Here is a 67,582-nt window from a genome sequence, read left to right as displayed (position 1 = left end):
ATAGTTGGACAAAAGCGTCAAAAAGCTGTCGGTTGTTCATACATAGCGAAGTCCACAGTGAAGAGCTGTCGTAAGAAAACATGTTTGGCTTCGCAAAGCAAAGAAGGCTGATGATGACGCGAAGTCGGGATTCCCAAAAAAATTAAAAAATAAAAACTAAAACAGAAGAACGCTTAACAATGCAGCGCCAAACCGCAGCGAAGTGTGTAAGTGGCTCCAGCTACCAAAGTTGGCAAGCCAATTGACTTACATTGTTTGCAAATCGACATATATTTTATACCATCAAAATTGTATATCAAAATTTTTGTTGTAATTTTTCCAACTTTTTCGGCACTGCAAACGCGTCTTGGCACTCTTAGTGCAAAACAAAAACCGCAAAGAAAGACTGCAAAGGCAGTCCAAAGTAGCTAAGCAAAGACACACATCGCGGAAGCTTGCACCGCGAAATCCAAGCAAAGTCAAAGCAAAAACAAAGTGGGAGCAGCTGACTTATACGAATAATTAAAAAATAAGAAATAAAACAGCAATAGCAAAAAAACAACAACAACAAGTGCCACGCTCATCAACGAACTCATTTGGTTGGTCAAGCCACGCCGTAGATCGAAGAAGCGCCAAAGCACGCAGGCCGGCCAGCTAGCTGTCTAGCGGTCTGCCGTCCAACAAGTGAAAGTGTTTTTGGCGCTTACGGTTCGCCTTCGGGCTATTTACACACGTATTATTGCCGCATATTTGTTAGTAGGTTGCTTAGTTCGTTTGTTTTGCTTGCCTTTACGGCCTCAGCTCATGGCATTATTATCACTGATACGCTTTGTGCTCGTTTCTTGCGCCCAGACCTACCTTAAAGTAATGCCGCCGCGGGCTGTTATTGATATTCAAATGCGTGATTTGCAAATCGTTAGAGGTGAAGCGTGAGCAAAGCCAATATGTGTAGTTCAATAAAACTGCTTGCATGTTTATGCACAGGGTAGTTCGCAAGCAAGCAAGTTTTTTTTTTGATACTAAGCAAAAGATGTTTCTAAAGAGTATTAGAGATAAATTTATTTGAAATATTTATTATAAAGAAGCAAATAAGATATTTACTATATAGATGCCTATTGAATAAAATAATACTTAAAGTGTGACGTTGCTTTTGACAGCCGAAATTTTAGCAATTTTTTTCTCACATAATAAATGAGTTAATTTATTAGATAGATAAATATTATGAGGTAATGCACCGCGACCTAGGGTCTTTGTGCCCTGTGAGTTAATTTATTACAACTTTTATGTATATGAAAGAGCAATATTTGAGTAATATCTTGTTAATCCTTAATGAAAATATTATATTTTTGTGAATTTTTTATAAAATTTTAATGGAAATTTAGTCAATGGCAACTGCTTCTCGGAAGCATCGTCCAAAAACGTCTCCTCGTGTTGGTTAATAACAGACGAAGAAATTAACTAAAATCTAAAAATCAAATTTCATCGGTGAATAGAACAGACCAGGTCATGATTAATCGAAGAATTGGAAGAAAAATGAATTTTTGGCAAATTTGCGAACAAAACAGTATGATTTTAAGTCTAATTATGACAAATTGTCTTAGAAAAATTAGTTGTAATCGAAAAAAAAAACAAATGCTTCCATGAATTCCGAGATCATCATATTTAGAAGAGCTGTGAAAATTTCAATGCTATCGCTTCACTATGTAGTTTCTGAGAAATCGCAACCACCGACTTTAAAAACGATCTTTCGAAAAAACACAATCAAATGTTGAAGTAGCAGACTGGTCTAGCCTAGGCAATTGCAATAAAAGTGCAGTAGATAGAATCTTTTGGAGAGCAATAGGCCGCTATTTACTCAATATCCAGAAAATAAATATTATCTTTGCCCTTTTATGTTCAACGAAATATGCCTGTGATGCGTGCAACCGAAATCCGCTTTGTACAAGGTTCTACCTCCGATACTTTTATTGCGCTTGCCTTGAAACTTTGTGAAAAAGTTCTAGACATACCATAGCGCAGTAAAAATAAAAATAAAAAATTTTGAAATTCCAAAACTCTCGTAACTCCTTAAGTAACTGTAAGATAGGCAAGTACAATACACTAAGTAATTCTCTCTCAATAAAATCAAATGTTGAAGCAGAATCCTGCTGAAAAATCTAGTGCTATTCGGAAGATAGTATCATTTAACGGCTTCACAGCGAAACATCAGTAATAGAGTGCAATTGTATCAAAGAGGCTCCACAAAACCTATATCCAGGTATATAATATATATAAAAGCTCGCGTAAAAATTGTTTTTTTTTCTGCTTATTATTAATAATTACTTTCTAAAGTTAAATAATCACATAGAAAAGCAACAAAGCATAAAACAATTATAATTTTTGGAAACACAAGTGGACGTGCGCAGAGCGTCACACAATATTTGCAGCTAGCTTATCGAATAAGCGATCGATCAACTATTTAATTATAAATAATTATTACCGAATATTTTTTTTTATATACTAGAAAGGGTTTAGGAAAGGTGTACGAAGTTCGCATCAACTTGTGCCATTGCGTATGAGTAATGCCAAATTATTTTGCATTAACTTTAATAAAGCAAAAGTGAAAATGCTTTCTTATTTAAGTTTTTTTTCTGGTTATTTAATTTTATTATTATTTTTAATTTTATTATTATTTTTGCATAATTTTCCTAAACTAAGCACACTTTATGCGAACAAATTGACACCCTTATACGGTACGAATATGCTGCCAAAACGCAAACTCGCCAGTTCAACTGACAGCTGTGAGTTTTTTCGCTTTTCTAGTTTTTGCATGCGCTACTGCAAACATTGAAATTATATAAGCTGGATTCATATACATACATACATATTTACAACATATACATGTATACAATAAACATTTGCTTGTAGATATGCAAATTATAGTAAGTGTTATGACCACCTTAACTCAATAAGGCAGAGCACTTAGTACGTTTGTGAATGTATGTATAGTGATATGTTATAACACCAACAGCAATTGCGTACTTATAGGTGCCAGGTTGCAATCGTTTGGCCTTTTTCGTGAGCAGACATTAAACTATGCAGTTAAGGAGGGTAAGTACATTGAGTAATACGAGCCAAAATCAAGCAACAATAACAAATCGTTATAAAATTGTTTGCAAAATCAAAACACAGGTGATAGGTGTCGACTTTTGGGGCTGCCAATACCAAAAGAAATTAAATTTTCTTTTTTATTATTTTTTTAAGTTTTTTTTAATGAGTTAGAAATATAAATATAAATATAAATGTAAATAAATATAAATATAAATATAAATATATTCCCACCGGCATTATTTTTGGAGATATACATATGAACTGATGATTTCACCGGCCACAAATCACGCCAAACCGTTGTTTTTTCCTGATGAAATGACAACTTTTGAATCACTTTAGGTTGATCTTTGTTCCAAATCTGAATTTTGATTGTTTACATACTCATTGAACCAGAATTGGGCTTCATTGCTGAACAAAATTTAACTCGAAAACGTCAGATCTTCTTGGAACTTTTCAAGATCCCATAGAACAAATCAATGTCGCATGGGAAGGTCAAGCGGGCTTAGTTCTTCTATAAGCTGTAATTTATACACTTTTAACCCGACGTAAAATGCGCCAAGTCCTTCCCTACGTCATTCCAAGTTGGTCTTCGTGCACACTCTCAGCTACGACTGCTATATTTTCTTCACTACGTGCGAGACGTGGTCAAATAATGAATGCTGGGTGTTGCGAATAGGACGTAGAAGGCCGATTATGTTGACTATAACTTGAGCGAAGCGCGCTTTTGAATATTCTGTTTTTAAATGATTCTTTAATTTTAATGATTTTTCGCCTATTTGGCCGTTTTCGATCATTTTGAAAAATTTTCTTTAACATTTAATTATTATTTTTTTATTACATAAACAAGAAAAAATACGTAAACAATTAATTATATACTACAAAATATTTTAATAATGGGTAGTTGGAAATCCTAACTGACAGTAAAAGCACTTCACCAGATTCATAAGTTTTTCGGTCGTCCCTAAAACTTGGGAATTACTCCCGTTGAAATACAATTTATATATAAAAACCGAAACATATAATAAAGAGTTGGCAACTCTGCTAAACCGTAACAATTGAATAATCAGACCTCACAATTGCCTACACCTTGGTATGCATAAACCGGCATTGTTGTTCACGCTGCACTCGGTTATTATGTTATTTACAGAGTGTCAAACTCACTATGCACTCTCGCACTCTCATCTATCTCTGCTTTGCTTTATCTGTTAACAGTATTTTTCACTGATGTAGTTTCTATTGAACAGACACACTTCTATGTACTCTACCGTCATGATCACCTTTGGTAGCGCGCAGTTAAGCGTCATAATCAGATTTTTGTTTTGAGATTTATGTAAGTATGTATAGAGTATAAACAATTGTACTTACTATTCGTGTGTAGTGTTTTAAATTGCACATATTCACTTAAATATTTTTGGTAACATTTAGCAATAACAATTTATGACTCGTCGTTTTTGGAATGTTAATTTAATTAACCAAAACAACAAGTGCACGAAAGGTGAGGACCACCCACTGAATAGCGCTAAAACTACAATTGCTATGTCTAAATAATCGATAAAATAATGGTTTTGTTTTGATACCAGTATGGAATACTAAATCTATAAATAATTTACGAGTAAAGGAATTCGCTTTCCATATTTTATTTCTCAAAGCTGCACTACACAATGACGTCTACGAGTTCAGTCGAATTATTCCGGGGTTTAATTGATTGTATTTTGCGGTATCAAGCAAGTCAACTTATATTATTATCGATTTTCAGTCCTGTAAACCAAAATTTCATCATGTAAGTATCGAGCTGACATTTTCCTCTCATGACTCAAAATATGTACATACATGTAGTTTGAAAACTACTGGAGATTATTGAGCGCTTAACTGAGGAATTCAGATAAGTGTTTAACGATTATGACAAGCGAAAAAGTTGAAATAACAGCCAAAAATGTATGTATTGATACCACTAAAATTAAAAATTTTTACAATTTGAAGGAAAGAACACAATGGCGATTGAAACGCGTACCATAATTATGTTTTTTCGTTATCTGGCATCCATATTCGTTTGTGCTTGTATTCATATCCATGTGCTCTATATTTTATGGGTTTATATACCAAACTACTATTAACATTATATGTTATGATTTCTATTATGAGATAATTAAATTCTTTAAACTCGTACATATCACTCATTTTTATAAACGTGTGGCAACTACAAATGTGCTAAAAGTCAACAAAATTGATCGCTGTAAACTAAAAATATTTAAAAGCATCACACTCTGCACATTAACATTGAGTGAAACATTTGTACAGATTCCCTGACCACCTAACAGCACACGTAATAACCGAGCACTATTATAACATAAACAGAGAGTTTGTTACACTAAATGTGATAACAGGTGTATAACAGTAAAATATTTTTTGAAACTAATATACACAACAGCATAACTTAACACAAAATTTAACAGCATTAGTTCCTAGCTACAGAAAATTTCAAACCGATCATGTTAAATATTTAACAGAGGTTGTAAAACCGGGTTTATTTTACAATTTGTCAAGCAAGACTGAACCGATTTTTATTTGAGGAATTTTTTTTTTTTCTGATGAAGAATGGAATTATTCACATAATAAAATAGTCCTTTGGTAAGCAAAGATATTCTCTTTTAATTTTTTTTGCGTTTACAGTGATTATGTTGTTGATTTGTATTAATTTGAAGTTGTCACAAGCTCATAAAAATTTGTCAGAAAATATTTTCGAAAAATATATTTATATGTATTTATATATAGTAGTCAAGTTCAATTCGCCACTAAAGTTAGTCAAAATTGAAAAATATAAAAGTTTTTTGTATTTATCATTAGATCTTATATATAGTAGCAATTATAAAGATAAGTACATTAGACGCCATGTTCCTAACATACTCTTGCTTACAATGTGCTGCGATATATTTTATACCTATTTTTCTAAAAATATTCCGATATAGAAAATAAATATAATAATAAATTTATATGCGACCAAAAACTGTTTTTCCATTGTTTACAACAAAATTCTCTTAAAACTCTAGTCACTTATCCTTAATGCATTCATACTTGTATATTTCAACTACTTGAAACATTAACTAATACAACCTGAGAAGTATACTGAAGCATAACTGAGAAATTCGTTTGTACTCTTAAAAATTATGTATTAAAGACTACTAATATTTTATAAAATAGTGAACCTAACAAATGAAAGAGAGCGGAAAATCAGTTCGCACTTACAGTACCTTTGGTCTAGCCTTAAAATCGATGTTCGGTAAGATCACAGGCAACCTCTCCAAACTCACTTAAACAGTAGATCTCCATACAGAGATGAGGAAAATATATGTATAACTTTTATTAAGGTGTATAGTTCCAGCTGTAACATATTCTTTAAATTAATGCTTGATTTGATATCTTGAAGCTTCAAAATTCACTTGGTTGTATGCTTTAAATAACCTCATACAAATAACATATAGTATAAGCCTACTTTTGATTCATTACCTCTCTGCTCGCGATGTCTTGAGAGCTCTGGCTAATGCAACTCAAGACAACCATAGAGTTATTCAATTAAATTCAGTGTGTAAATATCTGATGAGCTGAACTGATTTTGACGTATCCGTTTTTTGCCCGTCGGTCTATATATAGTTTGTGATTCCGCTCTGAAATTTGCACATGTTTTTTCTCCGGTCGGACAACAATAGCATATAGCTGCCAAACGAACTGAACGATCAAAAGCTTGTACTCGTTTGATAAACATTTTTATTTGACAAGATATCTTCACAAAATTTGGCAGGGTTTATTGTCCAAGACAAAGCAAAAATATCTGAATAAATTTTCCAGATCATTTTCCTAGCGCACATACTACATATATTTAGCTGCCATACAAATTGAACGATCAAAATCGATTTCTTGTTTGTTTTGTTTTATTTGCCAAGATATATTTAGGAAGCTTAGCACAAATTATTTCCTTAGAAAATTCTAAAATATCAAATTCCTTGCTTGTGCGCAGTAGACCTGCTTCGGTGCTACCGAAGTTAAGGTTTTTCTTGTTTCTTCATTCCATTACGCCAGCTTATTGATTTATGCCAGTTTATTTGAGTTATGCCAGTTATTCGTTCGATTGCCATCATATTGCTCATTTCAGCTAACTGAGCTTGCGTTATGCTTCTCTCTAAGCAATTTTCTTTTAATCACTCATTTCGTCGTGCATGCCTGTGCGAATGTATGGCATATTCATATTTTCATAATTTCTTTAAGTTATTTACTACGCTCTTTATCCATTTCTTCGTTGCAATTTATTCGCATTAACTCGCTTATAAAAAGCGGCTTAACTCTAAACGGACTGCGGACCATAACAACCGAGGCTAATATAACAATTATGAATATGAGCCTAGCGGTAAATAACAACGCGTGCTTTATATACTTGCTTATGTAAATGTATGGAAAACTTGTATGAAATAAGTTAATAAATTGCTTAGCTAATACACTCGTATGGAACTATGCATATACAAGTAGTAGTACTCGTGTAAATGTTTGAGTGAAGTTAGCATTGGTTTTTAATGATTCAATTACATTTAGTTTCTTCCTATTTACTCTTAATATTGTTATGTAAATTCTTACGAAGCTCAAAAGCATTTATTTACATACAAAAAGTCTGGAGTCGACCATAACTGGGTAATCCGTCATAATTATTTTATCGGCTCAAGTCTAAAAATGGCCAATAATCTAGGTCTAAATTCATTTACAGATTTATTTGTTTAGCAAATGTGATTCTTTTAAAGCATTTTTTAAATTCTCAGAACTTTACGAACTTGCTTGACTTACTTTTCGAAGTACAGTAGATAGAGAGCATGTAGGTTTTTAAGATCTGAGTTAAATGTTTTGGGCCCATAAAGTAAATTTCTATACATTTTATGAATACTGAAAAAAGAATGTTTACGTTCCTCTCTAATTGAAAAATTTTCTTTACCAAAAATTTTATCTATTTTATATGAACACTTCTCTATGTTAAAATAATAACAACCCACTCTCAAGGTGTGCAAAATTATGCAGAAGTAAAGTAGCACACTTTTAGTACAAGAGTTCCGCATTCCTCTTCGACACCTTGCAAATTTCACCAAACAACAAAAAATAGTTGTAAAAAACAACACGATGGGCATACGAAATTAAAAGGCGCAACACCATAAAAGAAGAAACATATGCACACCGTCTTCCTGTGTCAAAAGCAGTCAAAATGCATGTCAGTCAATGAGCTGCAGCCAAAACAACAAATGTGTAAAGGCGAAAAAACAATAACTGAGAATCATGTTAGTAATGAATGCATACAGCGGTGCTGGGAAATAATTTGAAATTAACCAGCACCAAAAAAGCGCAAAAAATTGCTACTCACGCAATGCAAAATATATGCAAATTTACATGTACAGTGGTGGACATTACTAAAATAACGGACATTTAATAAAAAAAAAAACATATGCTTACTGTTACGTACTCTTGCTCGGGAAATAAAATAACGTCTTCACTCCTCTCCTTCCTATATTTGACTGTTCTATTGTCAAAAGTTTGGAAAGCTAAATTTAAGGTATTCTGTTGAATTATCTGAAACAATGTATTTCATCTAGTTGATTATGCCCATAGAATACATTTATACCAGTTGTTTGTTCTATTCGCCAACCTCCCAGATCTGGCAAATCGAAGAACGCTATTATTTACTAGTTCACTACTCTCAATCAAAAAATCTCAATCAAACACGGGCTCAGAACTACTGGTGAACTATGGCTCCTTTAAGTAATCATACGTTAAACATTTTCTCAATTGTATAAAACATCATAACCTGCGAGAAGTTTTTAATATTAGTACAGGGTTAGGTCCGTTACATATACTCTAATCCATACATATTCACCGATAAACGAGTTAAAAGGTCTTAGCAGTGGACGATTGAACATCAAAGTATTTCAGGATGAAAGTAAAAATACTGAAATTTGAAACAATTTGAAAACCATTAGAAACTAAAAAGACAAAAGTGTCTCTTGACATTAACCGATGTTTTTCGTAATATTTGCTACTGTTGTTTAAAAAAAAAAACGAGATATATTGCTACAAAAAAACAGCCGGAAATTATAATTAAACTCCCCAGGTAAATGATATTTCAAAAAATTGTATTTTGCTAATGATTTTGTTAAAAAAATATTTTGGATATGAAACAGGCTCTTGCTCGACACGTGCCGATAAAGCCGAATTTTTTTCAAAAAGAGCACGATTGTGACCTAATTTAATGCCAAAAACGTATTGAATGCCAGCTATCAAACACTGTATTCACCAGATTTACATGCGATTTCTTCTTGTTCCCCAAACTGAAATTGCCGCTCCGTTGAAACCGTTTTCATTCGATCGATGAGATAAAACAAAGTTCGCTGAAGAAGCTGAGAGCCCTCCCAAAAAGTGCTTATGAAAAGGTTTCGAGGACTGAAAAATCGTAGGCATAATACATGTGGTGGGGATTACTTTGAAGGCGACAAAATAAATATTAATGAATAATTACATATTTTGCGTTTTACAAGTATTTACAATTTTCGGATACTTTTTTGACATAATATATGTAATCTATAATGCTAAAGTGACACTACATAAGCAATGCAGAATCCCAGTACACGTTAGTGTTTCTACTAAAGCTCTAGTTTTACAATTCTTTTCTTTTCTTTAAATTACACAAACAAAAAACTATATAGTACATTAAGTTAAAATCAGCAAAATCCAACTTTTTAATAGTGCTCAAAAAATTACAGGAATTTTAAATATAAAATTTTGTGCTTTTGAAGAGTGCAATTTTCAAAAAGTTTTCAGCTGAATGCATTACTTACTTTCTCTGTAGCAGCCGCTGAGGAGAGACGCGTTTTTTTAAATAAATGGAACAAAGAATGTGTTCATGAGTACTTGGCTAAAAACAATACCTTGACGATACGCCAGCCTCCAAATTCACCAAACAGGCTCCGCGTGATTTTTTCCTATCTCCAAAAATAAAGATAAGTTTAAAAGGTAGTCGTTACAAACATACAAGGGCAGTCATACAAGGCGCGTTCCAAAGTAAACAGGACTCTTTGAATCTAGTGCCCACTGGTGGCGTCATCTATATGCCGACTAGTGCGTTAGAATTTTTTTATCTATCGATGGTCCAGTGAAAAAAGTTTCATGACATTTCATTTTTGGAAGTAAAGTTATTGCGTTTTAAGTGTCAGTTTGTTTGTGTTATCGGTGCGAAAATGAGCTTCGAACAAAGAGCCAACAATAAATTTTGTTTTAAAATTGATAAAACTTTTACCGAAACGTTTCAATTGATGAAACAAATTTATGGCGATGATTGCCTATCCCATAGCAGAGTGCACGAGTGGTTTCAACGTTTTCGAAGTGGTCGTGAGGACATAAATGATGATCAACATGTGGGCCAATCAAAATCCGTGATCACCGGAAATTGCGTAAATTTGTCAAAAATCTGCCGAAATCAACATTGAAATTCATGGAAATAGAATTAAACATCTCCAGAACATCGATTTATCGTATTTTGACCGAACAATTGGACTTACGAAAGGTGTGTGACGGTTTATTCCGCACAAATTCCGCTAAAATTGCTCAGAATCCAACTTTCGAAGGACATCGCGATTATTTGACCAAAAATCACATTTTAACCATTAACCACTCCCTGTATTCACCTGATATAGCACCGTGCGACTTCATCCTTTTCGGAAAAATGCATTTGCGCATGAAAGGAAAGCGTTATGCAGACGTAGAGGCCATTCAAAAGGCTTGCACCAGCATACTGGCGGCCATACCGGCCAACGAGCTAAAACACTCGTTTTACATGCTTTTGGACCGTGCAAAAAGCTGTATTGAAGCAGAAGCAGACTATTTTGAATAAAATAAATTGATTTTGCCAAAAAAAAACCATTTGTTCTGTTTTTTTTAAGTCCTTTTTACTTTGGAACGCACCATGTACAATCATATCCAAGAAATCGAGTTTGAAAAGTGTTTCGACGATTGGAAGAAGCGCTGGAATCAAATGGGTACTATTTGAAACCGAAAACATTAATGTAGACAAATGAGAAAATATTTAAAAAAAAATCGCATTATGTTATGAACACACTTCGTATTTTATATTTTTTAAAGATTTTGAACTTTTAATCAGAGTGTCCAAATTATTACCCCAAATTATTTAGAGGAAAACACCTAGTGTAATTTATATCTTAAAACCTTCAAATATGTAATAAAATATATTATTCTGATTCCCCGATAAAAAAAATATTAGCTCGAAGTATAAATAATTTATATAACAACATCATCTCTTAATATTACAAATTTACTTATGCAAATAAAATCAACGTAATTTTCAGTAGAATTAATTCTGCAACCGCCACTGTATAGACAATTATAGCTTTAAAAACAAACATTTTAACTTAGCCATATTGGGTTAATGGTAATCAGCAGTTCGAGTAAGTATACAAGCTGGGTTTGAAAGGGAAGAGCGCAAGTTTACTGCATATAAATCTACATTTGATGGCGGCACGCAAGTGTACACATAAATATGTTTATGAATGTGGTTGTGTATTCGCTGGAATGTAGCGCAGTAAGGTAGTGTGGCAATTGAGGCACGCAATTGCTAATGGTTGTACATACTTGCCATACATATGTATGTATACTACATGCGAATATGTATTTAAGTATCTACGTCAGCAAAGGAAGCAAAAGTTGAAAAGTTAAACTCATTACAATTAATTAACTAGAAATGTTATCAATAAAAAGATAAACACAAACATTAGTGGATAAATTAATTTATAAATAAAGCTAATAAAACTCACTTAAAAAATTACAAAATTTATGTATATGAACAAAATATACTATATTATAAAGTATGTACTCTTAAGCAATTTTAATCCAAAAAGCAAAGAGATTGCTTAGTTAAATATTTTACTAAAAAGATAGTGCTATCATACTTTATAAAAAGAGCCTTCTACTGTTTTAGATTTAAAAGTTGAGGGGCTACAAAAACAGCTGGAAATTAGTTGTGAAGAAGAAAAGAGAAAAATGTTATCAAATTAGCAATAATTTTATTTTATGTTTTTAACAGCTCCCACTATAGTTTGGCTGAGTTCACATTGTTAGGCTTATTTCAGAAGAATTCGGGGTTAAACGTTATCAGCAGAAAGTGGAAAAGAAAAGAAAGAAAAGTTAAATGCAAGAAGAAAATTGGATTAAAATAAATTACGTTACAATGATATTTAATACGACGTTAAAACATTCAAAAAACTTTACCTAAAGCGTTATGAATGTTAGAATTTTGAGTTGATGTCATTAAAAATTCATTAATTTAAGTAAAAATAAATAATGTACTCTGAGAGTAAGGAAATTCATAATAAAACTAAGAAATAAATCATTGTCTATGGTAACGAATTGTCTAAGCGAAAAGGGGAATTTACCACTTCCACTAGACCTTTTCAGATAAGCTATAAAATAATATGAATATGAAAATCTATTACAAGTATATAGTTAGTTTACCAGCCGACCTCTTTGAGAACAAGTTGTTGTACTGGACTAAGCAAGCAGGTATATTTCATATACAGGTAATATCATGTGTAGTAAGAAGACATCTAAACATGGCTTCATTAATCTGTATCTCGCATTGTATAAGTGCTATCGTGTTTGGAAAATAAGATTTCTTACTCACAAAATATTGTTACTGCTTGACATAGTATTGTTTGCACAGACGCCAAATATTGCACAAGCAATGAGTGAACTCACCATATTTTACAGTTTTTCTTTGATAAAGACTAAAAACCAAACAGCGCGAGTGAAAACGTGAATAGTGTTTTGATCCAGAAGACTTAAGGAGTCAATCATTCGCATGCTTTCGCCGATTCTGTTCCGAAAATTTTGATGCCAAAGATGCATCACGCTCTGAAAAGTAATTTTTCGAAAATATCGATTAATTAATGAAATTCGCCGAGTCCTACACTCACAAAACACCGTTAGGTACCATTTAAATAAGGCTGGATATAAAAAACGGTCCACCACACGAGTTAACGCCATAAACTTCTTGGACGAATTCCCATTTGGGAATCGCTTCTGAATCGCAAATCCTTCCATTACTGAAGCTCTGAAGCGGATATTTACTGGTGGTAAAAACTCTGAATTCGGAACTGCTCTGTCAAGAGTTTTATCGCCGGAAGCGAGCAATCAGCCAGAAGCGACCTACTTTGGCTAATAGGAGAAAAATTGTGTTCCACGAATGCAAAAGTAATGAATTGTTTTACTAGACCTTATGTATGCCTTAAAGTATGCTTACTTTCATCTTATTAATTGACCAAAAATGGGGTTCAATGAAGGTTAGTATTTTTATCTAATTGTTATTGATTCCAAATATACGAAAATATATGGAATGATCTAAATGCACACATATTGTCATGTGTTGCTGAAAAGTATAAGTTTTCGCTATGAACATGGTATCTTGACATCAATTTAAAAGGCGTTATCATTGGTAATGAAATTTGCAAATTTCGTCGCATCTCAGAGAGATATTCACATACTCTATTTTATTGAGCTCAACCAGAGATCATAAATCAATTGTTTTCCATAAAACTTACGGCTAGTTTAAGCTAGTAAATTTACACATCTGTACAAAGCCCATGTAAAAGTATGCTCAGGAACTCAAATTAAAATTATTTACATATATATGTGCATATATCATATAGATAGATAGAGGAGGCATGTCATATAGCACGCCCTGAGCAAAAACTTCGATTCGTTAGAGATGAAGAACTAGTTTACTCATCTATTAAACCTCTTATTTTAACTACTGGGTATACTTCAAAATTGATTCATACATATGCAAACTTTTAAGCAACTGTTTGGTAACAAATTATGTGGAGAAAAGGTAACCAAAACAAAATATGCGCAAAGTTATGCAAATAAGTTTCCTAAAACAATGGAAACCATAAAAAAAAAGAATACAAAACTTGGCAAAAAGTTGAAAAGGTCCATATATAAACAAAAAATTAAAATATTTTAGTAACATACTATATATGTATATTGGAAGTAATTGCGCACAAATGGGTAAAGGCGTGAAGCAATAAGTGCAATGTAAATTTGAAAATCATAAGCGTTAAACCGAACAATAAGCGGAAATTAGCAAGCGATAATTGAATTGTTGCAATTTTTTTAAGAAATTCGTAAGAGGAGCTCACAAAGTCATGTGAAAAAGAAAGCAAAACAAAAGAAAGCAAGAATTGAATATGGAAACAAGATAATGGCGTGATAAAATAGCAATTGTTTGGTGAAATATTAATATTAGTAAGAGAAGAAATTGCATATGTGACAAATGCATGATTATTATAATCATAATTATAATATAATATAATGACAAATATAATTATGATAATTGTAATAAAATATTAATAATAAATAATGAAAATAATAATTTCGACGACAACAATTTGTAGTTTTGCGGTTTGTTAATTATATTATTCACTCATTTGCCCTGAAAATAACGCAAATAGCTGCATATGAACAACAATAAAAACAATTTCACGAAATTAACCCTTGCTGTGCGCGTGCGGTTGCGGGTGACCGCAACATATTCCCATGGTCAATAATGGCTGGCACACGTTGCATATAGTAATAAGCCTGCATATTTACATATAAATGTGCTTTATATAGCTTATGATTGTTTTTGTTGCAATTTTCGTTGCCGCTTCGCTGCGCGTCACTACATTTGTTAGCTGTGATTAACCCAATTTGGGTGCAATTGTGCGCATTACTTGCTTTCTATAGTAAATTGATATAGCATACATGCATTTATATATTTATATCTGTACTAAAAGCATATGTGATTATAAATATTTTTGTGTCATTACTGTATTCAATGTGTATTAAGTTTTTTCTTTCTTTAATTAATTTGTTTGCACTATTTATATTGGGTTTAAAATTTTTGGAGATTAAAACAAAAAAAAATTTTTTTTTTTTATAAATTTTTTGGTTGACCGCCTACTTACTATATGTATATCGGGTAAGGAGTTACATGGGTTTACGTTTTTAAACGGCATTTTCTCGAAACTGAGCTTTTCATGTCCGTTGGCAAGATTTCTCGAGAACTACTCAACCGATCTACATTTTACACAGATCATTGAGATACAATTCTTAAAGACTTGGACCAAAGAATGATTTTTTTCGATTACAACTATTTGAAAAAAAAATGTCGCGAAATTTTTATATTTTTTGGTCAAAATGTCTGCCAAAACTCCAATTTTCAGTTTTTTTTCTTCGTACAAGTTCTAAGTTAAGGTTTTAACTGAAACACGTATTTTTCACTTCAGATGAGCTGATGATACTCTGCACGTTTTGACATACGACCACTATTTGCATTGCTAACAGTAACTTGAAATCCTCGGTAAAAAATGGAATTAAACTGCTAACAATTTGGAGCAATTATTTCTGCATCGACGAACTTAATTCAGTTTTGGCGATGAAGCCCCATCAAGGTCCAATGTTTATCAATGGAATGGTGAATTTAATTGAGGTCGTAGATCACACCAAGACAGATTTTGTGAAGGTCGTCCAAAATCAGTTTTTGTCCCGAAGGCAAACTGATTTCGTAAGATCGTCAACTGACCTATCGTGAGATAAAGAACTATAAAATACTGGCACCAGCATACATTCCATATTGTATAAACATTTGACCGAAAAATTAATTTTTCACATTTTGTCGATCGGTCAAAAAAGGCTCATATCGATTGGTAGTGAGGGTTGTTAAAAAAAGAATGACATAGCGAAGTTTCAAAACACGTCTATGAAATCGTGAGAGATGACGAAACGTGGACTTAAGCGTATGCGCCTAAAAGTAAAGATCAGTCGACTGCATGCGTGTTTCAACATGAGCCGAATCCAACAAAAGTGATGAAGCACTTCCAAGCAAATGGTGGCCTGTCGTTTTTCTTTTTGAACCACTGGATATATCGCAACCATAACACTAGAACAACGCAGAACAGTAAAGTGATTTTCGATGATTAAAATTTGTTTCTGTTTTCTAATCCTGAAATAGAAAAGGCAACATACGTGTTTTTATTTATTTCTATTTTCTAATCCCGAAATAGAAAAGCCAACATACGTATGTAGATATAGTTCCTATACATTTACATTGGAGAGAAATAGTAAGAAAACGACAAAGATCGACAAGCTTAGTTAAAATCGTTTCGAAAAGGAACTATGTCCCTCAGTCATTTATAATTTGGTTTATCAAAATGATTAATAAGGCAAATACTGCTAGTATTATTGGGCACTCGAAAAAGTCTTTTCATATTTTATAAATAGATGTCGTTCTAGTCGTATATCTCCAGTGCTAACAATTATATGTATTGTATCATATGTACGATACAGTGTTGGAATGGTGAGATTTTAAGCTTCATTTAACTAAAAAATTAAATTTGGGGAGGTTGAAAAAACAACTGTTCAAAAGAGAAGAAAATTCTATCTTTCTAAATTTTTTTATGAAAAAGGGAATAATGCTAAACAAGCCACCAATGAAATTTGTGAAGTTTACGAAGACGATGCTGTGTCAATGATTCGTTCGCTTCCGTTCGGTAAATTTCAATGTTAAAAATGCACCTCGCTCTGGTCGACCTATCGTTAAAAAAGTTATGGAAAAGATTGACCAGGATCGTCGCATAAGCAGCCATGACATCGCTAAAAGAAGCTCGATGTTTGGGTACCACATGAATTGTCTGTAAAAAATTTAATAGTCCGAATTAACATCTGCGATTCTTTGCTGAAACGAAATGAAATCGAATCACTTCTGAAGCGAATTTTAGCAGGAGAAGAAAAGTGGATCAAATATGACAATAATGTGCGAAAAAGATCGTGGTCCAAGCGCGGTGAAGCGCAACAAATGGTCGCAAAGCCAGGATTGACGCCTCGAAAGGTTATGCTGAGTGTTTGGTGGCATTGGAAAGGAATCAATCACCATGAACTACTCCAGTTTATTCGAACGATTGATTCTGCATTTTACTGTTAACAACTGATGATATTGAAGCAAGAAATCGTAAAAAATTGTCAGAACTGATCAACAGAAAGGGCTTCGTCTTCCATCAGGACAACGCTAACCACAAACATCTTTGGTGACTCGGCAAAAACTGGGAGAGCTTGGCTGGGAAGCTTTGATGCATCCACCATATAGCCCTGACCATGCACCATCGGACTACTATTTTATTGGTCAATGCAGAACTCCCTTTATGGAGTAAGGTTGGCTTCAGAAACTGTGAAAATTAGTTGTCGCAGTTTTTCGCCGAGACACCAGAAAAGTTTTACACTGATTAAATAATGTCTCTAGCGGAAAAATGGCTAAAAGTGGTCGACCAAAATGGTATTATACATACTTGGCTCATTAAAGTTCATTATGAATATAAAAAAGAACAAGTTGAAGTTTGATTAGAAATACGAAAATACCCAATATTTGATGGTTCATTCAAAATCAATGATTTTTGGAACTTTCCACAAATCTACAACTTATAGGAAACTAACAAAGCCAGCAAAAATTTCCACTTGCAAAATTTTTTTATTTGTGTTTTCACTCGAAATTTATTACTCTTTTGTATGTAGCTTAATTTTATTTTTATTTGATTTCTTGAAATTTTACTACCAGATTTAAAAAAAACTACAAGTAAGCATGAGAAGTAATTGTGGTAGATGAACAAGTATGACGATCACGTAACACACAAAGTCATAAAATTAAGTAAAAAAAAATTTTAATGATGGCAGTTAGCAGACATGCATCGAAATAAATATTTGTGGAAAATTTTTGATTTAAAATAATATGCCCATACATATATACATGAGTACTTAGAAAACTAGTTGCTGTACAAAATACTAAAATAAAATTTCGTTATTCACAAAAAGGTCTGCACACTTTGTCTTATTTATATTTAATTACTTTTAATTATAGTATTTCAATTTGAAATATATAAATATTCCTTTTTTATCTCGTTTCAACCATCTTCTGATTTGAAAAACATTTTTTTATTTGTTAATCCAATTTTTAAATTATTATTATTTTTTTTTTAATTTTTCATTCTTATACTGAGATTTTAAATTTTATTTTAATCCCGAATTTGGAATTAAACATTTAAATATTTCTCAAATATTCTAAAATAAAAAACCCACAACCCTGAATACAACACTTAAATTTTATGGGAAAACTCAAAATGCTTCGCATAGTTTTAAAATCGTTTCTACTGAAATTCCCGAAAGTCAACTTTTTTGGGTCATGAAGATTTTGTGTGTTTTTGGTAGGATTACCAGAGAATCATTTACTATCAACTGCTCTCCTGCGGCCAAGCTCTTAATTCATACCTATTTCATCAACAATTGGACCGTCTGAGGGAAGCAATCGGAAAAGGTAAACAGCTTTGAACAATAGAAGAGGAATTGAGTTCCGTGAGGTCAAGGTCAGGCCATAGACATTGACAACAACTCGCCAGAATATCCGTTCGACCCTGTTACCAAGGTATACTATCTGTTCTTGCCTATTGCGTATGATTTTGCAAGGGAAATTCAAAGAAAGAAGCTTTTCAAAAACAGCTATCCAGTTTTTTTTACTAATAGGGTCACAAGTTTTAAAAGAAAGATGTTATGAAATCAATATCAAAATGACAACTAGTAATCAAATAGGGTGGTGAATATTTGAGCTAAATCGGAACATTCTAAAGATGCCAAACAAAACCTTCATTTTAATAGATCTAAGACCAGATCAGTAAGATCTTACTTCTGAGCTAACCAATCACACCTTTATTACCGATTTAAATTCAGCACTAAAGATCATCTTCTGCGCTAATGGGATGTTTTGTGGATCTATTACTGGTTTGTGACTTAACCATAACAAAACTACTGCGAGCTGAATTCTGTATAGACCATTCCAAATTTGAATTTGCACAACCCTAATAATAGTCTCTATTCTCTATTTAAGTACGCAAATAATCATTCATTCATACGAATTTCAACCAGTTTGCTCAGTGCCAACACTAAATCGCTTAATCAAAGTCAAACAAAATCATACATAAATATTCCAGTCAAACGTCAGTTGAAACGCATAAAAATCACATGTCATCCCGATGACGAGCTTGACGAACTAATGATCAAAGCATTGGAATGACTTTGCAGTTGATAAAAAAATACAACTTCAGCTACAAAAGTTTATTTGCAATAACTGATTGGCTAATATCGATAATAGTATGAAATTTTATAATTTAAGTTAACTCGAATTAATGAGAAAACATTTAGGAACACTCATCTCGGTAAGTAAGGTTATGTATTTTTGAGATTAAACTAAACATTTTTTAGTTTCGCCTTGGATAATCAAACTTTTGACTTAAGATTTGTTAGTGGTAACTAATAATCCGGTATCGTTTCTGTTCCGAAGTCGTAGATAGTTTCATTTCATCTTTGAATCAGTATTAACACCAACAACAATGTCAGCCTCGAAATCCTGTCAACAGTTGCTACTCCGGACTGAGTAGGCAGTTGAGAAGTAAAGTCTTCTCTCTGCGACGAAAAAAGACCAAAATTCATAAGTCCCTCATGAAAATACTCCAGTTCTGAAAGCATTCGACGCAGTAGCCGCCAGGGAACACAGAGGAAGAGGAAGACCTCCACTCCGTTAGAAAGATTAGGTGGAGAAAGACCTCGCTTCGAATTGGCGCCAAACTGCTAAAAGAAGAAACGATTGGCGCGCTGTTGTTAACTCGGCTATAACCGCGTAAGCGTTGTCTAGGCCTTTAAAAAGTAAGATGAACGTTTTGTTTTAAAGCCGATATAAGTGGTTCCATTCGATAAAAAAAAATCCGATTTAAATAAATATTTTATCGAAACTTATTTTTCACTTAATAAAAATCGTAAGGTAGAAAAATTTGAATCCACAGGCACAGTACAAAATGTTTCCGTGCCAGTGAGACAAAGAAGTGCCCGTAGTGTCGAGAATATTGCTGCCGCCTGCCGCAAATCCTCATCAAGCAAAAAATGCGTTATTAGTCAGGTAGTAATCCATGCGCACTCCATGTGTCACCGTTGCATTCCGACTGTACTTGGCCCTTGATGATCAAGACCGGCACGTTACTGTGAATGAGAATCGCTACCGCTCAATTATAACCGAATATTTTTGCCGCGAATTGGATGATATGTACTCCCAAGAGGAGGGTGCCGCAAGTCACACAGCGAATGTCACAATCGATTTACTGAAAACCAAGTTTGGTGAAATGTTATCTCACGAAATGGTAAAGTCAATTAGTCGCCTAGGTCGTGCGATTTGACGCTGTTAGACTCTTTCCAATGGTGCTACGTCAAGTCTATGGTCAATGCCAACAAGCCAGCGACGATTAAAGAACTTCGTACGAATATCGAACATGAAATTTCAGCGGTATCGACCGATTAATGTTTGGAAACCGTCGAAAATTAGGTTCATAGTCTGGACTTCTGTAAGCGTGACCATAGTAGCCATGCAAAAAAAATCATACAACCATTTTTGTTTTATTAAAAAAAAATAATCCATTATTATTAAACGATTAATAAAATCAAATATAAATATATTTAATCCCTTCAATTTTTCCCAATCAATTAAATGTATTTATTAAAACAACAATTTCAAGATACTAAAATTATATTTTATTTATTTATGAATTTTTTTGTCATTAATTTTTTTGTTCATCTTGTGCCTTTATATACAATCGTATCCAAACGTATTTTAATAGGAAAACACATTAATTATGTTATTAAATATCTTTAATGAAATTGTTAAATAATACAAAAATGCTTATAGTATTATAAAAGTACTTAATTAAAAATGCAACTTTTAATTGACAAAAAGCACACAATTCGTTTTTATCTTTTTTACTTCAAGCGTCCGGATAAGCCGCTTACAAAACAAAATTTTTACCCTAAGTAATAGCGAAAAGTATTTACAAAGTTAACTATATTAAAACCTCAACTAAAACTAAAATTATTGGTAGGCTATTCGAAAATATTTTAGAATTTAGTTTATATCAAAATTTGGAGAGTTTTGAAAATTTTTTCAGAGCTTTTCGATTCTAAATTGCAAATTATGCATTTAGAATAATAATTCTGGTATAATTACATAGTAAGGTGTTTCTGAAAACAAGCGCTACCAAACATCTACTGATTAAGACTATACTATACATACAATATATGTATATAAGTCATACTCCTATAATCAAATACTACTTATGAATATCGAAAATAAGGCAATACAATAAACTAATACTACTCAGTTGTTTAAACGAACTTTTTCTTCTAAACTTATATGCAAGTATAGTCTAAAATTATTCTCCCTCTTTAGCTCGCTCTTTACATTTGACTTTAACACTCATTCATTATTTAAGTAAGCCTTTGTGAATTTCGATTTTCCAGTGTTCCCAGTGTTCATCGAATACTCAGTTGGATGTACTCTTAATTGAGTGGCTTAAACCTTATCTTACAGCTTCACCTTATGTGATAATTTCATTAACTTCTTTGAACTAATCGGACAATTAGGCCACAGGTTTGCACAACCCATTGGACCGCTGTTATCATCGCCTGTATACCGAAGTAATTCGCCCATGTGAGCGGCGAAATGCCATTTACTCGGCGCTGCATTCATTGCCAGCGACATGGTGGAGGATCTGAAAGAGAAAAGAAGATGGAATATAGTAAACATTCTGTTCAAATACATACAACAATTCTGAAAAGATTGCGTCATTTTTAACTAGATCTCAAGCAATTTAACATCTAGTCGGTACCAGTAGATTACAAGTGCTTTAATGAAAGTATTTTCTTTACTTGTTACTGCAGAAGTTACTTTACAAATTCAATGCATATATAATATAAAACCAAAAAAAAATTTCAGTTTGAAGATGCTAGAGACATTTTCCAGGTGCGGCTTAATAAATATGAAATCTTCAGAACCCAATAATAAATGATCCGAAAATATCATCGAACCAGCTGATGAATAAACTTTCTGATATTCTAATGAACTGTGCTGCATTTACTGATATTCGAATCTTAGCCAGGATTGTTTTATATTAGGTATCAATACCTCGTCGAAGTGATGAAAGAACTACCTCATATTGTTAGCTAATAAGAACCAATCCTAATATTCGCGAGATTGAGCGGTTTTCAATCAAATTTCGATAATACTGATAGCTTTTTCTTCCACTTTGCCCACTCTCTCCTAGCATAATTTTTCCGTAGGTAGGTCTATCAGCTGTTTCAAAGCATAGATTTATTTCAATAACGCGGAGAGCCCAGCAAAGCTGTGTAATTCTTCAGAAGCTATTCAAGCAGTTAATGAAACCATTTAAAAATATCTCTTTTTCTCATAAGGTTAGGTCGATCATCTGTTTCGAAGCATAGATTTATCCCAGAGGCCCAAACAAGGCTGTGTAATTCTTCAGAGGCTATTCAAGCAGATTTAAAATAAAAACATTCAAAAATATCTCTATTTCTCATAAACTAATAAAAACCAACAATCATAATAAAGGAACCATATGGAAATCGGTTGAACAGTTCAGCGCAGATTTTTACAATCATTAACTCAGCCCTTCTGTTGATGGGAATAAAAAATAAAACTAAAACTCACACCTGTTCAGAAGTCAAATTCTTCGAGAGTATATCAAAAATCTTTTTAAATGAAAATATTAATTGTAGTAATGCGGCTTAAGATAGGGAGATGCTCTATTTCTAATCATTTCTAATTTGCATAGAATCAGTCTCTCCCAAAAGGCTCATAATTATAAACCTAAGTATCAAATGAGCAAAAAATATAACTGATAAAATTAGCCTTCGGTTATTGTAGTGAAGTCCAAAGTCTTCGAAACCTTTAGTCTATTTGACTTTCAAATTCTTTTGCAAATTCCTATATAAGTATGTAGATATATATTTTTATTATATCCGCATAATTTTTCGTTCGTAAAAAGTTTTTTTTATTAATAAAAAAATGTCGGCCGTAAAATTGTTAACTTTATCGCTTGGGTGAAAGCAATGCAAGGCGCACGCTTTTGCCGCTTAAACTTCACCTTTAACTCTTGGTGGAGACGTGACTTCCTACTCCAAGTACTTATGTACTTAAGTACAAAAGTAGTGCGACCAGACAGTCCACAAGCTGCGGTCGCGGGCAATTACGGTTACAATTACAAACAAACACCCAAAAGGCATGAAATGGCGACAAACACTTAGACGGGGGGCTGTCAGCACGCCACTACTTGTATATACTAGTACAAGCTATTATTTTTCCAGTTTTTGTTAGCAAACGCGGCGGCATTTGAGAAGGTAGCCGGAGACTGTCTTTTAGTTTTAGTTCTTTTTATTTTTAATGCGCCACTTTAAGTTGCTACAATTTATGCCCATTTGTTGTATTTGTATATACAAATAAGTATATAATCTGTTTGTATACATAGATATAAATTTTTTCTGCTCCTGAGCTAATTGCGCACAAGTCAAGTGCGAGGTTACTGCTACCAGTCAGCCAACCGGTTAGTTGCTACGTATTTAAACGGTGTGCAAATATAAAACATGGAACTACAATATTTTTTTACAACAATGTATTTATGTAAGTATGTATGTATATATGTGCGTCAATGGCACAGCTGTTTAGCGTTGTCACTGAGCTTTATTGGTGTATACCGATTTCCAGTGTAAACAGTTGTTTTACTTAAGTTAGAAATTTAAATACAATGCTGTTATTTAAATATTAGGGAGGTTCTTAAATTTTAGAAAGAAGTTTTTTTACATAATTTACTAACTATAACTACCAATACTATTCTGTACTGTAATACATAGGCATATCACTGGAAACTTTGGATCTGGCGGGAGTGTATTGAGAGGTTATGTTAGGCTAGTCTAGAGCTCTTAAAAAAGGATTAACCTTGAAAGGGTATATCAAAATTCCCTTTTTTCAGATTTCATATATATGTACATTAGGGTGTTTCAAAAAAATTTTTTTTTTTCAATTAGTACTCGCAAAAATAGGTTCCTAGACACCTCTAAGAAAGCCTCTCCAAAAATCTATTCATAATAATTTTTTTTCATTGAGTTATAAAATTCATAAGAAATAAAAAATTTTCCCAAAAATAGTCAAATTTCAACCGTTAATATCTTTTAAACGGTTGGGTTTACGAAAAAATCATTAGAGGCCATATTTTAGAGCATTCAATTTCGTACAAAACCTAATTAACAAGATATTTTTTCAAGTAGTCGGAAGCGAGATATAAATTTTTCTATCTGATAATAAGAAAAAATAGAAAACCGTTAGGCGGAGAACCTTCCCGTTACAATTAAAAACTCATATTTGGAGAGGCTTTCTTAGAGGTGTCTGGGAACCTATTTTTGCGAGTACCAATTGAAAAAAAAATTTTTTTTTAATCACCCTAATGTACATACACTTGAGAATATATTCCGAAATTTTTAAGTTGATCCCAGAAATATTTTCGAGGTTATGAACGTATTTATAGGAATTTTTTACTTATTGTAATCGGTTTTCAAAACTTTGCACGCCTTTTTCTCGAAACGCTGTTTGTAAAGTTGGTGACCAAAATTTCTTCAAAACGGCTATATCGATCGATTTGAAAGCTGCACGACTTTCTTAGATATATTTGTAAATGATGTCTACTCCAATAAAGAAGAAAAAGAATAAATAAGAAATAAGCTTTCGATAATAACTCCGACTTTTAAAGCCACTTTAAAGTATTTCACAAAAAACCACTTTTTTGGAAAGTCGCCATATTATCAAAAAATATGAAATCGAATTTTGAATAACCCTAGATTATTACATGTTTAATTCTATGGTAATAATCAATTCTTTTGATTTTTACTTGAAGATATTTTTGGGAATTAAGTTATTCCTCACCGCCAAACAATTTTTTCGGCGGGCCTAATGGAGATCGGCTTCAGAAAAAACAAAATGAACTAATGATTATTACCTGAGGCTTCATTAAACAACTATTTGATGCTAAACACATTTTTATACTGACATTTTGGCGCAAAATGAGAGCTACTGGACTAAACTTCGGAATCACTTTATTCTGGAAAGCATTTAAAGGCGGGACTGATTCCACGAACTCCAGCTACTTATTTAAATCAAAATAAAATTTTGTATTGAAATCTTAATCACATTTGCTAGTCAAGTTGCTGTTCGTTTTCAGGGCTTGATAGATTTTTTAAAAAATTGTGAACTTGTAAGAAGCATGGTTCAGCCATCGGATACCATCCCTGCCCAACTGGGATAGATACGCCAGAAAAACTGATAGATTCGTCTAATAAGAAGCTGCTTAAACCCAATACTTTAACACAACAGTGGAGTTTTTTCATTACTCTATCAATTGAAAAAAGTTTTTGGAACCTTACATATATTTTAAGATAAAACATCGATTTTGTACTAATCTTACCCTTTAATATTATTAAACAGAAGTAAAGTTATGGATTCTTCGCCTATTATCTTTAAGAAATATTTAGTTTAGTAAAGGTATGGGTTATGCTCTATAGTCTTTCAAAAATATTTAATTCTTTGTATCAATGAAAACCTGCAATCGTAACTTTTAATACCGAAGGATTCATATATGAATTTAAGATCCGATTTAAAGCCCTTTAATGTGTTTCAGTGAAGTAATTTTTTAAGTTAACGCAGATTTTTTTTACTTGTTTTGATGGTTCATGTGTATGATATATCTTCAAATGTGGATCATACCCACATATCGAGTAAAAAATCAGCTTTGAAAGAAATTCGAAATTTAACCAATGTAGAATTTCTGTTTGAAAGATAAGCGGCTGCCAAAAATACTTATCACTTGATATCTTTTAGGATCACCCTAATGCACAAGTATTTAAGTGTAATACACACTACAAGATTGTAGCCATTGTTTGCTCATATAATATTCACATATTGGCATTTACGTTTGAAACATGTGTTTGCTGTAACCATTTAGAACAATTTGCAAAGATATCTAATTAAATAAGCAAATCGCGCTCTCTACCACTTCCTTTTACGGTATTTTTATTGCATTGAAGCTCGCACTCACGTGTGAAGTAATTTACTTGCATATTTAAGCTTCAAGTAAACGATTTTCTTTAAGTATGAACGATGTATAATTAAAATAAATATCGACAGTTAGCCGATGTTGGCTGATTTAGTCACTCACTCTCTCCACAATGTGGGCATCATTCGAAAAGCTAAATAACATTGTATATGTGCAACAAATAGCGGAATGACAATTTTAAACATAAATATGATATACCATATATGTATGTATGTATATACAATTATGTATTATATTTAAGTTTAAAATTGTCATTCCGCTATTTGTTGCACATACAATGTTATTTAGCTTTTCGCACGTAACAAAATCATATAATTTATACATACAAAATGTAAACGCTTGGGGTTAAGGAAAAGATGGTGAATTACGAACAATGCTTACTTTAAATTTGTGAATATATATACATAATGTACATACATACATGTAAGTATAAATATAGAATTGCTATTCATTTAGGTGAAGGTAATGACTACCATTAGTCGTGTGGAAGGTGAGCATGCTTAGAATTTTTACGACTGCTACGTAGAAATCGTTTTGATAACGCTATTTAGCATTAATGTTAAAAAGTAAGACCGAAAAATAGAATAAAATAATATATGTTTTACTTTTGAAATTTTTTTCAATATATATACAAAGTAATGTATTAATATTAAGAGGTGCATAAATTTTCTGTTTTAAGTATAAACTATAAAAAATCATTCCGATTCTCCTCGAAATCGATTCATTTAATCGATTTTTCAGGTAATGATCTTCAGTAGTCGAAGTCGATTAAGATTCGATTCTTGACATTCGAAAAATCAATTATTTTACGAGAAAACTCGATTTTCCAGTAGAATCGGAATCGAGTTTACCATCCCTACTGGCAGCCATCGCGTGCCCATAGAATAATCTCCGCACAATAACCACCATAAAAAAATGATTTTTTTCCATGTAATTTATATGGAAAACAGAAAATTTAGCATTTGAATTTTTTAAAAAGTTGAAAAAAAAGACCGAAAAATAGAATAAAATAATATATTTTTTTAATTAGCATAAAGCAAGTAATTTCATTTATTTAAATTAATAGTAAGTATAATAGGTAGTTCCAAACAACTTTTTTAGTCATAGAGAACGGAGTTCACCGTTGCCTTGGGCAATAATACCTGACAGATTTCATGAAGACATCTCGTCAAATAAAAAAGTTTTACAAAATAGAGCAGGATTTTAATCGCTATGTTTGTATGGCAGCTATATGCTATAGTGGTCCAATATCGTTGATTTCAACAAATGAGTAGCTTCTTGGGAAGGAAAGGACGCGTGAAAAATTTCGGATCGATATCTCATGAGCTGAGGGACTAGACCGCGTATATACAGATAGACAGGCAGAAAAACGGCCAAAGCTAAATCGGCACAGCTCAGTATGCTGATCATTTATACATATGTATATAGGATCTCTGACTTTTCTTTCTAGATATTAGGTTTGTCTTTTGAATTTCGCGGCTATATATAAAGCGCTATAAAGCTCGTATCTGGCAATACTATTCATCTTTGAAAGGTCTTGACATAACCTACAAAACGACGATATGCATGATTAGTTTGGATATTGCGTTCAACAGTTATACATAGACGTGTAAACATGGAGTTCATTAACGCCGAAATTCGCGCTTTTTAAAGTTTTCCTTCGTTAAAGGCAAATCCGCTAGAGAAACGTTCCGTGAGATTAATGCTGTTTTGGGGGATGGTACTCTATCACATCGAACAGCGGAGGAATGAAGGAATCGACGATTCAGAGCGGGTGAAAACGATTAAATCATGGAAAACGTCGAGTTAGACCGGCATGTGGCATCTCGTGACAACGCCCAGAAAATGGGAGTTTGTCACCAAATCATTTTAAACCATCTGCAGAAAGCTGGATAGACAAAGAAGCTTGATGTTTGGGTGCCGCATGCTTTGACGCAAAAAAATCTTCTGCTGAAACGGAACGAACTCGACCCATTTTTGAAGCGGATGGTGATTGACGACGAAAAAAGGATCACATCAAGAGAAAACGGTCGTGGTCGAAGGCCGGTGAATCGTCCCAAACACTGGTCAAGCCGGGATTGACAGCCAGGAAGATTTTGCCGTGTGTTTGATGGGATTCGAAGGGAATCATACACTATGAGCTGCTCCCATATGGCCAGACGCTTAATTCTACCATCTACTGCGAACAACTGGCCCGCTTGAAGCAGGCCAAGTATAGATATGAAAATTCTTTAGCCTCACCACATGATTAGCTAGTGGACAGTGTTCAGTTATAACAGCGGTGAGATGATGATGATGAAGAAACTCTTAGAACACTTTGTGTCATAAAGATGCCACTATCCCATAAATGCTGGTTGTTAACCAACGCTTACTGAGCTCACAGAAAACCCACCGATCCAGTGCTAGAATGCAAGTGGTAAGCGGATTATCGATCCAGTCTGGTTGGGGTAAGAGTACCCATTCTTGCGAGCTCATGAGCTTTGCAATTATGCTATAACCAGGCATCCAAGCCAGACTGATAACGAAGTAACATTACCATTAGTAATATCAGACACACATTGTCATCGAGCTCGAAGTCAATATTGTCGAATTACATGCGACCTCTCTTCAAGAAGTTGCACTTTGAAATAGTAAATCAATATAGTCACTCTACTCTCCAATTACTTGCAGACCTCAATGAAAGAAGCTGCTTTTTGAAGCAATACATCTACTGCTACCTTAATAACAGCCACATCCGCTTTAAAAATATACGTACTACTGTGGGCTGATAGGTGGTTAAAGTTAGTGGAGAGCTCCCAACAGATCACTCCCCCTCCAAACTTTCCCCATCCGCATATTCGAACTATATAAACCGACGCTGCTGAACTATTAGCCAGTATGCCACCCATTGACATCACAGGAGATGAGCTCTAGCAGCGAAGCCAGTCCAAATTAAAAGGACGCTGGACCCACAGACTTATTCCAGACATCCGCTCATGGATAGATAAACGACATAAGGACCTTGATTTCCATCTGACCCAAATACTCAGTGAACATGGGTGCTTTAGATGCTACCTTCACAGACTCCACAATGTCATTAGAACGAACTGTCCGACGTGTACATGTATTATTTTATTGCCCTCGCTTTTCTAATACAAGGAAAAAACTAAAAACCACACTCGGTGGTAGTTTTACGATCGATAATTTAACGACACACATGTGTTAGTCGACTGAGAAATAGAAAACTGTTAGCGAAGCGTCACCTTTCATAATGACAAAACTGAGACTTTTAACAGATTAGACGTCCGTCAGTCCGCACAATAGACGAGACTTAAATGTCCTGTCCCTCCCACGAAGTAATACTCAACCAGTGGTTCCGTAGGACAGTCCGGTTTTCGATGCTTCCCCCTACAATAAAAATAATCCCTGTGAGTATGTACGCAGAGAAGAAACCACTCTATAAATTTTTATATTAAAGAAGACATTTCACTGCGATAACACATACCAAAAAAGCACCTGATTTCTGGAAGAGATACTTTCGATTTCAAAGCTGAATGAATACGTCTTTCAGTAGTTGCTGTTACTTCAGAGAAAAAAATAAATACAAGTGGTAAAACAACTATGTGATGACAAGCGCGTGTTGAACTGAAGAAAATTTACGAATTGGCTTAAAGAAAACACAAGAATTTTAATTTACTGCGCAAATGACGAACTAAGCGCTAATTAAATCATCTGAAGCAACCATTAAAAATAAGCCTGTTTCTTATTATTTTCTTTCGTATGTACATATATTTACTAAACATGTGTAGTTTTGTTTATCGGTTTAAGTCTAGCGAGCTATTACTCTTGATGCCAACTTAAGATTCTGAACTACACAATTTTAACCAAAAACAAAACAAAACTTGTATATTTATGTAGTAATAAATTGAAAGTTTGTTTGATTTGCGCGCAAAAAACCGTAAGCACAGTTGTGCACATGTTGGCACTCACGTCAGGGGAACAAACAAAAAATTACCAATTCACTTCCTTATTTAGAAACTGGCTGCCATCAAGCAGAACTAAGGGAGACTTGATAGCTTTGCCAATTTTTTTGGCATCTCGCTAGAATTGTTTGCCAAATTAGCGTAAGAACATTAAGAATTCTAATATTATTTACAAGCTGTTGATTCAAGATATGTAGATACTACATGAGTGGCGCACAAGTCAAACGAGATTTTCTTTTATGCAAAATAATTAACGCAGCCTACGAGGGGTGTTATAGGCTTTTTGCTAATTTATTAAGATTCTAGATTTCTTTTATTAATGAACTTTGTAATTGCTTCCTCATTCCTGGATTTGAGTTCTTGCTAATTTTGCGCATTTTCTAACACTAGACTGGCAAGTATTGCGTACACGTGTAAATTATCGAATTAAGAATTTTCGCGAAGACAAAAATGTATGCTTACCTCATAAACAAAACTATAAATACAAGTATATATATATATTTATTAAGTGGAGTACTTACCTTATTAAGTACAAGAGATCCTTCTCCTTTTCGGTGAGCATATATTCTGGCTTTGCGGACATTTCGCAGAGCATTTTTGGCAGGCAAGACTCCTTGATGGCATCTGTTAATTGAGATTTGAGCGTGGTTTGCTTGCGTTGAAGCGCGACAGCTGAGAAATCATTGATTTCTGTGTCTGAGAATTGGAAAAATAGAAAATGAATTAAATTAAAAGTGCATAAAAATTAAAACTGAAGTTTTAAAGACACATAATTTCAGTAGAAATAAAATTAAACAAATAAATTTTGCGCAAAACTTTTAATGTGAATATTTATAATTGACTCTGACAGCACTACTAAGTGCTTGTCCAATAAAACGTTATAATGTTAGAGAACTCGTGACTAGTGTCTTAAGGAAAGCTATGGCTGTTGGTAATGGAGTTACATGCTGTTCTCTAGGCCATATTTGTCCCAGCTATCGCTACAAGATGTTTGCCTGAACTTTGTCGCCATCTACCAACTGCAATTTATCGTCAATATCTCTTTCCATGTCAAAACATTAACTTTCCTTCGATGAACTTAAACGTTAATCCGCCACTTTTCAAAAATAACTAAGCAGACGAACTGCGTTGCAAAAATTGATAAACATGGCTCCCTATTGCAACTTTAATGTGATTTTATTGATGGAAACACCCACTCCGACTATCATGGCAATAACATGGACATATACCAAAGTAGATTGTCAAAAAAGTCTTGCGGTATTTTCGCTAGTTGGCGCTGAAAACGCGTAGTTCTAGTTTTATTCGTCGCATCGGGTCATGCTATACCTTTTTGGAAAGCTCATTTCACGCGCTAACACATGTTTGATTGATTGTCGTTTCTTTTAAGTCCTTCGTGAGTTATAGCGTCGCAAACATGGAGCAAAATAAAGAGAAAATACGGAATATTTTACAGTACTACTACGATAAAGGCAAAAATGCATCTCAAGCCGCCAATAAAATTTGTGCAGTTTATGGACCCGATACAGTTTCCATTTCCACCGCACAACGATGGTTTCAACGTTTTCGTTCTGGTGTAGAGGTGGTCGAAGATGCGCCACGCTCCGGAAGGCCTGTCGTCGAAAATTGCGATAAAATCGCTGAATTGGTCGAAAGAGACCGGCATAGTAGCAGCCGTAGCATCGGTCAAGAGCTGGGCATGAGTCATCAAAAATTCATTTCATTTTCAATAAAAAAAAATTCAATAAAAGTACCGCAAGACTTTTTTGACAACCCATTATAATCATAAACCATATTTTTTATCAAATTTTCAAGCACAGTTACCATTTATCTGCTATAGATTTAGAAGTAACAGACTTTTTACTGCCTGATCACAACTGTCTTACATTTTTGAGGTCAAGATTTACTGTATTCCATTCTAATTTTTGGTTAACAAAGTTACAATTTTTGTTTTTAATTTTCATATCCTGAACAGAGTACACTAAGTTTGTCACGATGTTTTTAACAAACAGGAGGAAACGTGAGGCATCAGGCTAATGACTAGCAAATGATTGTGTACAACTCATAATTTAGTATTCTACGTGGTTTTAGTGGTATGGTTGCGCCCAATTTTTTCAAACAAAACAGGCAACCCTTTGCTTGAAAGTACTTCGTGCGCGAACAACTTTTGTTGGATTCGACTGATCTTGAAATACATATCTTCCTCTTCTTAAAAGGCGTTGAAATACATATACAGTCTCATTAATGCCTCTATCTCACGATAGGTTCTATGACGATCTTGCCATGCCAGTTTGTGCACTGCATTTATAGTTTCTGGTACAAGAACTGATTTTGACGACCTTCACGAAGTTCATCTTAATGTAATTTACGACCTAGATTGAACTCACCATAGCATCTATAAACACTGGTCCTTGGTTGAGGTGATTTTTTTAAGCTACTTTTAACAACACAAATAGCTCTCATGTGTCAAAACATATATACGCGAGCTTTCTCCTCGGTTTTTAGATATCAATGTGAAATTTTGTACAAGAAGCTGCTCATTTATCGGAACCGTTCATACTTACTGAGCAATCCAACTCAAATCCTGATCGATCACAATTAAAAGAAATATCTTTGTATACCTTTTTTCTTTTAAGGCATTTATGAAGGCATTATAGGTATTTTCTTGTTGTGAGTATAAACTGGAATAACTTAAATAAATAAGTAGTCACATGCATCAATCAATTGCCTTTGCTTCTCGTCCGTATTCTTTATAACCAACAATCATGGGCAACATTTGAAAGAGATAATCTACAAAAAATATGTTCTCAAGAATGTTCTTTTAAATGACAATAAAAATTCCCCAATAAATTTGAAGTTTCTGTGTTTTTCTTTTAAAAGTAGGCAACTTCGAAATGGAACACCCTTTTTTTATGTGGTGTAGGGAAAACGAGTTTCGGTATATTCTGTCATCTACAAGATGAAGTCGACTTATTTAAAGCAATGCTTAAAAATTTCTCAACGCTTAATACAAGTATTATAATATTTATTTTTACAGCTTAGTTACAAGCCTTATTACTAAAAGGATGCTGGATTCAGCTGTTAATTATGGTATATTATATATGTAAGGTATATAAATGGATATAACGGCAAATAACATATGGGAACTATTAAAATCACAACTTTAGTCACTTTGCTGTGTGAAAAAAAAAATTGCTGATTCATGAGCTCGAAATCACACGAAACGTAAATGAATAAATTAACTCAATATAAAAATCTAATTAATTTAACACTCTTTTGAATTGTACTAATTTAGAATATTTTTGATATAGTTTCGCCTTTTGCGAGTTTTAAATTTAAATTTCTTAAACACATCACTCTGAAATCTAAACTTTCCATACTCTGCTTTTGTTTATATGCGACAAAAACAATTTTTGCATAAAAAATATAAAATTTTTTTCGTGTTCTTATTTTTGCTTTTGTACACAAACGAAACAGACCAAAGTCCAGTTGAACAGCCAACTACATATATACATACGTATTAAGGTGGGTTCGCTTGATACTCCGACAAATTGGTTGATAGACACCTTTAAGAAAGCCTCTCATTTCATTGGTTTTGTAAGGAATTGAACACTCAATAAATTAGTCTCTTACGATTTTTTCGTAAGAGACCAATTAAAAGATATTTAAATTAAGTTATCTGTTTCAAGTAGTTGTAGTTGGAAGCGGGATACAAATTTTTTTATCTGATAGTAATAAAAAATATAAATTCGTTCGGGGGGCGAACCTCCTTGTTACAGGTAAGACTTTATACTTGAAGTGACTTTTTTAGAGGTGTCTACCAACCAATTTTTTGGGGTACCAAGCTTAAAAGATATTCGTTTTTTACCCACCCTATTACATATTTAGTTCCTTCTATTTATAAAAAATTAAGATCTTCCGTCTAGCAACTGTATTATTATGAATTGCTAATTTCGTTTAAATATTTGTTTCTTTATTTTATTCGACTTCTGGTTTCAAATAGAAAAGAAAGGTACCATATATGGTTATATGATATTCTACCAACATATGTACAAATATTTAAATTTATGTATATAAGTAGTTATGCAATCGAAAGTTAAATATTGAATAAAAATTATTATTCAAAAGAAATAAACAAAACAAAAACAAATATGTATTGTTCGGCTGCGTGCTAGTTTGGCATTTTTTGCCAGTCATCTTGTCGTAAACGAAGTTTTCAGTTTTAGCTTTAAGCGGATGATATTTAGGTATTAGTCACTTTTATGACAAATTCTTTAAAATTATTCATTTTTTTCACAAATAAGCTGCCAATCGTTTGTTTCGGGAGTTTATTTTATTTATAGCAGAAGAGTCATTAAAAAATTCTTAAATGAAATTATTTATTTTATCTTAAAATTAATTTGAGCATCCTGATAAAATGTTGTACTTATATTCATTTTTTTATACGCTTGCAACCTGTTGCTACAGAGTATAATAATTTTGTTCAACTAACGATCGTATATTTCATATAAAACTAAAATATATAGATATAAGGTTATGTATATATATAAATTATCAGAATGACGAGACTATAACTTGAATAAAAATCGACTTTTAGGTGAAGTCACATATCTCGAGACCCGACCAACCGATTTCACCTAAGTTTGGTTGTGACATTCTTCTCACATTCTTAAGTCACTGTACGAAAATGAGTGAAATCGGACCACAACCTACTTCTCATCAAATTCCACTTGATTCTTTTGTTTTCCAGTCTACAAATCTAGAAGCAATAGATATAACGGGATAAAACTTTGCACTAATAATTCCTTTAAAGTACAAGTATGTCACCTTATGATCAAAAATTGTCCAGACCCAAGCAAAACTGTTCAAAACACTAGGCACCGAATATGTAGACCCCAGTGTATGTATATAGAATTTTGATCAAAAATATATGTAGGTCAATGTATGGGATATACAAGTAAAATTCAGTGAAATAGAATATCTGCGTATTAAGAATGCGTTGAATCGGTTCAATACCTCCCAGAGCGCTCATATACTTAACATAAAAAAATTTCGAACTTCCGGGTGACATTATATCGTATATATCGGCCAATATGCGAGTTATCTCAATGAAAATGATAAAAAGTGTTTAATGTTTAAATTTTATCATAATCTTAAAAATTTTTAATTTTTATTTGAGAAAATTTCTATTCATAATTTTAAAGCCATACTTCTCCTATTTTATAATTAATCAAGGTCACTTGATATTTGTATAAACAAAAAATATATAATTTATAAGAAAGAAATGTTATCAAAATATTTTGAAACAAATTCTCGAAAAATATATAAACAAATAACTAATTAGATGTGAGTCTAGAAAAAATTTGCATTTTTAAAACGAGTTCCAAATTGTTGTCAAATTTTTATTAAGAAGCACATTTTTGCGCAAAACTTTCCGTTACTTTTTTGACAGTAATAAGGTATAATAATAAATTTTAATTATTTCAATTGTCTAAGCTTATATAACAAATAAAAAAAATAATCAATATACACTTTTAAAATGGGTCTTACCTAATTTCATTACCTGAATAAATATGTGCAATCGATAATTATCGAAAGCGTAATGATACTGTGCACACATACAAGCATAAGTTTTAGCACACTCTCAAGCAAACGCAGTTATCTTTTTTAGCATATGCTAATTAAGTGGCCAATTTGAGAGAACATATGGTCAAACGAGTTATTTTGTATTTTTTTGTTTTGTCCCAAAAAGTATTTATAAAAGCATGCAGGTATGCGTAATCAAATGAAAGTGCAAATCGGTGAATCAGTGTTTGCAATTTTGACGCAATATATTATAAGCTAAAATATGTGAATTTTATTTTGTGGTTTTTTATTCTAAAAATAAATTTGTTTATGTTTAAACGGAAATCATTTTGCGTCACTTTGATTTTGAAAATTAATTAAGTAAATAATATGATTAATTTCCAAAAATGTATGCAAAATTAAAGACTTTGAGTTTGTTTTTGCAATGTTTAAGGTTAAGTTAGAATCAGAGAGATTTTAGGTTCGGTTAGAGAGAGAAAAAATTACGCATAATTATTATGGGTACTTTTTGTGTTATTTAGTTTTATTTCTATTTTTTAAGTTCTAACTAATCACACCAACCTAATTGTACTTCTTTATTCAAACTTTGAAACATATATTTTTTTCTTAAGTGTCAGACCCTTATTTACGACACTTCTAAACAATTTTCGCAAATGATTCAAGTGGCAAATATGTATATTGTTTTATTTTTCCCTTCTATGAAATTTTCTCGAAGAAATCGTATGACAATTAATAAGATCAAAAGATAAATCTAATATCAATTTCTCAAAATGTTAAACATAAACTGTCTAGAAGAATGTTTCACAGATATTTTTTAAAATTCCAATATATTAATCTCAAAATGTACTAAATTGTAATGTTGTCTCCGTTTCTACGCAATCTTTGAACAACTTTTTTACAACCTTCAGCTCTTATACATATATCTTCCAGCGATTGCCGCCGAAACCACATTGTGATCAACATTTTACAGCGAAAAGATGATTCTATAGCTAGATAGTGGAAGCATAGTAAACAGTGCTATCATCTGCACACCGTAATCCACAAACACACATTTTTGAAAAAAGCTTTTCGTAACCTAATATTCATTGTCGTTTATCCCCTCTTTGTATATACAAGGTCTGTCGCAAAAGAAACAGAACTTTTTAAATATAACTGTTTCTGGTGGCGCCACCAATTGGTGGGTATATAAAATAAAAAGTTTGATCTCTTGTTGACTTTTCGTAAAAATTTTAAGACAATTGATAACTACAATCGATGTTATCGAAAAAAGTGACAGCATTGTCTATTTTTTTTGACAAAAACTCCATTAATCACTCACCCTACCACCTGATCTGGCATCCACCTATTTGGGAAACTTCATTTGCACAAAGGACACTTTTTTTCAGAAAAAAAGACTATTTCCGAAAAATGACCTAAACACTATTCAAATTATCGGGCTTTATCGAAGCACAAGGAAACTCTTTGAATAAAAAATATATAAAATTTAAGTTATTAAGTTTGAGGGATGAGATAAGAGCTATTTTTATTTTTCCAGAATTAATCTATATTTACAATTTCCCACAAAATCGGCACTAGAAATCAGTAGTAAACTAACTACTTTATTTTATTTTGGGACAGACTAGAAATGAAATGGTGATTTTTAAGGAGACGAAAATATCGAGACTTTAAGCTTATAACTGAAAACTAAGGAAGGAGACACAACGTGAAAGCATTGACAATCATTTATGCTATAATTTATTCATTCTTGACATCTTCAGCTAATCTCAAACTAGTCGTTCTCTTATCAGTTTGTCAAACAAGGTCTTGGCGACTAAATTTGGACTTTGGAATTCAAGACTATATAATAATATTGCAGTTGATCTAGTAGCTGTAGATAATCGAGCCTTAATATAATGTCTTGTAGTATAACTTAGGTCAGCAATGATAATATCACCTGTTATTAAGTCAAAAATTACTCGAAAGGGTCTTTCTTAATTACACCGTTTTGGTATCACATTGTGGTAAATTAACACAAACAAAATCAGAGAAAGAGCAATAAATATAATCAGAAAAGATACAGTACAATATACATGATTGTCTAGAATCTAGACTCTAGCTAATGACCTGTGAGGTACAAAATAAATTCAGAGTGAGAGCTAGAGTTCTCTCGAGAAGTAGAACAATTTTATGACGTCACTCTAGGGAGTAGCGATATAAATTGCTTGCTGTACAGTTATTCGAAATTATTACTGTTTAGAGTTAACGCTCTCTCCTAGCAACAGCAAAAATATTCATATATGCATTTAATATCCCACATTTACTTCATAAAAGCACCCATGCTTGAAGTTCAAAAGCGCTAATAGCTCATAACAACCGCTCAAGATAACTGGTACCGATTTAGCACACCGCTCGTGACCATAAGACCAAACAACATAATAATATGTGAACTAAATTAACACTAAACACTTGGAGCGTGACAAAAATGCTAAAAGCCAATCTGTAGCAAATGATAAGTAAATCATGTCTGCTGCGCTAACTCTCTGTAACTTCAAGTGTATGTAAAAGAAAATAAAAATCAAAATTAAAAAAAGAAAATACAAAACAAAATACACTTTAAAAATGTGTTTGATTTCAATGAGCTTGGCACGGCTGCAATGCCTCTACCACAGACAATAGTCGCTCACCACCAGTCAAGGCCATGAGTTCAAAGACCAAACGGCAAACAAATTGCACATACACATACAACCGTAGCCATAAAAAATATAAAATAATGCTATGCAGTTAGCATTTTCGTTTAGAGTATGTCCACACAAGTATGTACATATGTCTTTATATATGCAGGTATGTGTGTGTGCAAAACAAAAATGCTAAAAATCGCTAAACCAAGAATGGTTATATGTAAATTAGCTAACGAAACTCCAACTTTGACTTTGAATTTTTCTTCACCTAAGCTAACAGGCATTTGCAGTAAATTTGTTTGTATGTATATTTGTTTAGGCATTTATTGAAGCTGTGCAAATAGGCAAATGTTATATGCATTTTAAATTCAAATACCAGTAGAATCATATGTGGGTAATTCCAGACATCAAGTGATATGTGATCAAGTGATTCAAAATAAAAATTCCATAAGTTTGAAAATTAAGTGGTAAAATTATATAACTTAATTTATTAACTTAAGACTTTAGGCAAAAAATTAATTTATGTAGTAAAATTAATATTCGTCTTTAAACATTTATAACTAACATTTTTATTTTAAAATTAACTTTATTAGTCCAAAATTTAATTGAAAGTCTTAATCCACAAATAACTGCAATTATTTAATTATTTTTAATTATATAATAAATTTAAGCTTTTTTTAATAAAAAAATATATAATAATAAATTAACTTAATTAATAAAAAATTTAGTTATAATTTTTATTAACATTTTATTATGTAATTAATTAATATTTTTAATTATGTAATTAATTTTTTAGTGACCTGCAAGTGGCACATACCGCTGCTGTAACGATAGCACCGATGATGCGGAAGGCATTTTCCACCCCCTCGCCCGCAAAACAAAAAAAAAATTATGTAATTAATTTAATAAATAAAAATAGTTTAACAAAAAAATATATACCTAATAATTAATTCCAACCAGAAATTTTACTTCAAAAATTAAGTAAATAAATTACCATTATGTAATTATAAGTTAAAAGTATTATTAAGTTAATGAAAATCGGTTAATTCTACCTAAATTACCAATTTAATTTAATTAATTACATTTCATTAATAATTTTACAACTTAGTATTTTTATTTGAAAGCTTCTAATTTAACCAATATTAGAAAATTGAAAATTGGTAAATACTTTAAACTAAAAAACTAATTTAATTATTAAATTAATAACAAAAATAATGTTAAAAAAAAATTAATTAATTAATTAAAATTAATATTTGTATTCAAAAGTTTGGTTAAAGACAATTGGTATTTTAAAGATTTAAAATAATTTTTAATTTCAAAAAATTAAACAATATTGTCAAAAATTTCATTTTATTATGCTTGTTAATTATACCTAAATTATTAAAATAATTAACTGTAATTTAAAATTAATTCGAGAACTAATTATTTTAATTGAAAGCTATTAATTAGCTAAAGAAAATTAAGTATGTAATTAACTTCATCAAAAATTAAATTAATAATTTAGTTTAAAAAAAATTAATTAATTAATTAAAATTAATGTTTGTATTTAAAACTTTGGTTAATGACAATTAATCCTTTAAGGAATTAAATGAATTTCTTACTAATTTTGGAATTATTTTTAGTTTTGTAATAAAGTTATCAAATTAAATTAATTCATTAATTGAAATATTTTCTTTCCAATTGAATTACTGAAATTATTTTATAATTAGAATTAATAATTGTACTTTTAAGTTAAGTTGAATATTCTTAACTTACAAATTTTTTAATTAATTACAGTAAGTAACAATTTTTTGAAATTAATGCTTATATAACTGTAATAATTAAATTTGTTTCGTATTTTTGTAAATTGCATAATTTAATAAAACTAAATAAAATTAAAATTATTAAATAAATGCTAAAAACAACTTTACTAATTAAAATTAAAATAATTTTAATTGCTTTGTTTTTTATTATTAACATAATTTACATAATTTTTGAGTATTAAATCACACTAAATTAAATTAATTTATAGAGAATAATTAAATAAAAAAATCAAAATCATAACTTAAATAATAATATTATAACTATTTTAGTTATTTATTTTATTTTATTATTAATTTTATTAACTATTTAAAATATTAAATATATAAAATTATTTTAATTTTATTAAGTGATAATTGTACTTAATAAATTAAAATAAATTTGTTTTAGTTATTAATAATGATTTGCTTATATTTAATTATTTTGTTTAAATTTATGAAATTTCAATTTACTTTCCGATACTAGCCCATATACTGCCTTGACGTAGATACATACCCTAACACTGCTTACGCATTACTATTTCAAATTAACACTTTCAGTTCCTGATCATTCCTAAAGTAATTAACGCAATCATGCATATATAATTAACAACAAACACTGGAAACTTTCATATAACAAAATATTTGCACTTCGTAGAGCTTAGTGACTTATCAAACAGTTACGATTGTCTAAATATTAGAACAACAAAAAGTGGAAAAACCGATGACTAATAAGTGCTTGGCTAATTGTAAAGTATTCGAGCTATAAAAATAATTTCATTATATATGTATATAAATATATTGATCATTAAACAAGGCTGATAATAAAAATATTCGCTTGGTATCACTTGAGTGCACTAAAGCTCATAAGTTCAAACCAATCCACTACAATATGGAAAATTATCACAGTCAGATTAACAAGCAGTTGTAACAAATATTTTTATTTGTTTCCTTAGACCGAAGAAGACTGCCCACCAAAGCTTATGAAGAGCGCATTGAGAACTATCAAATTGAACCTAATTCGATTCAGTACTTAAGCGTTTTAACCTCCAAAACAATATTAACGTTTCACAATGTGCATAGGTTAGGACTAATCTGTTTCCCTACCCAGTTGAATTCTATGAACTTTAAGCAATGTTTGCCTACCCTAAGTATTATGCCATTATACAAGTACATATATGATTTATACCAGTTGTTGGTTCGATGAGTTACTCTAAAAGATTAGTGAATCGAAAATAACTCTTGAGTAATAGCTCTACAGATAAAATTTTGAAATTGCATATAACCACAATTTTAAATCTCAATAATTTTTTCAATCAATTTTTCTTACAATTTTTTGCTTATTTTCCATTTTAATATTCTTCGAGCGGTCAGTTAACCGCATAATATAAAAAATCAGCAACAAACTGAGTGAAACTGAATGAACTACAAATGTCAAGTCAGCGAAACTAAGTTGCATGCATAGCAGAATCGTGTGCAATTAAAGTGTATTTATATAAAATTTGAACATCTGTATGGAAATATATACAGATACACGATTTTATAAAGTTTTTCTTTACTTTTTACACAAGTTGGTTATGAATGTAATATATTCCATTGCTGCCTTTGCACACTTTTGTTTAATTTATTTATTTTCCGTTTTTATTTTAATTTTGTTTTCTTACTCAATAGTTGATAGCAATCACAAGTCTCACCACTGACCTTTATTGAAGTTCGATTTCAATGAAAATTCAATGAAACTGAATGTTTAATTATTGTTTTTGTTGTTATTTGTAAATGTTTGTTGTAATATAACAGTATTGTTAGCAATATTGTTAACATAACAGTTGTTGAACAAACAAAAAACTGACAAATCGACAGTAATAATTTTTATTTCTGAGAAAATTTTCCGCCAGTAATAATAGCATGTACATTCATAGGTATATGTATATTGTACATATAGTCACCTAAAATGCATAATAACGTAACATCACTTTTCATTAGTTAACAGGCGAAGGAAAAAGGTTATAATAGAAACCACTCATATTGAAACAAAATTTTAGTTTTGGTTGTAAAATGGGTATATATTGGTTATATCTGACAGCGAAAGCTAAATATTTTGTGCTACATATATGTATGTAATATGTATATGATGTAACAATATGTGTAATCTATATTACTTTAAAGGTTATGTTTAACTTACTAAAATCAATATACAAAGTATAGGTTATTTAAAATTTTAATTTAGGGTCTGAACAAAAATATATTAATTCCCAATAGTATTAACGTAAATCTCCATTTTCAGATCCTATCTCTTCTAAAAAAACATGTTTGACAATCATTGCCAACGACAATCAGATTGTCATCCGAATTTTCTGTCAAAAGATTATATAATATTGAGTTAAGTCAAAGAAATTCACGGTAATACAAAACTATAGTAATACTTATATCGTGTATTGTTAACGATATTAAAGCTGTGTCATTTTCAGATTTAACTCACAATTTTTATCTCGCCTTTTTTGCTTCAATCATTACCTGCTGATCTCTAACAGTAAAGTTGTCACCCAAATTTTGATGTTCAAGACCAATTCTACTACGGATTATATGAAATGATCTATATTTGAAAAAAAAAGACGCCACTGAACAATACAGGTGCAAGAAAAAAAGTTCACCTTGTAGCCAAATCCGTCGCAGACATGTCATAGAATATATTACAGAAAAGCCGTAATATAAGGTTTAAACAAAATATTTAAATATTTTTGTATTAAATTTAAGGTATTTTTTTAACGTAGTTACAATGATCCGATTTAGGTCAAATATGCACTGTTTTGATCCATAATTTCACTATTGACAAAACCGATCACAAGATTCACAAGTTTCGTTTGAAGCGACTCTGTTAGCAATCGAATCATTCGCCATAGGCAGATACACGTAGAGATATCTTGGTTTCAGATCTGGATTGTGCACCTGAACCTCCCAACCAAGCTTCCAGAACTTCTGGGAACTCACTATCAATGTGTGTGTCCCGGCAGATAATTATTCTTCTAATTACCAAAGCTGTTCGCTTTTGGACAATTTTTTTTCTTCAGACAAATCAATCGTTGACATTGCATTCCTTCACGATTAACACCGGAACAAACGCTAACCAGCACAGAAAAAATACTGGAACATGAAAGTGAAACATTTCGAATCTAAATGCTGCGAAATTAATATCCTCAATAGCAACCAGAACCCATTTAGCTCCCACATAATTGCAATAAATTGTAGAAATGCTTAATATAACAATACTCTGTCAGAACTTAAACATAAAGCAGCAGTTTATTGGTGAACTAAAATATCACCCAACTCAAACGCAGATCCAGCACGAGATCCAGGTGCGGCAATAAAAGAGCTAAAACACTCCATCAACGATAGCAAAAAAATAAATGGGTGGAGCTATGCGAGGATACTAACTAACTTAACTGCTGGATCACAGTCTTCTCCACACACGGAAAAAGGGCTAGGGTCCAGAACAGACTCTAAGATTTCCGCAAATCCCACAGTTTACTCTCGAAGAGCTGCAACTAGCCACTGGCAAGTTCAAGGCCAACAAATCACCCGCCCGGACGGAATACCAACAAAAAACCCTGAAAATAATGCAATCAGAGCAACCGGCAGTACTATTGAACCTGTACAATGCCTGCCTTGAGGCCGGAATATTCCCTGAACCCTGGAAAAAGCAACGGAAGGTGCTAACCAGTAAGACAAAAGGAGATCCCAACTTGTCATCAGCATACTATCCATTATGCATGCTTGACACTGCGGGAAAGCTCTTTGAAAGGCTCCTTAAACAGACTTGAAGTGGCGATAAACGATGCTGGAGGACTCTCCCTTAGACAACATGGAGTTAGACCCGGCAGATCAACTCAAGAGCTATAAAGTACGTCATTGAAAATGTAGTAACAGAAAACTGCTGTGCTTTAGATCCCCTGTCACCATTTGCTTTACAACACGATCGGACTGGATGATTTCCATTACTTTAGCGATATTTTCGTCAATTGGCCTTTCAAAGGGTGGTTCATTAGCAGAATCATAAACACGGATCACATTTTCAGCTGTGTGACTTGCGTATTCGCGTTTATCGAAGAAAAGCTTTAAAATATAGTGTATTTTCTCTTTGTATTGCGCATTTTAGACGAGTTCTCATACGACACTGAGTAAATTAGTCACAAAGCTCCCTGAGAACTTTTTTTAATAAGAAATTTTAGCTTTCCAACACTGTATGGTGTAACCCGATCGCACTTATGCAATAAGAGATACGGATTTCTAAAGCGATTGTAATTTCTATTTACTAAATCTTAATATACTTACGAGATATTCGGCTTTTTAAGTAAGGCTGTATGGAATTTTCATAGATTACATACCATCTATGCAAATTCTATAAAGCCTTACTTAAAAAGGCGGATATCTCGATAAGTTTTAATGATAGCGATTTTGACCTTGGATCTTTTTTGTAGCAAATACAATTTCCTACAAGTTTGTTGTGTACATTTTTTCTATAGCTCTTGTTATTTACGAGATATATACAAAAAAAAATGCGAATTTCGTGGAAAAATCAGGTTTAGGGCCTCGCTACTACCTCGCCGGTGTGAGTTACTAATTTGTTGTACTGGCCACTTTTGTAGAGTGAACAATTCTGAGAAATATGCGTCTAAAGTCAAAGCGATACCACAAAACACCTCTGATCTGTAGGAATTTAAAAATAAAAAATCACGATTGCAGTGTATTTTCTACGGAAAATTTTTAAATGTCTTGGTTCAGTTCTTAATGTTAATACATATTAAGGGCTAAAATTTTCAGGGAATTTTTTTAGTGTATTTCCAAGCAAATTTCATGACGGGATTGAAAAAAATTAATAATTCAAAAAAAAAAAAAACGCCCTAATATATATACTTAAATAGTATATTAAAAAAGTCAATGAGAAATATTACACAACTTGTATTTTAAAGAACAACCATCTGAAAAAAACCTTTAAAAACGTGTGAATATGTTTAAAGAGACAATGCAATTAAAGCAAAAGAGGCGCTTAAGTGAAGTTTTCGTATGAGTGATTTTCAAAAAATTTCGCTTTTTCATTCATTTAATTTACACACTTCAGCAATAATAAACAAAAAAGTGCATTCAATAATAACAAATAAATTTGCAAATCAAAACATGAAAAATTTGGGTAAGCTTTTGCAAAAACCTGCCATTTCTTGCTACATCAAATTACAGACCTTAACCCATTAACGCCACGCCGCCAGCGTATACAACATGCAAATATCGAATTTGTGCCGTCACATTAATTTATACAGTTGTCTTGTTGTAGCTGGCATTAGGTTTAAATTAGTTTTGTAAGCATAACCGTCAATTTCTATATGTTGCGCTGTCATGCGCACAACCACATCCACGTTTCGTGATTACAGTATATCAGCTTAAAGCAGCGCTGCCGCGAACGGTGTTGTATTGAGGTATTGATTACCGCATTTTATATTGCTTTGTGTCCGTCGCACATTCGCCGTTGCGCAGACGACTCGTTTTTGGCGGCGCAGCTAACGTGCGCATGCGCAAACCGATTTTTTCTCAGTAATACTTTGTATTTGCCTGTGCGTTTGTAGATTTTTTGTGTTTGCCGCAACCCATTTTCGCATAAGCCACATAACTAACTGATAGCTCGCCTGCATATTCCATTTATTTTGTATTTTTATTTTGTTTGCTTGTTTGTTTTTTTTTTCAATTTTGCTTTAGCTTCTTTTACTACACTTTTAAGCCTTTCGAAAATATGTATTTGATTACACATTCGTAACCAAATTTGATTACATAATTTACCGGTTGCACCTTTACTTTGAAATTTCTTGTGCTATTCGTGCGGATATGCAGTTATATGCCAGCAATTAGGTAACGGGTGGGACGCATGTAAGTTAAAGTAATTTTCAGCAAATATAAAAAATTAAAAATATTTTCTCAAAAAAAAAATTATTTAAATATTTAAAATATCAAAGTACCAATTTTTTTTAGAATTCATAAACTTTTCGAAAAATTAGCCGCTAATGAGTTAAAATACAGTTAATTCGGTTTTTTCTCATATGCACCACCCTGTATTTGTTTATTTTTGCCACACACTTTTTGCTTTAACGGCACTTTTTTGGCAGTCTATCACGCAGCATGTGCTTAGTTATAATTTTCTGCAAATTTGTTAGGTTATTAAGAAATTTAAATGCGCTTAATCATATATACATATGTATATACACAGATATTTGCCGCTATAAACTGTTTAAAGCCAGTTTTCAATCATATAATTGAAAAAGTAATTAAAAAGTATTTCTTAAAACTAACAGAAGTTAATTGAGAAATATTTCTTAAAACTATCAAAAGTTAAGCTTGCGTCAGAATGCCAACAAATTGCAAAGGCAATAACGGTTTCAATGTACATTAATTGATTTAAAATACGAGTTTTAACTAAAAGTAATCACACCCAATTCAAGTAAGACTATTTCTAGAGCAAAAGTAATTAAAACACAAGGTTGATTCATAAGATTGCCTAAAAACAAGAAAACACTTTAAAATCGGTTGCACAAAAGCTCTAATAATAAGCTTGTTTTCCAAGAACTTGGTTTTGATAGAACAGTTTTATGGCAGCAATAAGCTATAGTACACTTATCTTAAATAATAATCCATGCCAAATTTTGGAGAGATATCTTATCAAATAAAAAGGTTTTCCACACAAGAACTTGATTTTTATCGTTCTCTCGCATGGCAGTTATATCCTAAGTTGTACGTTAATATAATATTTTTTTTGTGATTATAACATTGTCTTGTACAAAATTCTACGCCAGATTTTGGGAAGATATGGCATATTCTTTACTGGCGTAGACACCGCTTACGCAATTATAGCCAATATGGTGTATAGTCAGACAAAAATGATTATCGTGCAAGGCCTTATTTTGTTCTTTAAGTTTGTATGGTAGCTATATGCTATAATGATATTTTGTGAAGATACTGCCATAGTAGTCCGATCTGAACAGTTTGTTTAGAGATTATATCATTGCCTTTGAATTGTGTTCAATTTCGTGAAAACAGATTATCAAATGAAAAGTTTTTCCCACTCAACTCATCCCGATAAAGCTGAATTTTTTAAGAAAGAATACCGTTAACAGATCTCTTTAGACATGTTTGATCAAATCCGCTTTTACCGTATTACCTCAGATTCTTTAAATCATTTGCGATTGCTAAGTTTTGTTCAATACAAATCTTCTAATTACTATTTTACATATCGTTTTGATTCCATTCCATCAACGTATCTCGACTTTTCCGAATGGATCAAGTGAACATCCAACCTTTGACAATTTGTAAACAATTTCTGTACTATTTACTTTTCGCTAATCTTTTGAAACTCGCAGTAAAGGTTGAGAGATGGTTGTATTGCTTTAATGAAATTTTATAAAAAGCGACAGTCGTATACTCAAACCAGTGTAGTTTGGGTTCCATCGAAATAATTTACAGCTTCTCAAGTACGGCTCTCGTTTAAGTTAAGAATGTACATGGCTAAATGACACCCAAACGTCTACCACGGAGTAACAAAAGTCCACAATCTCATATTGAGATACCATCTATGAAAAGAAGGAAGCGCAAATGTAAGACCACTTCAAAGTAGTGTTGACCAAGCGCAATACGAAACGGTTTGGGTCTACCGAGCAGGAGGGGTCGCCTTCTCTCGACGAATCTGTTTCGAAGCAGACAAAGCTTTCAGTTCTGGGATTCATAACGTTTGGTATACATATTTACAGGCAATCACCTAAGCAAAGTGGTCACAGAGCTCCATTAACATAAATTATTACAATCTCATTTGTCGACGAAAAAAAATTACAACACTTATCTTCCGGGCTTATAACAGAGCTGGTAACAGTCACTCGACGATTAAAAATTTTTAAATATTTTTCCTCGAAAATATTGAAACGATCACACTGGCCCGACTATGCCGAATCATCGACGGGCTGTTAGCCAAATTTTTTAATTTATAACAAAAAGTTTAGCCCAACTACTTCAAGTATTGTCCCAAACGATTCTATTGATAACGTCAAGCGTCGGGCAGGAATTCGAGTCAAATTGGGAAGGAATAGCGTGGAGTAGTTTGTATAGCTTCAAAAACGTATATTTCAGAGGGGTTTACTAAGTTATAGCGTCGCTTTGTCAAGTATATTGAGCTAAAAAAAGCTATGTTGGAGAAAAATTGCCAGAAAGTTTCTGTTTTTATTGGTTAAGTTCTTATCGGACCACACTCGTTTACATATTTGGTATATAGTAAAACTCATTTTCCACAAATTTTTTAACTGATCATGTCTACTTACATACATATTTATTTTAACTACAGACTATTTTCCGACACATTCCATTTAATATGCAAAATTATCGCAATAAAAAAACACCATTCGCCCCTAATAGCTTTTTATATGCCATGGCCAATGGAGAAAGGCCAAGAGGTGAAACATTTTTACGCTTCATTGCCTCATTTTTCCGACAAAACTTCATTTCCAAAACGGCTCATATGCTTGTCGGCTTTGTTTTGCCTTGTTTATTAGTTCAAAAATTTGGTGACCCCTAAACTTTCACTATTAACAAGCGCATGAAATAAGTGGTGAAGAAAATAAGAGGGAGACAAAAATGTGAAAATATTACGTGAGTTCCCAAAGGCGAAGTTAAAGTCGTACAACAATAATTCCAGCGCATCCGCAGCAGCACAACGAAGCACAAGTGCAACCGTAACCAACAAGCGCTTGTACTACTTCACCTCCTTGGTGTCACGAAATGTTCGCAAAATGCTCTGCGTACAATGATTACAGTTAAACCAAAACCACCATCAACCAACAATGGTTGTTGCAAGCAAATCAGAGTAGGAGGGTGCTTGAGCTTGAGCGCCGAAGTTACCAGCGGTATAACACTACGCCCTACTGTGTCGCATGCACTGGCGAAATTTTCACATGCACCAGCTTTTTTAGAGTGCCTGCTTTTGATCTTCTTCTCAGTGGCACTTTCTGTTTGCCTCGCTTTGGACTTTTAATACAAATCAAGACAATTTGGAATTTTTAAGATGTCGTGTGATGGGAGCATTGTTAATTACCACAAAATAAAACAAACATTAACTTTGGTTTTTGCTAGTAAACAGTAAACGATTTCTCACGATCTTTTAACAACTCGTATGTTTAACCGATACTTATGAAAAACATAGGAAATCTACCTGGAAAGAAATGTTTTATATGAAAAATAGTGTAGAAGAGTTTGAGAAAAGCTAGAAGCTTACTTTGAAAGCAGGCTCCCAAAATGTTGCTCATAGATCATTAGGATCACGGAAAAAAGGGTACACAGATTTTTCCACCCAGCTTTCTTAAAAACTATTATATTTAATGTATGAATGTCGTATAAATATACGAATAAAAGTCACCCAATCACCCAGCCAAACAGGTATAATCGCTTCCAATATCAGATAGTTTAAACCAACAGCTGGAATATCGAATTTGCTACCTTATATCTATGCTAAAGAGATTTCTGAAACGAAGTCTCTATTTACTTCTTCTGTATTTACTTTCGGTGGGTCGTAAGAAATCAGCCAACAGGAAATATATAATATGACATCTATTGAAGCACAAATCGACTAAGATTTAATAAAGACATTATGAGAGACCTTCTCATTCAAACGGTTAAAATCTGGAAATTCTCAGAAGTAATGCTCAATGCAAGTCTTGCCAATTGGGCTTTAATGTTTTGAAGCCATTGAAAGCTCGGGTATAGTATTATGGATACTAAAACACGTCAGTCTTTTCATCAACTTCTCCAGCTGTAGTACTGAAGACCCAAAAGACTTGATTATTTCTTGAAGTAATCTCCTATATTTCGATTTATTTTAACGTTATGCGATTTTTTGTCGATTGCCGAATTACTAATTAGCTGATGAACTTCCTGAAAGTAAGACCGTCACTATTTGCCTGACTTAAATTTGGATCCTCTTGTCTTTCAAAAATCTTATTTTATCGATCATCTAACCGAGGCTTATTGAGTTCATAATACTTTCGAACCCGATCATTTAAATGAGTGGTCGAATATCAGAAATGCCCTCAGCAAAGACTTTGCAAACAGATATACCAATTTTATTCCAGTTCAGTTTCCTACTATCTTTCAAAACTTCTCACATCAGCGACTATCACTTTCTTGCTCTTCTTCAGATTTCCTGATGGGTAACAACAATCTAAAACCGCGCTTGCGTTTTAACTGTCATTTGATTTTATTACTTTTTTGAACTTGATTGAATATTGCGTGTTTTACTGTTGCACACATCAGGTTGAATTACCGCTTTTACGCAAAGTTGTTTTTCCAGTTTTTGTTGGTTTCGTGTGTACATAATTGACATTTGATTCCTAGCATTATCACATCATTCAACCGTTAAATTTCGATTTCATTTCGATTTGTTTCATAGTCTGCCGATATTATGTGTCGTATTAAAGCTTTCTTTTTTGCATTCAGTAACAGTTGTTATTTCATTGATTTTACGCTTCAACGATTAGTAATAGGCTCTACTTGAAATCAAGCGCGCTAACGGTATATGGTATTGTTTTAAGCCTCTTGTACGAAACGTATTTAATGTTGAGGAAAGGATTTTAGACCGGTGTGATCTTTTTGATAGGTAGAAATATTAATGGGATTAGATTAAATGTCGTATAGACAAGATCAATATTAAAACCGTTTTGGAAGGAATCCCACACGAACATATGGTCCGGTCTATTTATGAATCATATTGCTACCAAATAAATGTAAAATATTATTTTATAAGGAAAGAAATTCCAAGTTTAGATCTTCACTGAGCATAGGTTTAATATATAGTATGCTATAAACAAAAAGGGGTAAATTTTATTGTAGATTTACGAGTTCGTGGTAATTTAGAGAAAGTACTCTCTTTCTGTCGAATGGATCGCACTTAAGCTACCATTAAACATATTTTTTTGTGTATTTTAAATTTTGTGGTCGGTAAGATCTCAATGGAGTCATGTGTAGAAGTTAACGCAAGTGAGGAAAGTTCTCTGAGCGCCATTCACTTGGGAATCGTCAGAAACGATTCTTTTACGTATGACTCAAGCAGCTTCCGACTTCCGGTCTTAGACCATGTATCCTCTGACGAGCCACAGAACATTAGTTTGAGCTAAAGTGAGAAGGCAAAACATCTCCTCCATAGAGTTGTGCGTTGGGATCGCATTAGGGAATCCGCCACATGAAACATAACACTACCAATTAAAAGAAGAAAACAGCCTCGAACGAGAGACGTCCCCCCCTTTTGATAACGATCACTGCAGACGTATTAAGAATTAGGATTTGAAAGCATACACCCGAAGTGCCGCTGCAAAGCTGGTTAATGTCCGCGTAAGTTGAAAGGCTGGCATCACCTCCATCCAAGAAATGCGATGGACGGAACAAAGACTGGACGAGTAGGTTCTTGTGGCATTTACAGTGATCACATAAAGAAGCGCAAACTCCGTGTAAGATTCGTGGTGGCAGAGAGACTCCGTCGCCGAGTACTGGCATTCACTCCGGTGGATGAACGTCTAGCCACAATCGGCATCAAAAAAAGGTTCTTCAACATATCGCTGATTTGCGCCCACGCCCAGACGAAATAGAAGGAAGATGTGACCAAAGATGACTTCTATGAGCGCTTTGAGCGCACTTATAAGAGCTGCCTCCGCCACGATGCCAAAATCGTGCTTGGCGACTTTAACGCCGGGGTGGGCAAAGAAGGTATCCTTTTGCACTACAGTCGGTAAATTCAGCCTCCACGAGAAAACATCCCCAAATGGGTTGAGCCTGATCGACTTCGCCGGGGCCCGAAATATGGTTATCTGTAGTATTAGATTCCAGCACAAGAAAATACATCAAGCTACCTGGATGTCTACGAATCAAAAAACCACCAACCAGATCGATCATGTTGTGATAGACGGAAGACACGTCTCCAGTGTTCTGGACTTGCGTACGCTCCGAGGTCCTAACATCGACTCGGACCACTATCTTGTTGCAGCCAAGATTCGCACGCGCCTCTGGGCAGCAAAAAACGCACGTCAACAAACACAAAGGTTCGACGTCGAGAAGCTGCAATCACAACAGACAGCCGAATCAGCCGATGCCGATTACTAAAGCCAATTATACGTATATTAAAAAAATATTGGACCTAGAATGCATTGTAATTGCTTCTGGCTCCTGTTTTTTCAAAAAATTTTTTGAAAAACATTTTTACCCTGAAACGATTAGACCTAGAATGCACTGCAATTGCCCTAACACATATTCAAGAAGAGCTTCAAGAATATATTTACGTTGCTTTTTGACTACTGATCTTCCCATATCAGTACTTTGTATTTGAAAATGTTAAATATTTGTTTCTGACCACTGATCTCCCCTCAATCAGTACTCAGTATCAGTGTATTTGAAAATGTTAAATATTTGTTTCCCTCTTGTGTTTTTTTATTTGAAGGATAATATTTCTACCAAGGTATTTCTAACTTTTTCGGTCATTTGTCTAATAAATTATTCTTCGTTCAGAAAATTAGAATACAGGTCATATATGATCTTTTACTTTGGCATATTTTTATGGCATCATAACCCTATTTGCATAGTTTTTGATGGCAAATCAGGTAATATTTCATCTCTTTTGTTTACGATTTTTGCCCAAAAATAAACTCACGTATATTTGGCGCACTTTAAGGTCAGATTATCGCAAAAAAAACGTTGGCTTAAAAAAATACGAAACGTGACGAATTGCCAAAAACGGAAAACCAAACTACAGCAACTAAACCTCATTGCAGCTTTTAGCGCAAAATTTGTGAATTGTGGGCGACCAAGCAGACAAATTCAGTAATTATTATGCGTGGAAAATTAGTTTACCTAAAATTTTGCACAAAAAATGTTTTTTTAGTTTATTTTTGTCTTTAGCTGCAAAATATTTGTTTGAGATTTTATCTTTTTTGCTTCGTTTTTCATTTCCTTTTTTAATGTACCTATAAGGTCTATTTTTATGCAATTTTTTTCTTTTTTCTTTGGGTATTGTGTGGGTGTTTGGATTTGCTTTTTGATGTTTGTTATTTATTTTTCGTATTTTAATTGTCGCGGCGTCGGAAACTTCCATGCCGGCAAGCGATGAAGGTCAACTCTCGTGAGACGTGACATTGAAATGAGGAATATGGCACAGCAGTAACAGTTTATAGATTTGTATCTGTATACAAAAGTGCGTTTGTTATTTTCATTATTTACTTATTGGCATATATATTTTTATTTTAACGCGCTTTTTTGTTATTGTTTCTAAGGCTAATTACTCAAAATGAAGTGAAGTGGGTTAACTGATTTATCACTGATCACTTTGTAATGGCTTATATGAGCACATAAAGGTACATATTGTTGTACATAGTTGAGTGCATAACCGTTAACTTTGATATTTTATGACTGACAAGGAAATTTGAATGTGTTAAACGTTTAAATAGAGAACATTTAAATTAAGAATATACATATTTTTTTAAGAGATTATTTGGAAAAAAATCCAAAATATCCTTAGGACTAAAAGAAATCCCGAAGCTCTTGTTTAACTGAGTTTATCGTAAAGTAAAATCAGCATTTACACATAATTTTATTATAACCTACTTTTTCTTATAAAACATTCGAATGTTCGCGCAAACTTTAAAATAAATCAACAGGTTTCCTTTCAAAAAATTGCATATCATATTCTACGAAATTCGGAAATGTAGCTATAATGAATAAAATCCCGTTATAATAAACACCAAGTTAAACAGGAAAACCTTATGAATATTTTATTATAACAAATAGTGTCACTAAACTCTATTAGCTGCCTTCGAGAAGAGGCGCACTTCTCTACTAAAAGTAATGCAAGTTCTACTACCGATTAATACTACAAACATACATATGACTACCTCTGATAGTTTCTACTTGTATATCTTAGCAATGCGCATAAATTTCCATAAACAAAACTAGCATAAGAAAGCGAACTATTATAAATGTGCTGCCATATGAATGATTGTTTTGGAAATACCAAAACAGACGTCAAATGAATGAAGTAGAGATTGCAAACAGCTGATCTAAGATGTACTATATATAGAAATATGCATATTATATCTGGAAACCTAGCACCTGAAATAATTATTGAATAATTGCATGATTTGAGGTTTCTTAAGTATATGAGTTCTACAGAGATTGGTTTTGCTCCAAACATAGGATCTGATGAAAAGGTTATTGACCTATAAAGACCTTAGATTGGATTGAATTTTCATACAATTTTAACTAGAAATACAGCAAAGGTTTAAGTACATGACGATCATGGAAAATGTTCTGTTAAACTCTATCAAGTGAAGTATCAAGACTTCAAAAACAAGCAAACAACACTAAAATTCTAACAACACAATAGATATTATGCACAAAAAATCCAACAAAGGCAAAAATCTGCGAAGATATATAGCGCCGAGTTCTATAAAGTATAAAATAACTTCCGAGTGAGTTCAAGAAGTGACATGCTGATATAGTCACGTTATACAAGATCTGTCGCAAAAGAAACAGGACTGTTAAAAAAACAACAAAAAATTAATATTTTTCAAAAGTTATATTTGTTTATTCAAAGTAGTTTCCTGGTGCTTCGATACAGCGTTTAGCCCGGTCAATTAGCATTTCAAATGAGTGTTTAAAGTCATTTTTCGGAATGCTTTTGAGAATATCAGTCGTCGCCTTTGGATAGTTGAAATGTCCTGAAACCAGTGTCCTTTCATGGGCAAATGAAGTTTTTCAAATAGGTAAAATTCACAGGGTGCCAGATCAGGTGAGTAGGGTGAGTGATTATTGGTTAATATGAAGTTTTTTGTCAAAAAATCAGTGACAAGCGTCGACTGATGACACGGCGCGTTATCGTGCAACAGACGCCAGGAATTGTAGTCGAGCACGACGAATGCGTGACAAAAGATGCTTCATAACACCAAGGTAAAACACAGCATTAATCGTTTGGCCAGGTGGGACGAACTCTCGGTGTACAATACCCTCGGAATCGTAAAAACAAATCAGCATTGTCTTTATTTTTGACTTCTGAAGACGACCGACTTCTGATCGTCACAGAGGTCCTCACGACCTTCTTGGAATCACTTAAACCACTCATGCACATTACTACGGGATAGGCACTGATCACCATAAACTTTTTCATCATTTGAAATGTTTCAGTAAACGTTTTCCCAAGTTTAAAACAAAATTTAATATTTGCTCTTTGTTCAAAATGCATTTTACGACCGATGACCAAAAGCTGCTATCACTTTTTGATCGATAACATCGATTGTAGTTATCCAATTGTCTTAAAATTTTTACGAAATGTCAACAAGAGATCAACCTTTTTATTTCATATACCCACCAATAGGTGGCGCCACCAGAAACAGTTATATTTAAAAAGTTCTGTTTCTTTTGCGACAGACCTTGTACTATATATGTATATATTATCTCTCTCCGACTCTTAATTAGTTTCGTTCTGGTTTAATTCCGTATGAAGTAACGAAAAATTGTCGCTCTGAGAGCTTGGTTTTGAGTTTCTTATCCATCTACCTTATTTTCCGAGTTTGCCGATAAGTGATTACTCTCTCGCCTGCCTATGAAATGATTTTTTTGACACAAATCATGTCTCAAGAGAAGCTTGTGAAAAACAACTGATTCAGTTTTTTGCTAAGGACGAGGGATTCTTTTAGAGCGGTTATTCGATGCATATTTAAAATTAATCGGATCATTCTATCTAGGAGGCATAGGTTGTCGATTGGGACTCGGAACGAAATAGATGTTAATGTGCAAATCGAATTCCATCATAGTTTCCCTTTTTACTCATATAATTTACACGAAGTTTTAGATAAGGTCTCCGCAAAATCACTGAGTTTAACTATGCTGACTGTATCGCACCAGAATTTCAATAGCAAAGCATAAAAAATATTCATACTTTGGATGAAAACTTTATAAAAAATAGTCACACTTTGGATGAAAACTTCATAAAATAACTGAAAAGGTTAGTTCAAATATTTGCAAAGAAACCTATAGTAAGAAGTTTCGAAGACAAGCGAGCGGCACAGTTACTTCAAATGATCTGATGTAATCTTTAATTATGGGAAAAGCTAAAAATAAAAATTATGGTGAGGACTGGATATTCGAAGTATATCACCGTCAGGCACAATTACTCGCATGAAATGTAGTGAAAGCTCTATTAAATGGACGCTTTATTAAACGGACTCTCTATTAAGCCGGCATCTCCATTAACCGTGCACATTGATCTGCCCCAACATTTTTTTATGTTTATTAAGGACAATCTATTAAACAAACAACTCTATTAACCGGACAGAAAGGTTGCTCCCGCCAGTGCCCGCTTGTGTTATGGTAGATCTCACTGTATTACATATTGCCGCTTTAGAAAACAGAGAACCAATCTTTAAGATACCATGATATCAGCGATGCGGATTACGAACTTTTAACTCGCAAATTTAGTAGATATTTGTTTAAAAAAATAGGGAAAAACATGAAAACACTAAAATTTGCAATTGCAAATATGCAAGACCATTTGCACCAGATTGGGAATTGCCCTACTATCTTAGGAAGCACCCTTTAACAAGCATTGCCGTTATGTCTTAACTGACTCTATAACGATAATTTTTTTATGGATAAAAATTTTAAGCTGCCTTGCCACAAGTTTTTACTTTTATCTAATTGTTCCAAAAAAGTTAAAGTTTTTCTTCCGAAAAAGATACTTGTTTTTCAAATCCCCTTCAGCAGTTGCGCAGGTGCACTAAATAAACAACAGTACCAAATACATAAATAATGCATATTCGATTACTTTAACTGTAATTTAATTCACACACGCACACCCGACGACACGAAACCAAACCAAAGTCGACTCACTCACCTTCGCCAATTTCAATATCCGCGTCGCTCTGCTGGAATTTGCCCGGTCCGGTGGTGGCGGCCGCCGCTGCCGCCGCCTGATTTGTATCCGATTGTACGCCGCGTACACTGCCATAACCGTAAAAATCGCCGAACAACATCAAGGCTAACGCGGTGAAGATCATGATACGAAAACGCCAAGCGACATCCATATTTGTGCGCGGTGTTATTGTTGTTGTTGTGCTTGTTGTGCTGGTGGGCTAGGGTGAATGTATGCAACGAATTTGTTGCACTTGCTGCAACAACAGTGCGCTTTAACTGTGTTGCAATTGAGATTTTTTCACACCAAACACTTTTATGAATTGTTTGCAAATTAAATGTAAAAAGAAATTAAAAATGTTTTCGCTCAATTTTCTTTTCACTGCTAATTTTTCCTATTGCAATTTTAGGTTAATTGCGGTTTTTCTGCTTCTTCTTCTTCTCTCTTTTTTTAACGACTTTGTGGAGCGACTGTATGCGCTGGTGTTTCTAGTATGCGGCACGATCACTCACGTGGTGGGTTAATGAATTCGATGAACCGCTAAGGTAGATATATAACTATGTATATTGATTTGTATATATATGTACATGTAGTGAACAGACGTTGTGGACTTGCATGCGACGTAAAAATCGTAATATGAATACCCTTCTTTATGGTGTTGTTCTTTTTATATGACTTTTTTAATTTTTATAATTTATTGTTTAATTTTATTTTTAGAAATTTATAGTTTATGCACCAAAGACGAAAGTTTTATCTGTAATATTTTTAATTTTTATGACAAATATCTAATTCACACTTTAAATTTGTTGCAGTTTTATTGTTCAGTGATTTTTATTAAACTTTAGTTTGTATTATTTATTAGCTGATAGCCGTAGAAATTAACGCTTGTAAGACAAAAAAATTTCGTTAAGAAAAAATTTATTTGCAACTTAATTTTTCGCTTTTCTAAATTTATTTTTATAAAAAAAAAATAATTTGTTTTTCTTTTTTTTAATTTTAGTATTTAAATTTATTATTATTTTTTTTTTAATTATTTTTAATATTTGCCTATATTATATTACTTTTTTTTCTATTTTTTAAATTATTTTCAATATTTTCCTCCACATATCTGTTTTTTCTTTATATTTTTCTAATAAAATATTAGCTGCAAGTTCACTTTTTTTATTTACAATTTTATATAAAAATTTATATGTTAATTATTTTTTTTTTTTTATTTATATTTACTTTCGTCTAAAATTATATTTTTCTTGCAAAATTATATTCGCAAACTACTTTTTCGGTTTTTCTTTTTATTATTTCAATATAATATTTAACAACGTTTTATTTCCATTAATTTTCATTTCTTTTCTACGTTTTAACAATTCATTTCAATTTGTTCGTCGACAAATCTCTTCAAACACAGCCTGAACGTCCAACAAGCGCGCTGTTAATTTTCAAACTAAGCTTAAAATCAGCCAAAACGTTACATTAAAAGTTGCTGGTGCTGCCAACGCTTGGCGCTTTGTGTTTTTTGGTAGTCCGAGCGTACATATTTTGCGTTAAACAGTAGCGCAAACAAAAACTTCACGAGATACAGCATAGAGCAAGCATATAAATAAATGAATAATTTTTACAGCCACTCAGCGCGCTCAGCGCTCTGACCAGTTCGACCAGGTAAGCGTACAGGTGATCAAGCGCGTTTGGAAAACAGCTGTTTCCATAGCGCTCAGCTGGCTTCACTCTCTCCCAAGCATATCAACAATGCGCTCACGTGCGCACTCTCTCGCTCTCTCTTCAAGTTGTTGAGACTTACTCAAATCACATTCATGCTTGCCTTCTTGTTCGCCCATTTATGGCCAGTTTATTATATCATCGCCGCTTCAGCGTCTGCTTCTTGCTACAAATGAAACGGCTTGTAGTTTTTCGTACGGCACCTTAGAAAATACTTTGTGGTGTATATGTAGCGCTGCCGGTGTCGTGGGTACCGGCGTAGGCGCACCATATAAAAACCGCGCTACCATAAAAAATGGAAAATGTTCACCGGCCATATGACAAGACTCACAAAGCGAGCGCGCCTTACCTGTCTACCAGAGGCAAAGCTCGTACTTACTCATATAGTTACATACTTTCACACCTTCTAATGTGTATGTATGTATGGTTTGTTCATAAGTATGCGCACTTCTGGCAATTCTCGCACTGCAGTTGGAGCATTTATACGATAAGCACGCGACGCACACAAAAAATCACACACATAATGTGAGAAGTGAATTTCAACAAAAAAATGTTCACTTACTACAGTTATATAGGGTGGTCCATATACATAGCTAGACACTGAAAACTCCAGAAAGCGAAGATTTCACTACTTTGACAGATCACGTGGAGATCAGAAGTCTCGAATATGTTTATGTTGTACGAAATAGTGCCGAAGAGAGAAAAAAATCGGTACAGATTCAGAGTTTTGGCAGCGTTGGTCTATATATTTTTTGAAAATACTCGAGAAGTCCCAAATGCTCCTTTTTTTAATCTTACTCACTGATCTTGGCGATCTTTAATTGTAATCGTTTAGTTCGTCATGCTTCGCGATTCCTAATACTATCGATTGTTGAAAAGATAAGTTCGGTTATAGAGTTATCAGCCGTCTCCGCAATGCTAATGTACCTTTACCCTCGCTGAATTATGTGTATGACAAGCACTGTCAAACGTAGAACAAACAGATCCAATGAAAGTTAGCTAGATCATAAAGAAATATTTTGTTTTTGGCAATTCCCACAACAGTCTGTTCTACGTTATCTTATAAAAGAGATCTTTGTTTTTCTATAAAATGATGTTGCGTCAGACGAGGAATGACATCTTAAGCATAATATCAAATCTGACAAAAATGCAGAAAACATTACTTCAGGTCTTTTATTTTTTTATATGGCAACCACTTTATGACCAACCCTGTCCTCAGCTACATATCTTAAAAAAATTTTAAATGTGCGATTGCAGCCCTACATTTCTGCGCATAACCAACGGACGCTGCTTGCATTTCCTCACGCACTTGCTCTATTTACATCTCTTTTTTATTTGCAAATGCATTGTTGTTTGGCTTTTCAAAAGATTTCCCATGCTTTGCGGTTAGACAAACACTTTCAGTTAATTTATGCATTCAGCGCGGGAAAAGTTGCAATTTATCTCATTGTTGAAGGCGCTTTCCATGATATTAACAAATAGGTTTTTAAATATTTTTATGTCTGATTTTTATTTCCAAATTAATTAAAAGTAGATCTCTAATTTTTCAAAGCCTGAGAATAGTTTTAAATGAAATATGTTAAGGAATTTCGGAAATTGTTATGAAAACTATTTAACAATGAAGAAAAGAGAGATGTATGTACAAAATAGAATACGAAAAACTTTTTAAGCTTAAATAATTTAAGACTTATAGTATTTTTTTTTTTTTTTTTTTTTTTTTTTGCCTTCCGCATCATCGGTGCTATAATTTAAGACTAAAAACCCCTCTCTAGTATAGTACAGTATATGAGAGATAGTATGGTATAGCAAGACTTTAGTATGTAGGTCTGCAAATGACAATACCTGGAATAAGCTTCGATATAAGTTTCTGGTAACGTGATTCTGGTATATACCTACTTTAGGTATAACAAGATATCGGCACCAGTGTTTTTTGAAGAATGAAACAGATATATATGTACTGATCTCCACGAATATAAACCTTAAACCAAATTAGCTCTGAGAGCCGAAGTCTCAATCAACGAACTTCGAAGACTTAGCAAGTAGATATGTACATAAATTAAATACATCATTCAATAACACTGGTCAACAAATTTGTAATTTTTTTTTTGTCACATGAAAATTTATATCAAATTTTGAATATACTAGGGCCACCAAATAATAATATATCAATGAAAAAAAATGTACACATCATGTTTTCTTGAGACATCAAAACATATATTTTCGTAAAAAGTACAAAATTCAGCCACACTTAGAGAATTATTTCCTAATATCTAATAGATACTTACGATTTTCCTGAATATTTGGCTTCCGGTAGATCCCTTTTAAGTTTCCAACAATAATCTGCTAGCATTCCTGGACTCCATTTCCCTTGATAACGCTTCTTCATTAAGAAAATGTCTTGATGGAACCTCTCACCTTGTTCGTCACTCACAGCACCCAAATTTGCCGGAAAGAAATCCAGATGAGAGTCCAGCATATGTATTTTCAAGGACATATTACACCACAAAGCTTTAAATGATATCATAAGCTCATTTATTAAATCTTTGTAATTTTCCGCTTTACTTAGAAAATTTTGAACAACATTCACAAAATATTTCCAGGCGAGTTTTTCCTGATCATTCAGTTTTTCTTCAAAGCTCTTATCCTTTATCAATTGCCGTATTTGTGGGCCTACAAGTATTCCTTCTTTGATTTTCGCCTCGCTGAGTTTAGGGAATTTCTCTTTTAGATATAAAAATCCATCGCCATCTTTTGGACTAGAATTCTCATTTTTTGATCGATTTGGAGGCATCGGCACAGGCAGTTCGGCACCATGTAGGTGCCGAAGACAAGTTTGGATACTGGATAGTGTGTTTGGATTTGGTAGTAATACCTTTTGTTTGAGTTAAACAAAAATAACAATCACTTACATGATCCTTTGGTTCCGTCCAAATCATTGCATCAGCAAATGACAAATGTCTAGGTTCTTGTTTAGCCCAACCTAAAAGGAGCCTCACACACGTTACACAACATTTATGTGGAACCCAGGATTTGTCTTGATTCCTCATAGGAAAACCAAAATAGTCTAAATAGCACTGTTCAATTAATGATGCGAAATTTCGACGCTGAGACGTAAAAGTTAATTCTCCACACACATAACAAAAAATGTCCGGGTTGTTCAAACACTTTCGTGGCATATTAATGTAAATAAAATTCTATATATACATAGGTCAATTATCATTACAACGTTGGCGACGATTATCAAAAACATTAAATGATAAAAACGATATGTGCAAAGTTTTAGTAAGTATGTATTACGGTTCAAACATCGGATGACATGAAGCATTTTGTACTTATAAGACTTAATGTTGAAACTATTTCTGTTGAACACTATAATGTTACACTTTTTCCAGTGGATTTTTCTGAAGGTAAAGTATGAATCGGTTGACATCGTATTTTTTTATTGTAATACACCTAATTTGTCAAAGCTAGACCTTTATGTCACCTAAATAAATTTAAATTACTGAAAACTATCCAAAATAGTAAATTATTTTATAGCCTTAATTGTGACCTATTATCTTACTATAGCCTGAAATAATGATTAGAATTCTGCATAATCCAAAGTCAAACGTAAAGTCTAGAGATTATCACTTAATTTTTTTCAATAATTTAAGTAACAGAATTTCCCATTTGGGTCCACAAAAAGAAAATGTTAATTAAATTTACCAAGCTTCTACTTCGCTAAGGCCATAAATCTTTAGCTTAACTAAAATTATTTTATTTCTCCCAGTGTTGGTGACGAAAAGAAAATTTGACACACTTTAATTTAGCAAACTTAATGATGTCGTAAAACTGATCATCAAAACCAGCAAGCCCTTCACTCGCATCTTCAGTTGCCATATATAGAACGCAAAAATTGAAGCGAAAGCTGCATTCGCAACCAACCAAAATAGTTTCAGCATGAAAATAAAAGAGGTTCTCACAATTCCAGCAAATAAAATCAATGAAAAAAAACTTTTGTGAAAGGTGTTTCAGTTGCAATGCTGGGCCTTTTTAAGTCCAATCTGCTGGCCTACACGCATGCAGTTCTGGTTGGAGTAGTTAACCTTGTTGCACATGGAACTCGTTCAAAGACACGCCAAACTCGTACGTACTGTTATTTGCGCATAATATGTATAATAATTCTGTTGAAGTGCAGCGCACCGGTTAATTCAAGCCGGCCAGTTTACTGAACTCAATCAACTACTGAGCGAAGCATGTATTTTTGGTGAGTTTTCTGAGAAAAAAAATTAAAATTTAAGTGTAAGCATACCATAAAAAAAGATTTAAAAAACAACAGGTGCTCTACTAATACTTGTGAGATTCTCGATTAATATATAATACTATGTTCTGTTTCAGCTTATCAGATACTTTACCACATGCCAACTTCAGGAGAATTTACTATACTTTAAAACAAAGTAATAATTAGAGGGATGGAGAGAGTTTTTAGTTATGTATTTATGTTGTCGTCGTTATACTGATTTAAGCTGTTTTGTGATCCTTATTTCTGTTCAATCTTAGTAAAAGTTCTTTCCTATATATCTCTTGTTCTCGTCCTTATCAACTTTTTCCTGAATGCTCCCCAGACGGCAGACATTCAAGTAACACTTTTCGGTAATCTATGAAATCTTAAGGCAGCCGTGGTGGCTTTAGCCATAATCGAATAAAGACAGAGGTTTTCTTATACAAATAACCTTTACTTTAAGGGAAATTAAGTAAGATAATTGGGATCATCATAGGGAACTTTCCTCTGAGTTCTCATTAGTTTTTTACTGACCAAATGGATATCGAACCTTCAGAACATTGGCTTTGTGGGAGTCCAGTCTTTAGCCGGTGTGACGAGATATCTTCGACTACTTCAAATGTTCCTTCCTCAACCAATCAAGGTGTATTTAATAGTTTGAGGAAGATTTCTTCATTCCTCGGTTGCCTTGTTCAATCTTCCCATTGGAATTGTTGAGTAGGACAACTTTTTAAGTGTAAATCTTAAGATTTTCGTTTAAAATAGCTCTGTGATCTGAGTTAAAGTTTAAACACCATCTACCAGAAATAAACGTTGCTGGGGAGAGTCGTCGAAGATTTATGAATTGCTCAGCTAGCCTGTTCAATCCTTCTATTAATTCGGCCGTATAAAACATTTTGAGTTGAAATCTGTGGAATTTCACTTATAATCATTATATAATCGGAATCCGGAAACACCGTGTCTGTCCATTTACCAAAAAGTTATATTATTCTATAAACTTACTTTGTCGAATAAGGTCATTGGCATCCGTAACCGTCCAACGGTTACTGTTCAACAGGGCCTCGCTGTTTGATATGAACAACATTTAAGGAGTTACATAAGTTTACGGGTTTCAAAAAATCTATTTTTTTTGTTGTCTTATTAAATTGTACAACACGGGACTCTATGTTTTCCTAAATTTTCACGTTGATCCGCGTAATAGTTTCGGAGAACTTGTGCGGTCAAGGCTAGCTAGGCTAAGGTCGTCGTCTTTAAACGCGTTTTTCTCCAAACTATGTTTTTGAAGTCGGTTGGCAAGATTTCTCGAGAACTACTCAACCGATCTGCATGGAATTTTACACAGGCCTTTGAAATAAAATTCTTAAAGACTAGGATGAAGGATTTTTTTTTTCGATAACAACTATTTAAAAATAAATGTCGCCTAATTTTCACTGCAATTTTAATTTTTTGTAAAACTGCCTACCAAACATTCAATTTTCAGATTTTTTTCCTTTGTCCAAGTGCTATGTTAAGGTTTTAACTAAAATACGTATTTTTTCACTTTATATGATCCGGCAAGAAATTATCTTCTTTCCGGGAGTTACTGGAAATGGCGTCGCAATGGTGGAGTTTAAAATATTTTTTTCCAAAAATTACATAATTTCTTTGCTAATAGTGTATGTTTGTAAAAATAACAAATTCTGATAAAATATTTCATTTTTTTTATATGAGAAAAAAATTGTTGAAAAAAGACTGTTTTTTACCCGAGGAAACCCATGTAACTCATTAGGTCGATTTAAGGTTACTAAATATAAGGAAAAATAATATTTTATTTATGTTGTTTTTGATCGGCCAGTTTTGCAAGGCAGTTGCATGCTATAGTCAATCGATAACGCTGGTTCTGACAAATGAGCATTTACTTGTATAGAAAATGGAAGAGCAAAATTTCAGATTAATTCTTCACAAACAGTGAATTTTATTTAAAAAATCTGTAAAGCTTTCTTCTGGGTTTTAAAAATTCGTGGCAAACTTATATAGTATATTAAGTATAGTGAAAAAACAGGTATTTCCTTCTCACTCATAAGAGACCTTACGTAACTCGATTTTCTATCGTACCATTAAGTAAATCTATTTTAAAACTTTCTTTTAATGTCTGCGAGGAAATTAACAAATTTATTGATTTATTTCCACAAATCATTATCAGCACTAACACTGTGATTTTTTTTTACATTATGACATACAAAATTTTCTGCAATTTCTTGTCTAATTTTTGCAAATTAACTCATTTGTCGATATATCAATTTCCCAGCGCCTCTCTTTCTTGCACACGCACACGCTCCCGGCACTGGCACCTGTATGCTAATGACGCGCCATAAACTCTTTTGCGCGAGCTGTCAGTCAAATAACGGTACATTTAAATACCCGTTACACCACTGCAATTGCGATTTCTGTTATTTGCTTTTGTTGCCGGTCTTGTTATTGCAGTTGTCTTACCGCACTGGCATTTAGCCTAACCTAACCAGTCTGACGTTGCAATTTGTACAAACATCGCTGTTGCACTCTTAATTGACTTGTTGTTGTTGCATTTGTCACAGTCATTGGTACGTCGCCTTCAGTTTCTTTACTTTGCTGTTTGGTCTTCACAAACTTGGTCATGCCGCAGAAGCCGGTTTGCTTGAGCAAAGACAATCATTTTTTTTTTTTTTGGCGGCATTTCAATTACTCTGCGCCGCGTTATGAGTACATCACAGTAACGAGTATGTGCGTAGTGTTGTTGGCAACTTCTTTCCAACGCAAAACTTTAAATTTTTATGTTTGCTAAAAACCACCAACGACGTGTGAGCAGGAAATTCGCCGCTGCAAGTGTTGGTTTATGACGGCGTTAAACTTTGGATTGGGAAACTCCGGAGCTAGCTTGTTTGTAACTTTCCTGCCATATTCATATGGAGGAAAGGTTTTGCGAAAACATTATGGGAAATAAATGTTATGCCAATTGTTATTGATATTACTTTCCTGAGTAAGTTGAGGTCATGTATTCATGAATTCGAGGTCATGGCATATCGCTTTGAGCCCTGGAAAATATCCACGAAGTTCTTAAGGGGTCAGTAGGGTAATCTTTTTTCAAACATTTTTTTTGCATTTTCTGTTCCTTTACACCCTTAGAATTAATGTAGAAACCCATTTTTACCATTGGAAGGTTGCGAAAAAGGCCCAAAAATAATAATACAGCTCGACGTTCGGAGCGCTTTCTCAAAACACACTTTCTTAAACTGGCGGACACACAAAATGCCTGGTCTCAACTAGATTCATAATTTTTTATAATTTATTGACAATGTTATCACAAAATATATGTGAAAAAACATGGAAAAAAATTTAAAAAAAAAGTTACTTACTTTTTTATTTATCAACATTTTTTCATGATTCTAGTAGGGACGATAACCATTCACGTATTTTTTAAGAATAAATTGGGTTTTTGTGTTTCAGATGATCCAAACATGAGTAATCGTGTCCGCCAGTGAAAAAACGCATCTCATTCACCCAGCCATTTCTCCGACAGATGTCATCGAAAAATTCCGAAAAAATTTCTTTATACACTCCACGATATACCTCATGATATGTGAAAAAAGTTCTATTGTAGATCTTCTATGAAAAAAAATGTCCAAAAAACAGGCCAGATTGGCCAGTAGGGATTGGCCAGTAGGGTAATCTGGCCTGTTTTTTGACATTTTTTTTTCATAGAAATTAAGCTGAGATTAAAATAAGAAAAAACGTTAACTTCGGACTTTATCTCTAGAACTTTTCGTCTATATATGGACGATTATAACGAGTTACCTTAGTTCGTTGAGACTTGAGGAATATCAGACAAATAATTTTGGGGCTTTTATAGTATTAGAAACATACCCATGATATCAAACTAAATTTTAGCTTAAAATAAATAAATATTTCCAAGATTCCATTTCTTTTCTGACCTCTCTGGATTTGGGATCATAACATTATTTTATGCTGAAATATTTAACTGTATGCAAAACAACTTCTGGCCAATGTCAAATGAGATGACTGCTAAAATATTTGGCATGCCATTTCTACTCTAGCGGCATGGGTAGAACTAAAGCAATGCCATATTTCGTAATCGAAACTTTTCGTCGTTGAACTTAGGAACAGATTTTCAACATAAAACGGGTGATCCAAGTAGACGTACTTTGTTGAACAAAGTTTTTTAGCGTTTGCGCGTGAGTTGTGTCAAGCTGTCATGTGTTTTTGTTCAATATTGTTTGGCATTTCATCATGGAAACAACGTTCTGAACAACGTTTACAAATCGTTCAACTTTATTACGAAATTCACGTTCTGTAAGGAATGTGTTTCGCGCGCTTCGCTCAACTTATGGTAAACCATCACACATCTTGAGACCCAGCGATCAATATTGGTTAATATTCAATCGAATAGACCACGTCCAGCACGCAGTGAAAAATATAGTATAGTAGCCGTACACGAAGACCGTGGAGCGTCGA

The 67,582-nt window shown here is 33.0% G+C and overlaps 1 protein-coding gene across 4 annotated transcripts; it reads right to left on the bottom strand.

Moving 5' to 3' along the window:
• Window positions 1-20,737: 20,737 nt before the first annotated feature.
• On the bottom strand, window positions 20,738-58,617 carry LOC126761876 (uncharacterized). 4 transcript variants are annotated; one of them, XM_050478303.1, is made up of 5 exons: window positions 58,348-58,617; window positions 57,711-57,877; window positions 57,106-57,663; window positions 30,664-30,838; window positions 20,738-21,773 (listed from the first exon to the last, which is right to left on the bottom strand). In XM_050478303.1, exons 3-5 carry the CDS (start codon window positions 57,293-57,295, stop codon window positions 21,587-21,589), a joined length of 552 nt encoding a protein of 183 aa, XP_050334260.1. In that variant the 5' UTR covers window positions 57,296-57,663; window positions 57,711-57,877; window positions 58,348-58,617; the 3' UTR covers window positions 20,738-21,586. The 4 variants fall into 4 exon arrangements, with proteins under 4 accessions (XP_050334260.1, XP_050334261.1, XP_050334259.1 ...); XM_050478304.1 differs by having other exon boundaries at window positions 57,768-57,877; XM_050478302.1 differs by having other exon boundaries at window positions 57,106-57,877.
• Window positions 58,618-67,582: the final 8,965 nt, after the last annotated feature.

Source organism: Bactrocera neohumeralis, chromosome 6 (genome assembly GCF_024586455.1).
Source record: "Bactrocera neohumeralis isolate Rockhampton chromosome 6, APGP_CSIRO_Bneo_wtdbg2-racon-allhic-juicebox.fasta_v2, whole genome shotgun sequence".
NCBI classification, from domain to species: Eukaryota; Metazoa; Arthropoda; class Insecta; order Diptera; family Tephritidae; genus Bactrocera; species Bactrocera neohumeralis.
This window is presented reverse-complemented; position numbering and strand designations above follow the sequence as displayed.

Bases quoted from the DNA above. Each gene is read 5' to 3' on its own strand.
- LOC126761876 (XM_050478302.1), bottom strand. From the start codon at position 57,295: ATGGATGTCGCTTGGCGTTTTCGTATCATGATCTTCACCGCGTTAGCC. The intron at 30,839-57,105 runs GTGAGTGAGTCG...TCCAATTCTCAG, and splicing joins GGATATTGAAATTGGCGAAG to ACACAGAAATCAATGATTTC. The intron at 21,774-30,663 runs GTAAGTACTCCA...TTTCTCTTTCAG, and splicing joins GATCTCTTGTACTTAATAAG to ATCCTCCACCATGTCGCTGG.